At 43.3% G+C, this 70,722-nt stretch overlaps 4 protein-coding genes across 7 annotated transcripts; all 4 read left to right on the top strand.

Moving 5' to 3' along the window:
• Positions 1-17,815: 17,815 nt before the first annotated feature.
• On the top strand, positions 17,816-33,538 carry LOC141586696 (putative protein phosphatase 2C 55). 2 transcript variants are annotated; one of them, XM_074407999.1, is made up of 6 exons: positions 17,816-18,010; positions 22,809-23,772; positions 27,226-27,550; positions 29,349-29,498; positions 30,279-30,569; positions 33,112-33,538. In XM_074407999.1, the coding sequence occupies exons 2-6, from the start codon at positions 23,009-23,011 to the stop codon at positions 33,148-33,150; spliced, it is 1,569 nt and encodes a 522-aa protein (XP_074264100.1). In that variant the 5' UTR covers positions 17,816-18,010; positions 22,809-23,008; the 3' UTR covers positions 33,151-33,538. The 2 variants fall into 2 exon arrangements, with proteins under 2 accessions (XP_074264100.1, XP_074264101.1); XM_074408000.1 differs by lacking the exon at positions 17,816-18,010 and adding an exon at positions 19,021-19,195.
• Positions 33,539-34,832: 1,294 nt separating this feature from the next.
• On the top strand, positions 34,833-37,942 carry LOC141586695 (transcription initiation factor TFIID subunit 8-like). Of its 3 annotated transcripts, XM_074407997.1 has the most exons (3): positions 34,833-34,941; positions 35,402-35,637; positions 36,313-37,942. In XM_074407997.1, the coding sequence occupies exon 3, from the start codon at positions 36,645-36,647 to the stop codon at positions 37,731-37,733; it is 1,089 nt and encodes a 362-aa protein (XP_074264098.1). In that variant the 5' UTR covers positions 34,833-34,941; positions 35,402-35,637; positions 36,313-36,644; the 3' UTR covers positions 37,734-37,942. The 3 variants fall into 3 exon arrangements, with proteins under 3 accessions (XP_074264098.1, XP_074264097.1, XP_074264099.1); XM_074407996.1 differs by lacking the exon at positions 35,402-35,637; XM_074407998.1 differs by lacking the exons at positions 34,833-34,941; positions 35,402-35,637 and having other exon boundaries at positions 36,313-36,502; positions 36,597-37,942.
• Positions 37,943-41,287: 3,345 nt separating this feature from the next.
• On the top strand, positions 41,288-47,403 carry LOC141586694 (cell division control protein 48 homolog E). Its single transcript, XM_074407995.1, has 9 exons — positions 41,288-41,430; positions 41,548-41,713; positions 42,459-42,687; positions 43,661-44,427; positions 44,529-44,750; positions 45,036-45,107; positions 45,217-45,498; positions 46,238-46,597; positions 46,923-47,403. The coding sequence occupies exons 1-9, from the start codon at positions 41,402-41,404 to the stop codon at positions 47,217-47,219; spliced, it is 2,424 nt and encodes an 807-aa protein (XP_074264096.1). The 5' UTR covers positions 41,288-41,401; the 3' UTR covers positions 47,220-47,403.
• An 8,894-nt stretch (positions 47,404-56,297) lies between these two features.
• On the top strand, positions 56,298-57,631 carry LOC141658699 (uncharacterized). Its single transcript, XM_074465576.1, has 5 exons — positions 56,298-56,380; positions 56,457-56,648; positions 56,757-56,788; positions 56,877-57,041; positions 57,146-57,631. The coding sequence occupies exons 2-5, from the start codon at positions 56,478-56,480 to the stop codon at positions 57,507-57,509; spliced, it is 732 nt and encodes a 243-aa protein (XP_074321677.1). The 5' UTR covers positions 56,298-56,380; positions 56,457-56,477; the 3' UTR covers positions 57,510-57,631.
• Positions 57,632-70,722: the final 13,091 nt, after the last annotated feature.

Genomic DNA, 70,722 nt, shown 5'->3' with positions numbered 1-70,722 from the left:
CCTTCTTCTTCAACCCGTTCAAAGCATTGTTTTATTAGCCGCCTCCGCATGCCCGTTGCTCGAGGGTGGCGGACGGAGGAGTTTGCAAATTTGATACCGAGCTCTTCCAACCAATTCATCACCGTGTCGCTCCAAAAATCTCGCCGTGGTCAAATACAATGACTTGGGGTAACCCAAAACGAGTTATGATGTTCTCCCAAATCACCTTTCTTACGGCCGTGGTTTTGGCAGTACCGCGACACCTCGACCCATTTGGTGAAGTAGTCAACGGCGACAATCAGGTACTTCCTTCCTCCTGAGGCCGTCGGAAATGGTCCTAATAAATCCATCCCCCACCGTGCAAATGGTAGGGGATTAAGTACGATTGCAGTCTCGGAAGGTGCATTTATTACACGGAGCATGCATCCGACAATTCTTGCACTTCTTGGTTTTTGCCCCGAATCTTTCAAAGCATGGTAGGCCAGAAGTAGCCGGCTCGGAGAGCTTTGTGGGCTAGCGTTCTCGCCCCCATGTGATGTCCGCAGATGCCTTCGTGAATCTCTGTCAGTATAAGCTCCGCGTCGGCTGGGCCGACACATTTCAAGAGTGGTCTTATTACGGACCTTCTGTACAATTCTCCTTCGAACACTAAGTACCTTGCAGCGATCCTTCTTATCTTCTGAGACAGACTACGGTCCTCCGTCAACTCTTTTGTCAGCTTGTATTTCATTATCGAAGTCATCCACGTCGTCTCGGCTTCGATGTCGCCCATCATGCTGACGGTCTCAGTGATGCTTTTAGCATTTCTGATATCCACCAGCACGGTTCGACTGACATTTTTGATGCTTGAACTGGCAAGTTTTGAGAGAGCGTCGGCTCGGTTGTTCTCAGACCTGGGAATGCACTGTGTTTGGAAAGATTTCAATTTTGAGGTGTCAGCTTTTACCCTCTCCAGGTACCTTACCATCCCATCGTCTCGAGTCTCATACTCTCCTCGGATTTGATTAGTCACTAAGAGCGAGTCTGTTTTCAACACAATATGCTCCGCCCTACAGCTCTAGCTAACTCGACTCCGGTTATCACCGCCTCATATTCGGATTCGTTATTTGAGGCCGAGAAGGTAAACTTCAAGGCATACTCAAACTCGTTTCCGTTAGGGGTCCGATGATAAGGATGCCGCTCCCGAGCCGTTCGCCGTGGAGGACCCGTCGGTATACACTTCCCACACGCCGGATGTGATTCTTCTTGATACGTGCACTCGGCCAGAAGTCTCGCAAGCGCTTACCCCTTTATCGAAGGCCTCGGCTTGTATCGAATGCCAAAGCCGAGAGCTCCACCGCCCATTTGATAAGTCTCGGATTTTTGAATTTTTCTAATGCTTTTTCCAATGGCTGGTCGGTTAAGACCGTCACGGGATGTGCGTCGAAGTAGGGTTTCGCTTTCCTTGCGGCAACAACGATGGCGAGGGCTGCCTTTTCGATTAGTGGGTAATTTCTTTCGGTGACCAGCGGTGTATGGGCGATAAAGTAAATTGGGTATTGCTTGCTTATTTTCTTCCCGACGATTACGGCAGACCGACCGTGGCCGAGGTAATCGCTAAGTATAGATATAGCGTCTCCCCAAATCGGCCTCGGGACAGGGTCGCGGTGTCGAGATGGGCTTTCGATTGCCTCGAAAGCCGTGCTCTGTTCCTCCCCCTAAAGTTTTTATTCCCCTTCAAAGACTTTAAAGAACGGAGTGCTCTTGTCGGCCGACCGAGAGATGAAGCGGGCGAGAGCCGCCATCCTTCCGGTCGGCGTCATAACCTCTTTTCGATTTCTCGGCTCCGTAGGTCTAGTATTGCTTTGACTTTCTCCGGATTGGCATCAATTCCCCCGGCGCCGACAAGCACGCCGAGGAACTTGCACGGCCGGACACCGGGTTACATTTCTTTGGGTTAAGCTTCATTTTATATTTCCTTAGTGAACAAAATGTCTCGCCTAAATCGGCTAAGTGCTCGCTGTCAGACTTGCTTTTTACAATAGCATCGTCGACGTAAGCCTCGATGTTTCGCCCTTTTTTTATTTTGGAACACTTTGTCCACCAACCTAGTGTAAGTTGCGCCAGCGTTTTTCAAACCGAACGGCATCATTTTATACATGAATGTGCCGTGACTGGTGATGAATGCGCATTTAGGCATATCTTCCTCGGCCATAAATACCTGATGATACCCTGAGAAGGCGTCTAGTAGGCTTAGCATAGTGTAGCCTGTCGTGGCGTCAATTAAACCATCTATTCGAGGCAAGGGATAGCAATCTTTAGGGCACGCTTTATTAAGATTGGTAAAATCAACACACATCCTCCACGCCCCTGACGATTTCCTCACCATTACAACATTTGCTAGCCACTCAGGGTAAGTACAAGGCATGATAAAGCCCGCCGCTAATAATTTGTCTATTTCAACTTTGATGGCCTCATCCTTCTCGGCCGAGGAGTTCCTCATCTTCGCTTGACCGCGAGCGGTGGAGAGTACGTTCACTTGTGAACGATCATCTCCCGCTCACGCCCGGCATCTCGGCACGAGTATGCGAAGACATCTTTGTTCTTCCTCGCAGGTCTAGGAGATCAGCCCGAATTTTGGCTCCAGTTGACACCGATTCACGATTCGTGCGCCCGGGTCAATTTCCACTTCCTGGTCTCGCTCCTTCGACCATGCCGACATTAGTATTCATCGGTTCGCCCTCCTACTGCAAGGATGGGCGCTTCCCTTTCTCCGATTTTTTCGCCACTTTGAGGGATTGCATGTTGCACCCCTTGCGTACACTTGGATATTGACTATTTCATCTTTCTCGTCCTTTGAGACGAGCTTTTGTGCTTCCCCCGGTCCGAGACGTACATCAATGTCGTGGCCCGGTGGACATCACCGCATCGGCCTCGCTCAAAGTGACCCGGCCTATGAGAACATTGTAGGCAGACGAACCATCGATAACCACGAACTCGGATAAAACATTTTTAGCCGCATCCGCTTGGCGAACATCACCGGCAGTCCGATTGACCCCGGGGTACCAGGCCTACTTGCCCAGAAGAAGTTGTATAGCGGGTTAATGCGGGGCTCAGTCTCCAATCTTCGGACCGAGATTAAGAAAGCACTCCGAACATGATGTTCGTGTAGGCGCCGTGTCAATCGGCACCTTTTGACCAAGTGGTTGGCTATATCCGGTGGACTACAAGCGGGTCGTCATGCGGGGCGACGACTCCCTCGTAGTCCTTCTTTCCAATGGTTATATCGGGGATGGTGGAAGCGGGGATCGCTGTTTTAGGCACAAAGTTGATGGCTTGGTATAACTCATTTAGGTGTCGTTTGTGCCCATTAGCCGACCCACCGTTCTCGTTTCCCCCGATGACAACCTGGATTACTCCCATCCGTTGGAAAACGATTTTCTATTCGCCCGTCGGCGCTTGTTCCTGGCCTCCACTACATACTTGCCGAGGCCCCCTTTCGGATTAGCTCTTCGATGGCGTTCCTTAGATGTCGACAGTTGTCGGTTTTATGGCCGGTGTGACCGTGGTACTCGCAGAATCGGCTTGTGTCACCGTCCCCCTCGCCTTGGGGGCCTTGCCCACTTCCCATCATTCTTGCTTAGGGTAAAGATCTCGGTGGGATGCGACCGGGGGTGAGACTACTGTACCGCTTCGGTAGTATGGTCCCGAACTCCCCCCGGCGCCCGCCGAGTGTTGTTTCCTATTAGATCTCTCAGGCCGTGACCTATTCCCGTCACGACGACCTTCATCTATGTTGTCCCGGCGCTCTTCCTCTCTCGGGTGCCCACCACTGTGGCCTACTCAGGTTTTGTGATAGTCTTCCACCTTTACGGCTCGGTCGACCATCTTTCCGCGGAATCTAAGTTGAGGTCTTCGCACTTGATCACTCGTTTTTGAACTCGCCTTTCGGGAGGCCTTTCATCGCCGCGAAAGCCGCCGGTTCGGTGTTCACTCACGGATCTGCTGAACCTTAGCGTCGAATCTTTTCACGCAGTTTCGGAGGGACTCGTCCTCCCCCGTCGGATAGTTAGGAGATCTCGATGTTTCCACGGCCCTTCTCTTGTTGCAAGCATACTTTGGGCTATGAAATTGTCTCTCGTGTCGGCATAACAAAGATACCGAGCCATTAGGTATCCCCTTGTACCAACTCGAGCCATCCCATGCGGGGTCGTTGGGAAGACTCGCACCACATCTCATCAGTCGCTCCCCATACCGACATGTACGACTCGAAAGCCTCGGCATGGTCGGTCGGTCGCTATCCCCTTTGTATGATAAGGGCTGCACTTCACTTAGTCGGCACAGGGATCTCGAGGACATAGGTGCGAGGGGTTGTCGACCACGTGTCGAATGACACGCGGCGATCGGCTCCTCGCAACCTTAGTCCGGCTTATTTCCTTCTGGCGGGAAGGGCTTTTTGTCCGACTTTGGTGAGTCGGACTTCTTTCATTCCTTCGGGGCTGGCCTCGTTGTTGCCGCGGCGATGCTGTCCTCCCGCGAGTGGGGGAAGGACTCAGGTCTGCCACTGGCACCACGGGCTCTACTAGCGTTCTAGCACGCCCAGCTCCTTGTATCGCTCCGGACAAGTTGTTCGGGGCCACTCTATGGGCCCTGTTTACCTGTGGATGCGCTGCCGTCCCCGTCGTCGTGACAGGGGTAACCGGCGTACTACCCATCAGGTCCAGGAGTAGCTTTAATTTGGCCGCATCGACCACATGCCCCATGACAGTGACTTGGTCGGTAGGCAGCGGTGTTTCTGGCTCTTTCGGCATCCCGGGCGTCGTGTCAGTGATTCGGCCGGTGGGGGATTGCCCGATCTCAGAATTACGGAACGTGTCATCCTGGAAGAATGCAGTTCCTTCACTCACAGTTTCTTGTTGCTTTGACATCTTCTTAGCTCGCAGAATGGTTTTTTTTTTTTTTTTGGTAATGTAGGTGACTTGCTTTTAGTACGTTTTTCCCACAGACGGCGCCAATTGTTCCGGGTGTTATTCCGGAGCAGGATTGTGACCACTTGATATTGTAGAATGATGTCGTTGCTCGTCTCTTCCTTTCACTCCTTTCTGTAAAGATGAACAAACTGAGGGCTCGGCTTGGGGCCGAGCGTACTCACTCCGACGCTCAAGTCAGTAAACTTAGAGAGATAAGTTGTATGTTTAACTTGGCAAAAGTATATTGTAGAGAGATAAGGTAGTTTTATACCAGATTTTCCACTTCATTTCTCAATGAGAGATGTGGAGTATTTATAGACTTTCACCTTTTGTCATGTAGTGGCCAAGTGGCGTAGCAGGTGGAAAGACTGTCTTACCCTCGGCCGAGGGACCCGCATGACAGAGCGGCGAGCTGGTTGACTCCATGTCGAGGGGACTGGATGTGAGTATACGGATATGCCTCTCGGCCGGCTAGTTCTTGAGCCGAGACCAGTGACGGGCCGACAGCCTTTGTCGGTTAGGCCGTTTTTCTTTTGACTTGTTGTCTTTTAGCTTTGACCTTGGTCAATATGTTGACTTGGTCACGGTGCGAGAATATGCCCCATCAATTTGCCCCCAGCGTAGTCTATGCCGTGGTATGGACCTTCGATGCGTGTTGAGCGTATTCTGCGCATGTCGAACTTCTTCCTCGGCTTGGTCCTGTTCAGGCCGTACCATATCCCCCCTCCACATTGTTGTGTAATGGACATCGAATGTGGAAAAGAAAATGGCGCTGGCCGAGACCAAGGTTGGGAGAGCTGCAGTGTCTTTGTCCAGAAGGGCTGTGAGTCTGGTGACGACCGCCTCTCCCTATGCTTGTTGCCGCCACCACCAAGAAGCAAGATCACCGTCGGTGGACGGCCCAAAGGACGACTTGCCAGCTTTGTGCAAATTTCTTTTTCAAGAAAAATTTCCTCTCTCTAGTTTTCGAAGAGTTTTCTCTCTCTAATTTTCGAAGCGTTACTCGGCGTAACACTTTCTTTCAAGGTAAAAACAAATTCTTCCCCAACTTTTATTTGTTAAGTATTCATTGCCACCATGTCTGTTGCTGACGCTCCGCCTAGTACCTCAACCCCGGGGGACGAACCGCCGCATCCCGCTGAACAAGAGCCACTGGTTGCCTCCCCGGTAGGGTTCGGGGGTCGTAAGTCGTCTTCTCCTGAAATCGACGAGAAATATCTCTAGGATTTTGATGATGATGAGGAGGAAGAGGCCCAATCTGATTCAGAGAGGCCACATTACTTGTGGCACGGCGAAGCCTGCTCGATTAAACCTGGTCTCGTTTGGACGAACAAGTTCGCTTGTGTCTCCGGGCCTGAACTTTTCGAAGACCACTACAACTTCGGCAGGGGGTATAGAATTATTGTCCCTGTGGGTGATCAGGCAGTCTGTTGCCCTCCCGAAGGTTGTATAGGCGTGTATATTAGACATCTGGAGTATGGGCTCCGTTTTCCTCTTAATGAACACGTCTCGGCCATAATCAAAGCCATGAATGTCGCCGTGGCACAACTGCACCCGTTGGCCATTAGGACGATTATTGGCTTCGTATGGTTTTGTCTCTTTAAGGGGGTGGCCCCAACGGTGAACCTTTTCCGCCGGCTCCACCATCTTCTACTGTCTACCTACAAGCGTCATGGGGTGGTACAGCGTGCGACGAGCCGGTTACGTGACCGTCTCAAGCCGACATCCCGCAAAGACCGGAAGGGGCGGTGGGTATATGTCGAGGTTCCTGAGGACTATCCATTGCCCGGTCCTTCCAGCCACAATTTTGCGTTGTGAGAGTCGGGAGAGCATGAAAGATATGTCTCCCGTAATAAGATTAAGATGGACGCCAAGAAGGTTTATCTTAATGACGACGAAGTGCGGGCAATGAGCATGTTCGAGGCTGAGAAGGATGGCACGCCGAAGGGATGGATGCCTCCGACGCAGATCGTCCTTCAAGACGAGCCGCTTTGTCATGTCGGCCTCATACCGGCCCTCAGCCAGGGTGAGTGGGGTCGGTATGAGGCCCCCCTTTGCTTTTATGCTTCGATATTTGAGCCTCGGTTTACTTCTTTCGCTTAACTCCTGCTTTGTTTCTTGCAGATCGATTTGGCCGCGATCTCTCTGTCTCCATCCTAAGCAAGTTGGGACTTGACCAGGACAGGAGAGTTGTTGAACTGCACCCTAAGGCCGCGTCGCGTGATCGCAAGCAGGCCCCGCACGAACTCATGGAGCAGGCATTGAAATCAATGGACGCGGGGGGCGACTCAGCATAGATTGGCGGTAACGTGCGCGCCGGAGACCAAAAGCTACGTCTTCGCGCGCTACGACGTCAACTCCAACTCGATCTCCAATCCCCATAGTCCAAAAAGATAAGGAGGTCGTCAATGTTGACGAGGACCTCACCGTTCTGGAGGGTCCTCCTCCTTCACATAAGAGGAAAGAAACAACGCCTGCTGCTGCTGTTACCGAGGCAGGGAAAGAGAAGGGGTCACCCGGCCCTCCATCCAAGAAGGCTAGGATCGGTGCAGATCTAACCCATGGCTCGGATTTAGCGGGTTCCTTATGCATTCCGATGACAAAGCTTTCGATATGTCGATGAATGTTGACATGGACGCTTTGTCCGGTTTTTCTAGATCGCCGTCGCCACTTGTTGCTTTCACCGAACGGCAATTGGAGAAGCGAACAGTGCGGATGGGCGACAAAAATGTCGCCGTCGACACCTCGTCAATAAGGCTTCCTTCGTTCACCTCGGGCGGACGACATGAGGTTGGCCAAAAGGTGGTGAAGTGGGGCGACGTTGTCGGCACTCATCTTATCGAGCAAGAAAAGCTCGTGGCTCAAACTCCCCCTACGCTCAAACGGCTTAGGCTTGAGCTTGCCGCTTCTAGGGAGGAGGCCGAGAAGGCGAAGGGGACTTCCTCGCCGAGCTAAAGCTTAAGGAGGGCGCCGAGAAGGTGGTCCCGGCCGAGAGAGCTAAGGTTGAGTCCGCGTTGGGCCGATGCCGCTAAGTTGCGGGAGGAGAGAAACAAACTTGAGGGCGGTTATAAGACCATGGTTGAGCGGAGGGAAAGATGGAAGACCCTGCATTTGGCCGAGGCGAAGGAACATAAGGGCACAAAGGCTATCCTTGCTCGAGGGAGAAGGATATTGAGCCTGCTGAAAACCGTCATCATCCCGAAATGTGTGCCCGCACGGACCAAGTCAAGATGCTACAAGGGATGCGATTAAGGAGCTCCTTCCCGAAGGCACTTTTCCGTGGCAAGATTTTGACAAACTTCTGGATGAGAAGGCGGCTACTAAGAAGGCCAAGGCCGCGGCCGAGGCGAAGGCGCGAAGGCTGCTCAGGGAAAGCTGCGCCCGTGCGGCCCATGATGCGAAGGTGAAGGAGGCTAGAGAGGAGGCCGAGAAGGCAAAGGCACGTGAAGCCGCCAAGTCGTCCTCTCGGCCGTCCACCGACGGTGATGCTTCTGCTGCTTTGCCGTGTGGCGAGCGGCAACAAGCATAGGGAGACGGCGGTCGTCACCGGACTCACTCACAGCCTTTCGGACGCCTTCACTGTTCGGGGCCAACTTTTGTGCCTTTCCTCCCTGCCATCCTTTTGGCGCTTCATGTCTTAATGTTGTAATTTTTGTTGTTCCTTCTTTTTGTTAAACTTTGGTAGGTTGAGCTTAGGCTATCCCTATGGGGACGGCTGTCGACTTTATTTTGTCTCACTTGTAAACATTTTCAATGAAGTTTGTTTATTTGTCCTCGGCTTGGCCGAGGCTTTGATCTCATCCTCCATTCAGTTGTCTTCTTACGTTTTTAAACATATTGAGCGCTTTTTTCTTTTTACCTTCGGCTTTGGCCGAGGCAATTAGATTGCGTATCTCAATCGTACTTAAATGTTTTTTTTAGCATATTGGTCGTGCCCTCTCGCCGCACCCGAACATGCCGAGGTAGCAAGATTCACGTTTCCCAATTTGCTCAAGAACATGTTGGCATGTCTGTCGCTTCCTCCTCCGCTCTCGGTCCTGGCCGAGGCGGTCGGGATTTGCGCTTCCCAACCGCTTTGTTGTAAACATGTTAGCATATCGGTCGTTTCCCCGTCACTCCCGGCTTTGGCCGAGGCAATCGAGGTTACTGGCTCGACCGCATTCGTATCTATAGACATATTGATCGCTTCCTGCCACTCCCGGATTGGCCGAGGCAATCGATTTATGCGTTTCTCAATCGTACTTATACGTTCTTAAGCATGTTGGTCGCTTTCACGATTATCAACTGCACTTGTAGTGACTGCCCGGCTTTGGCCGTGGTGTCTACTTTGGTACGACTACGGAGGGGACAAGCATTTCGATGGAAACTTGGATCACTCTTCATAAGATATAATCACGCGTTGGGGTGCCCACAACAGTCTCGGACACCTCCGCCGCTATACGAAATATTTCCTAAGGTTGTCGTGTTCCAATGGCTCATTAGAGGCACACACTCCATGTCCGTCACCCGGTATGTCCCCTACCCCATTTCTTCAACCACCCTGTAGGTCCCTCCCGATTGGCCGTCATCTTACCATGGATGTTTCCTTTGTTGGTTGCAGCCGACTTTCTCAGACTAGATCTCCTACTCTCAAGTTCCTTTTGTGGACCCTACGGTTGTAGGCTCTTCTCATTCGGTTTTGATATATTGCCAAGTTGAGCCGTGCCGTATCTCGACTTTCTTCGACCAGTGTCTAGGAGGCTCTCGTGCCTTCTTCATTTTCGATCAGGTTAAAGGTTTGCGTTCGAATGCCTCGCACCGCCGCTTCAATTAGGCGGGACGGCCTCGGACCCCATAGACTAGGTGGAATGGATCGTACCATGTTGCTTCTTTCTCCGTGGTTCGAAGGGACCACAGACGCCGGGTAGTTAATCACCCATCTTCCCTTTAGATCTTCAACCTTCTTCTTCAACCCGTTCGCATTGTTTTTTATTAGCCGCCTCCGCCCGCCCGTTGCTCGAGGGTGGCGACGGAGGAGTTTGCAAATTTGATACCGAGCTCTTCCAACCAATTCATCACCATGTCGCTCCAAAACTCTCGGCCGTGGTCAAATACAATGACTTGGGGTAACCCAAAACGAGTTATGATGTTCTCCCAAATCACCTTTCTTACTACCGCCGTGGTTTTGGCAGTACCGCGACGCCTCGACCCATTTGGTGAAGTAGTCAACGGCGACAATCAGGTACTTCCTTCCTCCGGAGGCCGTCGGAAATGGTCCTAATAAATCCATCCCCCACTGTGCAAATGGTAGGGGATTAAGTATTGCGAGTCTCGGGAAGGTGCATTTATTACGGAGCATGCATCCGACAATTCTTGCACTTCTTGGTTTTTGCCCGAATCTTTCAAAGCATGGTAGGCCAGAAGTAGCCGGCTCGGAGAGCTTTGTGGGCTTGCGTTCTCGCCCCATGTGATGTCCGCAGATGCCTTCGTGAATCTCTGTCAGTATAAGCTCCGCGTCGGCCGGGCCGACACATTTCAAGAGTGGTCTTATTACGGACCTTCCTCATAATTCTCCTTCGAACACTAAGTACCTTGCAGCCGATCCTTCTTATCTTCCGAGACAGGACTACGGTCCTCCGTCAACTCTTTTTGTCACTTGTATTTCATTATCGAAGTCATCCACGTCGTCTCGGCTTCGATGTCGCCCATCATCATGTCGACGTCTCGGTGATGCTTTTAGCATTTCGATATCCACCAAAGACGGTTCGACCGACATTTTTGATGCTTGAACTCGCAAGTTTTGAGAGAGCGTCGGCTCGGTTGTTGTTCTCGGACACAGGAATGCACCGTGTTTGGAAAGATTTCAATTTTGAGGTGTCGCTTTACCCTCTCCGGTACCTTACCATCCCATCGTCTCGAGTCTCATACTCTCCTCGGATTTGATTAGTCACTAAGAGCGAGTCTGTTTTCAACACAATATGCTCCGCCCCTGCAGCTCTAGCTAACTCGACTCCAGTTATCACCGCCTCATATTCGGATTCGTTATTTGAGGCCGAGAAGGTAAACTTCAAGGCATACTCAAACTCGTTTCCGTTAGGGCTGATGATAAGGATGCCGGCTCCTGAGCTGTTCGCCGTGGAGGACCCGTCGGTATACACTTCCCACACGCCGGGATGTGATTCTTCTTGATACGTGCACTCGGCCAGGAAGTCTGCAAGCGCTTACCCCTTTATCGAAGGCCTCGGCTTGTACTGAATGCCAAAGCCGGAGAGCTCCACTGCCCATTTGATAAGTCTGCCGGATTTTTTGAATTTTTCTAATGCTTTTTCCAATGGCTGGTCGGTTAAGACCGTCACGGGATGTGCGTCGAAGTAGGGTTTCAGCTTCCTTGCGGCAACGACGATGGCGAGGGCTGCCTTTTCGATTAGTGGGTAATTTCTTTCGGTGACCAGCAGTGTATGGCTGATAAAGTAAATTGGGTATTGCTGCTTATTTTCTTCCCTGACGATTACGGCACTGACCGTGGCCGAGGTAATCTGCTAAGTATAGATATAGCGTCTCCCCAGGCGTCGGCACCGGACGGGGTCGGCAGTGTCGAAAGATGGGCTTTCGATTGCACGAAAGCCGTGCTCTTCCTCCTCCCCCCTAAAGTTTTTATTCCCCTTGACACTTTAAAGAACGGAGTGCTCTTGTCGGCCGACCGAGAGATGAAGCGGGCGAGAGCCGCCATCCTTCCGGTCGGCGTCATAACCTCTTTTCGATTTCTCGGCTCCGGTAGGTCTAGTATTGCTTTGACTTTCTCCGGATTGGCATCAATTCCCCAGCGACAAGCACGCCGAGGAACTTGCCGGCCCGGACACCGAAGTTACATTTCTTTGGGTTAAGCTTCATTTTATATTTCCTTAGTGAACAAAATGTCTCGCCTAAATCGGCTAAGTGCTCATTTGTCGGACTTGCTTTTTACAATAGCATCGTCGACGTAAGCCTCGATGTTTCGCCCTTTTTTATTTTGGAACACTTTGTCCACCAACCTAGTGTAAGTTGCGCCAAATTTTTCAAACCGAACGCATCATTTTATACATGAATGTGCCGTGATCGTGATGAATGCGCATTTAGGCATATCTTCCTCGGCCATAAATACCTGATGATACCCTGAGAAGGCGTCTAGTAGGCTTAGCATAGTGTAGCCTGTCGTGGCGTCAATTAAACCATCTATTCGAGGCAAGGGATAGCAATCTTTAGGGCACGCTTTATTAAGATTGGTAAAATCAACACACATCCTCCACGCCCCTGACGATTTCCTCACCATTACAACATTTGCTAGCCACTCAGGGTAAGTACAAGGCATGATAAAGCCCGCCGCTAATACGAAATATTTCCTAAGGTTGTCTGTGTTCCAATGGCTCATTAGAGGCACACCCTCCATGTCTGTCAGCCGGTATGTCCCCGGCCCCATTTCTTCAACCATCCTGTAGGGTCCCTCCCAGTTGGCCATCATCTTACCATGGATGTTTCCTTTGTTGGTTGCAGCCGACTTTCTCAAGACTAGATCTCCTACTCTCAAGTCCTATTTGTGGACCCTACGGTTGTAGGCTCTTCTCATTCGGTTTTGATATATTGCCAAGTTGAGCCGTGCCGTATCTCGACTTTCTTCGACCAGGTCTAGGGAGGCTCTCAGGCCTTCTTCATTTTCGACTGGGTTAAAGGTTTGCGTTACGAATGTTGGCACCGCTACTTCAATTGCGGGACGGCCTCGAGACCCATAGATTAGGTGGAATTGATCGTACCATGTTGCTTCTTTCTCCGTGGTTCGAAGGGACCACAGAGCCGGTAGTTCATCACCCATCTTCCCTTTTGATCTTCAACCTTCTTCTTCAACCCGTTCGATTGTTTTATTAGTCGCCTCCGCCGCCCGTTGCTCGAGGGTGGCGGGAGACAGAGGAGTATGCAAATTTGATACCGAGCTCTTCCAACCAATTCATCACCATGTCGCTCCAAAACTCTCGGCCGTGGTCAAATACAATGACTTGGGGTAACCCAAAACGAGTTATGATGTTCTCCCAAATCACCTTTCTTACGACCGCCGTGGTTTTGGCAGGTACCGCGACAGCCTCGACCCATTTGGTGAAGTAGTCAACGGCGACAATCAGGTACTTCCTTCCTCCGGAGGCCGTCAGAAATGGTCCTAATAAATCCATCCCCCACTGTGCAAATGGTAGGGGATTAAGTACCGGTTACAGGTCTCGGGATTAAGTCCCAATTTGCTCAGCAACATGTTGGCATGTCGGTCGCTTCCTCCTCCGCTCTCGGTCTGGCCGAGGCGGTCAGATTTGCGCTTCCCAACTGCTGTTGTAAACATGTTAGCATATCGGTCGTTTCCCCCGTCACTCCCGGCTTTGGCCAAGTGGCGTAGCAGGTGGAAAGATTGTCTTACCCTCGACCGAGGGACCCATGACAGGCCAGCAAGCCTGGTTGACTCCATGCCGAGGGGACTGGATGTGAGTATACGGATATGCCTCTCGGCCGGCTAGTTGCCGAGCCGAGACCCAAGTGACAGGCCGACAGGCTTTGCCGGTTAGGCCGTTTTTCTTTTGACTTGTTGTCTTTTAGCTTTGACCTTGGTCAATATGTTGACTTGGTCAGCGGGTGCAGAATATGCCCCATCACTAGTGAATGGGGTAATCTCATAATATGATGGGTAATCGTTGATTGTGCTGGTTCGTGTTGCGAGGTTGGTGTTTTATACGATAGTTTGTAAGAATCGACACACACACACACACACACACACACACACACACACATATATATATATATATATATATAGAGAGAGAGAGAGAGAGTGTTAGACAGTGATGATGATGACATGGGGGATGGCATTTCCGGGGAGTAGTGACCTGTGTCAAAAGGGTAGTGATGGCGTCGTGTTCGCGTGTCTTGTGCGTTGAGATAGGTGAGTTGAACTTCGGGGACGAAGTTCTTTTTAAGGGGGGAAGACTGTAATACCCGTCCTTTTAGAGACCCTTTGACCAGCGTTGACTGACCTTGGGAGTGGTAATATTCCTTAGAAGTGCGTGCCAAGTTACCTTGGGTTGTGAGTTGTGCGTGGTACTCGATAGAGTAGAGGCTACTCGATCGAGTAGCTTGGATACTCGATCGAGTAGGGGGATACTCGATCGAGTATGTGGGACACTCGATCGAGTAGCGGGTTTTCAGCGAGGGTTTATAATCGCGTTTTGTTAAATCCGCAAACCATTTCCGCCTCATTTCTTCAGACCCTTAGGTCGCCTCCTTCCCTTCCCTTCACCATATAACCTCCATGGAAGCCTTTGAAGGTTCTTGTGCCTTAGGAGAGCGTAACTTGAGGTCGGGTAGCGGTCTTTTCACGTTTCTCCTTGTAGGTATGTCGTCATCATCGTCCGTATCCTTGTCTTTGCAGGTAGGGTTTGCTTGGTAGTGATAGATGATTGTGTTATGGTTATAGGTGTTGCTTGATTGCCGGATATTTCGTATGTTGGCATGGAGTGGTTATAGTTGCTTAAAGGTAGGTTCGCCTACTCAGTCTCTGTAGATGGTCTAGTGAGTCGGTCGTTGTGGTTGTGTTGTGGTTGTGTTTGTGTGGTAGTATGTATACGGTGGTCAGTCGGTATATACAGTTTGTTGGTTGTGTTGTGTTGCAGATAGTTGTGATTGTTTGTCTCTGGTTCTCGAGATGCGTTCTCGGCTGAGTGGAGTCACTTGCGGGAGTGGCTTCACGCCCTAGTTTCGTCCTCCGTGGAACCCGCCACGGGAGGGAATGTGCACATTAATGGGACAGGGTTATCGCTCGGTATGATGAGCGGAATTTGGTGGGTAAATACGGCTGCGGTCCCCCATCGGCGGGCTGGTCCAAAGGACGATCGGTGATTGGAGATTGATTGGAGTGGGTGTGCTTGTGTGTGTGATTGATTGTGTTGTGTTGTGTCGATAGTTGTTGTTGGTATTGTCATGTCTTATCTCGCATCTTGACCTTGTGTGGTTGTCTTGTTGTTTTATGTGTCCGTCGTGATCCCTTATGGTGAGCGATGCTGTCTTAGCAGTGTTGATGTCGTTGATAGTGGAGTCCTGGGGCGGGATGAGTCTTCACGAGATTTGATAGTAATAGCGAGTAGCCTTTGAGTTGTATCTTTTATATCGTCTGTTGGTTTTAAATCACTTGTGATATAACATAATCGTTCTTTTATCGACATTTGATTATTATTGTTCTCGGGTATCCTGGATGGTAACGCCTTTATATGCTAAGGAAGGCCTAGTTAAAGCTCCTCTCGGATATGGGGTGTTACAATATCAAATTCAAAAATCTCTATTCAATGAATTTAACGTATAACCTTCTCTGAACTTTTGGTTCATTATGGGATCAATTTTGTTTATACCAGCTTTTAACTCACATTTCTCCTCCTAAGTTGGTAAAAACTATACGTCATTGCTCATTCACGGACAACTTTTACTCTTTCACGGACTTTTTACCATTATGTTTCCTTATCTTGCCCTTCTTCTAAAAAAACAAAATTCTTTCTAACTCTCTTCCTCCCAAAACTCATCAAATTCGATTCAATTATGGATACTAGCTCTCTTGTTAATCAACTAATAATCCTGATTTAATTAACTATGTATGAATGACATTAAAATAGGGAAATTTAGTTAATTATGGTTAATAAATTAGGGTTTATAAACTTTTGTTTTAATGAAAATTAAATAAGAACGCAGAATGACAAAGGGCGGTACCGAGTGGAAGGGAAGGAGCGGAGTTCTAAGGGAGACATGTGGTGGCGGCGTCGGCGAAGGCGAGGGAGAGGAACGATAGGGATGCGGATGCCTTGATTCTAGCCGGAGGGAGGCGACATGAAGGGAGGCGATGGTTGTGGCGTGAGGATTCGGCCTGAGGGGAGGCGATGGTTGTGGCGTGAGGCGTGGGTTTGTGGGGTCGGCCGATCGGGGGTGGTGCGGCGGTTCCGTTGTGGCGAACATTGATGGTGGTTGGTGATGGACTGGTTGTTGGTGGGTGGTTTTGGAGTAAGTAATTTGAAAGGTTTATTGAAATTGGTACAAAATGGTAAATGAGATTTAAAAGTAAGGCTATAATAGTTATTTATGTACATGATTGAGTAAATCATGTCCATGAATGCGCATGACCCAAACTCTAATCAATCTATAGTCCAAAATTTATCGCAACCACCTTAGACATCAATTTCTCATATTATTGATGAAAATTTATATGGGCATCTTTGTACAATAACAAAATATTTCGGAAGAAATGTGTAATGCGATTGGATTTTTAATGTCTTTCATTCACAATGCCCAGTTTAAGAGATCAACGATTTTATATAAAAAATGCGAATGCGATTTTTAATCACGGGAACTACTTAGAAAAACCAATATGTGACTACAAGTCACACAATATAGTGTCAATCCATATACGAACATTTAAGTTTTTTATTCTATATCGAGTAGTTTAGATCTTCATCATATATATTCAATCATAGTGTAGTGTCTTCCCTTTAATAAAATTTCTACACAAGAGAATTTCATCACTTATCTTTTCTTGAAGATAAACTCAAGTTTATCAAAACGAGTATAGTAAAAACCCGGATGACTTTAATTTGTCACATCTGAATCATTTCACGTCAACTTTCTTAGTTTGCCAAAAATACACGGCAATCTTAATCAGAATTGGATGTATCTCAATAATTTCACTTATCACATGCCATATTTTTGTTGACTATATTCACCATGCTAATCTTATGGTTAGTAATACTTTATCCAACCGAATAAATGATGTGAGATATGACACAATAATTGTCTTATATATGTAGGCAAGACTCGTCAATATTACAATAGGGAATATATTACTCTTTGAGTATTTTCATATGACCAACAATTATAATAGCCAACATATACAATGATGACATATGCATGCTTATCACAACCCATGTTTCAATGTGTTATTGTTGTGAAATTTTATATTTATAACCCCGCAAGTGTACGGTTGCGCGTTGTAGTATTGCGAGGGTCGAACCCAAGAGATGGTTATTATTATTATTATTATTATTATTATTATTATTATTATTATTATTATGGAAGGATGCGCGCAGCTTTCATAAAAGATTCATAAAAGATTACATGAAATTGGTGGGGAGCCGAGAGACAACTGGGCTCCCACACCCTAGCAACAAAGAAAGCTAAGTCTAGTAAAAATGTAAGCGGCCACCCGAGCCCCCGCATCCTGAGAGATACCGAGAATTTCGGATCCGCTTTGAGCAAGGCAACAAAGATCCGAACCCAAGACTCCCCAAGTGAAGAGAAGGAGAAAGGAAGGAAACCATAACCCGCTATCGCGCACAAATCCCCATACTTAGCACACTTTCGCTGAAAAAAGATCGGGGCCGACAACCCGCCATGCGGCACAAAATCGCAACCCATCGAGTCAAAGGTGAAGAACTCAATCAAATTCGACGCACACATCACATATTATTATTATTATTATTATTATTATTATTATTATTATTAATTGCTATTATTATTTATAATATTTAATATATTATATTATTATTAATTATGTTATCATTTATATTACTAATATTTTATTATTATTACTATATTTATTATTATATTACTATTTTATTTTTTATATAACTTATTAGATTATTATTATATTATCTTAATATATTATTATTAATAATAACGAAAAATATTATAATAAATATTTATTATTATTGTTGTTATTATAATATTTATTATTATTGTTATTATAATATTTATTATTATTATTATAATTTCTTTATTTTTATTTCAATTCCATTCCATTAAAATTCAATTCAGTTCAGTTCAACAATTTCAATCCAATATAACATGGCTTAAAACCATTTTACTTTATAAATGAATTAGTTTGGCAATATCCTCCAGTCAAACGGCAAATCAGGCGGTGATTCTGTTCCCCTTCTCATCCCTATCCCTCCGAACTCCATACTCATTTATCAGTCGTCTGCAGGGACTCTATTTTCTCTGCTATTTCTTCCTTCCTTCAACTTCTTGATTCAATTCAATTCAAATTTCCTCCTCAATTTCATGTATGTATTGTTTCTCTACCTTTTTCTTTGCATTTTCCCTTTCATTTTTACTTGTGTCATTTCAGCTCGCTGTTAATTAATTTAGCACACAACTTAATTAGGCTGATTCTTTTTCCAATTCTGCCGTGTTTGCTTATGTTGATGTTTCGTATCGCGCAAGACCGTCTCATGGTAAGGCGGGACATGTTTCCCTTTGACCCCTTCTACCCGTGTTTTTGAGATACTCTCTCCGTCTCGTTCATTTGTTTACCCTTTTATATTCTTAGTGAGGATTGAGGAATGTTTTAATCAAAGCTAAACAAATGATTACGACGAAGGGATTAATAGTTTGAGACTGCCAGATTGGGGAATGACTGATTATTATGGCATTCTTATTAATTCCGCCAGGATTTTAAGTCGGCGGGGGCGAAAGAGTAATATTATAATTTCAAAATTCTCAACTAAAAATTTCAAAATTTTCAAACACTCGCTGGGGGGCGACCGCCCCTGCTAGTCCCCCCCTCGCTCCCCTCGCTCCACCACTTCGTTCATGTACAAGATCCCTTGACATGAGTGGGTCTCCTGAGAGACTGTTAAAAACAAAATTAACGAACTATAGCATATACGGAGTATACTTGTCGTTCACTATTAGCTAATTGAATAGCAACTATAGGTCAGCAGGTTGTTTTGAGAGGATACTTATATGGGAGAAACTCGTGTCTCTCTCTACATGTTATGAGGAATATGTGATTAAGTAGGCTACTATGTTTGTAGATTTGCGGGTGACCGAATCTCTTCAGCTTTGGTCTTTTCTTTTTCAAGGTTAAACATCTTCAATATCATGTCATTTCAACCGTACTACTGGCAACTCATTCGGGTAATTTTTGATGGGATAATGATGGGGGAAAGGAAAATCTTTTTCTGTGGGTTTGATTTGTCTACGCAGCCCTGTGATCCTGTCCATCCTATTGGGTATTTGTCCTATATATGATAAGTTTCTAGAACTGAAGCAGTTTTAACCTTTCACCTGTTTTGCGCTCTCATATATTACCAAACCAGTAACATATTATGTTAGTTGTGATGGCGGATAGATTTGTAATCCTGCAAGTTTCTTTGTGATAATGAATTTGAGGACTATATGTTGATGAATCTAAGAGTGAAGTTCTGGATTCTGAAGCAGCCTCTCCCTCCTTTTCACAATAAAGGGTAAGGCTACGTACCCTATGTACATTTGACTCCTCACTTTGCCTTTTGAGTACTTGGGCTAATGTTGTTTTAGAGCAAGTTTGGTGGATAGGTTTTGAATTTAGAGTTATCAATTTGAATTTAGAGTTATAAATTATTGTCAAAAAAAAAAAAATGTATTTTAGCCAAGGCATTTTCGAGGAGCAAAATGAGGAAGTATAATTATCAACTGTAGAGTAAATGTCTAGATTCTAGTAACAATTTATCTTGTGAAGGGGTTAGACTACCTACATTCAACATCCCTCACTCCACTCTAGACGGAAGCCTTTGGGCAGTGGATAATATTATTGATGCAGTTTAAATATCTAGACTAAACATGCCAGCTCTTATGCCGTTACAATTTTGTGTTGTCTGTTTGACATAAGATTTGGTTCTAATTGTTTGTCGTCCAGATTGCAAAATGCGTACGGGGAAAAAATTTTGTTTCCTGAGGTAAGTCATTGGTGAGACCATAGGCAATTTTAGGGGGTGCAAGCGATACAAGTCATAAAACTGAACCGTCTCTATATTAGTTAAATCACGAATGTATTCCTCTGATTCAACATGATCTTTCCGGTTTCCTTTTTAGGACGTTTCAACATATTCTCTATGTTTCCTTGAAAGGAAAATTTTATTCTAACACAAATACACAATTATTTTGGAAAGTTTACCTTGACTTTCCATTACATTTTCGCTCTTCCTTTTTGTTTTTCATCTTCCCTTTTTTTATTGGATTATTTCATGGGAATAATCCATCCTATAGGTACCCTGTAAATAACACTCCATTCTATCAGTAATTTCAATTAAATCCATCCTATCCCCTTTTCTTCCCAAAACAAACTTACCCAATTTTGTAACCGGCTACATTAGGTTATCACTCACCTTCTCCTTCCCTTTATAACCAAACTTCTTCTTTCTTCTCCATTTCCAGATTCTCCTTCACCACCATCACAACTCCCATTCGCCCATCACCACCACTCAACAACCTCCAAAATCACCACCGTCAAAAACACCACCGCACCTCCACTGAACTCCGATCACTCTTCAAAACCAGCGCTGCTCCGACATCAGGTATTACAATTCCTCAATCAAAACCGCCTATACGACATCGTTTTTCCATCCTCTTCTGATTTCTTCACATCTTCAGAGATTGAATCAGTTGAAACATCCTCCGAAACTAAAACTTCCACCTCTTTTGCAATCTCCGAACCTAAACCATCCGCTTTCAGATCAAATTAGATTTGATTCGGAATAATTAGGAGGGCAAACTGATGAATTAATGGAGGATTTATTGGAATATTGTGGATTAAATTAGGGTTTGTATTGAATTGAATTGAATTGGGAATTGGGAATTTGGAGGGAAAGACGGAGAGAGTGGGAAATACAAACATATTGTATTGAATTGAATTGAATTGGGAATTGGTATAAGAGTAGTGACGGCTGCATTCGGGTTCATAGCGAATTTTGCGATGCTTATAGGTTTTGGGTGTTCATTGCTCGTTCTTGGATGCGATTTTGTTGAGAAAGAAAGATGGAGATATATCTTGCTGCATTGAATCAGAACACAACGTTGAGTTCTAATTATGATTTTTACTCGAGTTTTTCTACAATCATATCATTCATATGACAGCATGTTAGCTGGTTAAAAAAAACTATATATTTCATGAATAAAGATACTTAGAAGATGTTCGATTTATCTATATTTCTACTCTCCGTCTCAATCATTTGTTAACATACCTTTTGTAATGAGTATAAAAGGTAAACAAATGACTGAGACGGAAAGAATATACCAATAAAGTTCTAGTTCCAACATTTGATGATCTATAGTAAAGTCTCATAAGATTTCAAAGTTACTCATGTGAGATAAAGCAACGAGAATAAGATGTGCCAGGGCTGCGATCATCCTTCTATAGTCGAAAAAATGCTTCTAATTCATCCTACAATTAAGTGACTAATCCTAAGTCGGAAAATAAAATAATATAATTTCCATATAAAATGAGTAGTCATGCAACTGCAATGAATCCTTGACGAAAGATCCGTAATACTGATAGGTGGAGTGTTATTATTTACAAGGGTGACCTGTTCTTCAGGTTGCCCGTCTTTCGAGAGTGTTATGATAAGGAAAGGGGATAGGATGGATTAAATTGGAATTAGTGATAGGATGAAGTGTTATTTGCAGGGTGGCCATATGATGGATTATTCCCATGAAATAATCCTTTTTTATTCGCATTTTGAGGCGTGCGTTCACCCATGGACGGTTCGAAAGGATGATTCATGTCAGCCGACCCCAAATCATTTTGGGATTAAGGCTCTGATGTTGTTGTTGTTGTTGTTGTACAAATACACAATTACCAACATACCCTCAACTCAACAGTCAACACCCTCTCATCAACTAATAACCCACCCATTTCTTCAACCCCACCCTCCTCAAACCCAACCACCCACAAGCTCACCACTACCCTCACTCATTAGCACCCCGACTACCAACACCCTAGCCCAGCCACCACCCAGACCTAGCAGAAATCCTACTCCACCTACTGCTAAACAAGGCCCACCTCCTCAAACACCCAAGTGGCCACGCCCGACAAGACCTCCCTAAAAACTACCATCCACCCGCCGAAAACTACCCACATTTCACTGAAACACCACCCTCGAAAACCTTTCGAGGGTGGAGACAACTCTGGCATTATTTTTCACTGGTTTGCAACTTGTCCAGTGAGTCGGTAACATTCCTAAGACCATGTCATGGCCTATTAAGCTTACTGGGATAAGCCCATTTCCTGGCAAATTAATCTTCACCACGATGCAATTTGTCATACATTCTTGTTTTTTTGATAAGTTTTCTGAGCATGGTTCCTTCGATAATTACTTTTAGGTACTACCAACCATATGGCCCATATAAGTTTTTTGGATTTCTAATCTGAGATACTCATATCAAATGAGTTAAACTAAATGGTAAGAGTCAAATGTTTAAATAAACGTAAATAATAAATGGTAATATTAATACTACTACTATTTTATAGTTAACTTCCACTATTAAACTTTACAATTTCCCTTTTGAGTTGTCTAATATAAAAAGTTCGGGACTTTGAAATCCTCTCTTTATCTGTGGTCATTGTGAGTTGTGAGTCTTGTGACCCCACAACTGAATTCCTGAATGCTTGAACCCAAGGAGACATGAAATGTAAAGGTTGACAGAGGAAATATTTTGAAGAAAATTACTACTCCGTATAATTTATCATCATTGCTAGTATTACACTTTTAGTAACAGAAACCTTGTGTTAAAATGTGCACCCCTTACATACTATAATCTTAGAATTGCCACTAGCTGAGAGACTAACATGAGTTATCTCTCATAACTACTTAATCCAATGGACTGAAACGTCACTCACATCTAGCTTTCCTAACCTCCTTTCTTACTGAATACCTCTAATTATTGTTCTATCAAATGATATCTAGATTTAAGAAAATTACCCTGTTTTAAGGGTCCTCCTTCTTGCTGGAGTAAAAGAAGTTGATTCCTGTCTTAGTGACATTTAGAAGCCTCTTATTTCAAAGGCTAGGTATTCAATGTGAGTTACTTCATTTTTTTCAGGCAGATCTACTGAGACAAAGGAAAACTGGAATATTAGAGCTACTCTTTATCTTGTGCCGAGGCAACCTTACACAGGAGCAGAGGATTGCTAAATGTTCCTTAATTTGTCGATGTACCTAACATTATGAGATACTTCTTCGTGCTTTGTTCTGGAATGTGTTACAACACAGTATTCGACAGAGGATACCTTAATAATTAAGATGCCATCAAGTTCTTTCTCAAGGTTAAGAAACACTGTCTATCATGGAGTTAAAACAAAGATCGCAAGACAGGGTTTTCAAGACACAGTCAATGTTATTAGCCAGCAAGCGAGATTGACGTGTGACAACTACAAATTGATCAGTTCTCTGCAATTATCTACTCTATCAGACCTCAATATCTTCTTGCGACCTGGAACTATTTTGGCTGGAACAGCCGCTTCTATAGCCAACAGCAAAAGGAGATTTTCTGTTGTTAGCGCATTTTCCAGAACCATTTCTACCCCATCTGTGTCAGGACCTTCTTACCAGATTTGTGGCTATCACATCGATTGTTTTATCTCAGAATCAACTCGTTTACCTTCTGGTGGTGCAAAAAAGAAATTCCCTATGGGTTCTGTAACTTTTTCTAAAGGTGCAATAGGTGACTGCATTGTAAGAAAGTTGGTTTCAGAATTCAGTTGCGACTCAAAATTTAAAAACAATGTTTCTGCACTGTATTGTAAAAAGGGTGTTGACAGCTGCACTTTAGCTAGCATGAGCTTAAAAAACCGTGATCAGCTTGACAGATCATCGATCTATGGGTATTATCTTTATAAAGCTATAAGGTCCAGCTTCGGATTAAATCTAAACTCATGGTCTGATTCAAAAGAGTACCACAGTGCATCAGCAGCCTCAACCCTTACTGCGATAACTGCACCTGATGGGTCCTTCGACAGCTCTTTGTTGGATTGTTATCAGGCAAATGTAACAATGTCACCTGAGGGGTATGTTGCCATAGCCATTTCTAATAATTTTTTTTCTGATTTTGAAAATTTTGAAAGTCATAGGCTTGTGCGCTGTTTTTAGTTGGTTACTTGTGCAGTGTGCTGTTCCTCGGTTTCTTTGTTGTTCCCCCTCCCTCGGTCCGTGAAGAAGAGAAATCTTGTTATTCTTTCTGCCGTAGTTCCACCCATTTAGTGTCCCCATTTGACTTTGGTGGTCAAATGATCACGACTTTGACAGATTTATTCTCAGAATATACATTTGCTACAACTTTCTACAAATAATATTGTGAAACCATTAGTTTTGAAAAATCAACATGGCAATTGGCAAAGCTTACCTTATATTTTACATATATTAGGAGAGACTTATGCTCAAAGTTGGCATAAGTTGATCATCAAAGTCCAATACAAGTATACAACCATAGCATAACTTAATCCCAAAATGATTTGCATCCTAAACCATCAATGACATGTAAGATAATGGAAAAAAATTGTTGATAAACAAGAATAGGAAAGTAAGAATAATCAGATATTTCCTTCATTCAATTTTAACTTCTACTCCCCTTTTTGGTTGTATACTCCATTCAAGTTTTCCCCTTTTGTGTGTTATTTGTAGTTATTATCGTTTTTGTACCTCACATATTCGCTTAATTTTCATTTTCTACCACATATTATTGGCTTTATAGAGCAAGAAGTTATAAGATGGAGGAGGGGTAAATAGTTACAATATCAACAAAAACAAAATCAGATATACATAAAGTAAGAGTAACAAGAAAAGAAAATGATATTTAAATGGAGACTAAAGTAACAAAAAAATGGGTTTGAAATATAAGCAACATAACATTATCAAGAAACAAAGTAATGACAATAATAACCAAATAATAAAACATAGCAATATCAAGAAACAAAGTAACGATCAAGACATTTACCATACCATACACATGTACACAACTAGCTTTAACTCCCCTCGTCTCCATCCAATTCTCTATTTTTCAAACATAGATTTCAATATAAAAAAGGTGTGTCTTGAACAAAGTTTGCTCTTGAACTTCCCTCTATCATACCTATGTTCCTGCTAAACCTATATGCCAGATATTTAGTAAGATCTTGCTTCGTTCCTTCGTTCATGTCCTTGAAGTCAATATTTTTTCGAGAAACCCCTAACTGTTAAATCAGAATGGGGGTAATATAACTCTAAAAGAGAGTGCTCATGAGACGATGTCGAATTGTTTGTGTCCTTGTTCTTTGCTTTGGAATGGTCCCGGGGCCGACTCTCTTGCAAAAGTAGTATCAAATTGTCATGGTTGTGCTAGTGTCGTATGTGTACTAGGAAATAAGAGGGCAAGGACATGAGCTTCTGGGACCTAATGATGCGCTTAAGAGGCTAGTCCAGGGCGTAGTCATGAGTACTTGGTGGTGCATCAAGACATGTCCTTGAGTAAGCATGGTAATCCATCAGGGAGAGTGTGACATGGGTAGAAGTGACACAACACAGAGCATGTCATAGACAGCCTCTGTGGGACAGCACAAGGACGGCAGATGTTGAGTTGTTATTGAACATCTCTGGAGTATTGGAGGTCCCGAGCAACAGCTAGTCATGAGTATGTTAGTGTGCAGACCAAGTACCCTAATAGCGAGTACCAAAGGGTATGTAAGAGACGCGAGTTTGTTCCTGTAAAGTGTAAAATAAGAGGCCTAGCTAGGTTTGTCTTAGGAATGTAGCATTTAGGATGTAGGTAATCTGTGATTTTTTCATCAAGATATGAACATGAAAGTTGAGATTTTTGTTCAAGGTTTGAACATTTAATGCATGAGTGAGGTAGATTATAAAGTACTTTGGTTCATCTTTGAATTTCCGGCTGTGGTTGGAATCCTTATTATACATGAGCGAAGTAGTTTGAGGGTTAATCATAGTTCAAATGACTCCAAGGTCGTAATTGTTTGTTCATATCCCTTTTATCTTTGTTTACATAAATCCAAAAATCACCAAAAAGTAATCCTTTGATTTGTTGCAAACATAGCACGACTACTGTTCACCGCACTATAATCTTAAACAAAATCAGAGTTAAAAAGCGCTTCCGCACTCGCATCCACACACTATAAGGCTTTAGAGTACTAGTGCATAATTCACAGATGAAATCCGCACGCCATCAGCATATCATGTAATCCCTGGAAGACTGGAACAGCACCCAAATAATACCACATGGAAGCAATGTAAAAAACCCTCTCTGTCAAGACGACCAAAGCAGATCTTTGTTATGTTTGCTCTGGAAGTTCTGTAATTTCATGGCCAGCACAAGCCGATATAGGCCTTATATACATAACTTGCTGCAACAGCTTCCTCATATTTAACAACGTTGCAAACCTGTAAATACCCCAGGAAGAAATGGGGCAGGCCAGTTGAACTCTAGAACTTCAGAATATTTCCAGTGGAAAGTAGTTAGATCACAGTGTCCTTACTTTTCCGTGGATATGAATTTGTAGGTATCATATTTCCCTCCACCTGGCTTACCTCGCCAAGGCAGGAGTCCCCTTAGAGCTCTGTGGAATAATGTTGTTGGGTATGCTGCATGAAACTAGACAGGGAGGGAGGGGGTATTAATATTAGGGAACCTTAGGAATGTTGAGTTGTTGGGGGGAAAAGGGGGTATTGATAATCCACGTTTCAAAAACTACTAAAGTGATGTGATTGTAGTTCCAGAAGTAGGTATACATTATGAGTAGCTTTCATTTTTCATGTGTTGTTGAACTTGGGAGTAAGGAACCTTAAAAAGGTTAAGAGTTATCCTTTGGCCTATAAAGAACTCTGGGAATAGGGAATCTTAAACATGTTAAGGGTAGTTTTGAAAAAAAGTATATTTAATTTCAGAGTTGTCGTTAGGCATTTCTGTCTGAGGAAATACGTTATTAGTTATACGTAATTCACATAACTACTACTACAACTACTACCTCTAAGCCATTCATATTGTTCCCAGTTGATTTGACTTTGATGGCCAACCTATGCAACTTTGAGCATTAAAAATCCACATATATATGTGTGTTAGGTTTGATTTAACATACATTTTCAAATTCTAATACTGAGAAAATTTGTCAAAGGTGACTATGTTGACCATCAAAGTTAAATAGGTACACAGTACAGTAGAATGGGATGGATAGTGTACAAGATATATTTCTTGAACTCATCTTGTTTTGCTTATCGACTTTCCTTTGAAAATTCTGAAAATGAATGTGTGGGGCTTGAAACAGAAGGATGATGTCTAGTCTAACTAGCAGTGTCTAAGCACTGAAACAATTAAAGTAACTTTATCTTTGGTGCAAGTCGTGTGAATAACTGTTTAATTTTTTATCGAAGTGATATGTTTTTTTTTTTTTTTATGAAGAATTTTACTTCTTGAACCTTGTTGATGAATGAGTAGAGGTGTTTTAGGCCTAACTTCAGCAGATGTGCTAATCCAGGAACATACCTTTGGACAAAGCTTTGAAACTACTTTCGGGATCTTGCTGCTTACCCCATCCTGATAAAGAAGATACTGGTGGAGAGGATGCTCATTTCATATGCCCTGTAGAACAAGCAGTAGGCGTGGCAGATGGTGTTGGTGGTTGGGCTGAACATGGCGTTGATGCCGGGGAATACGCTCGGGAGCTTATGTCTAATGCAGTGAGTGCAATCCGAGAGGAGCCTAGAGGAAGCATTGACTTGGCTAGGGTTTTGGAGAAAGCTCATTCAATTACTAAAGCAAAAGGCTCTTCAACTGCTTGCATCATTGCTCTCACTGACCAAGTATGTATATCTAGTCTAATTATATGCATGTTAATGTATAATTTTTTTTTCCTTTTCTGCAAAGTAAGAGATCATATTTATTTAGGGACACCAAGGACCAAGGGGTTGACTCCCATGTACTAAAAGACACCAAGGGAATTGGGGGGTGACACTCTATATACAAACCGACACCTCGAAGATCTTAGTTGTCACCCATATACAAAGTGAAAGATGGATAATTAAGCTCTCAAACTATCTTGGGTTTTGTGGATAGTTTTATTTTCTGCCTCATTGTCTGATATTGTTAATCTCAGGGATATCTGTTATGTATGATTGAATTCGTGTAGGATGTCTTGTTTATTGGGAATGTATGCTTTTAATAAGCCCTATTCTCTTTTTTTTATTGACATTTGTGAAAATATGATACGGGGTGATTACCCTTTCCAACTTTTCTCTGATTCCTTTGCGTGCACCAATCACTATCTCTTTGAATGATGTAGTCCTGATAAATGATAATGAATCAAAGACTACTATTTCTTTTTTCTTTTAGCTTGCTCATTCTCTTTATCGACAAACCACTTTGAAAGTTATTATTGATTCCGCCAATAATTGTTTATCTGAAATTAGGAACCGTTCTCAATGAAATATCCGTGACCCCGCAAGATTAAGAGGGATTCGTTTATGTTGTTTTGTGATTAAACTAGTGTGGGGGTGCTCTTAAGTGTGCCTTGTAAGTTGGGAGCATCTAGGCTCATAAGTATGGCTATGAAGTAGGGTTAAGTTTCAAAAACATCTTCAGTGAGAGTGTTAGCTGATTATAAGATGGTAGGTACAGTTTTATTTAAAAGGGTATATTATACCTGTATATAATTGTGCACTAATGGTAACACTTACTTAACTTTGACTTTTCTCATCTTTCAAGAGTTTCACTTCCGTAGAACAAAGAACAGAAAATCAGATATATAGTAATAAATAAATTCTCTTGTGGTTAAAAAAAAACTTATAATTTAGGGATTTCTCAATGTTTTCCAACCAAGAAAAAGGGATAAATCTGGGATGTGTTGTGTCTGTCTATAAAATAGTTAACACACTTATTTGACCATGTCTCATATAGTTAAAACTTAAAATTACAAAATTACGTGTCCGATACTCCCACGTGCTGGATACACCGAGACTGTGACATAGTTCTTATTATGTCCTTTTTTTTTGCCATATTATCTCTGACTTTACTTCTGTACATGTAAGCCCTATTTAAGTCTTATTTGTAACATCTACGGAGTTTTATTTTTGTTTTGAACCATTTCCGATTTCAAACTTAAAAACAATGTCGTTTTGAGGACGTGTCCCCGTACCCGTATCCTCATTTTAGTACAGGCTCACTATGCGGAGTTCGGCCCTTCCTCTGTCAAACATTCGTTGACATCCGAGTATCTATCAGTGGAACTTAACTAGTCTTCTCTATATACCTAAAATTATTCACGAGAGCTTGAGAACTTAATCTTCTAGCCATGGGTGTAATGCTGTATGGTTAGCATCTCAGATGAGGAGGTTATATCACTTATATCAAACAGACCACATTTCGAGGCTTTACTGGCTACATTTTTAGGATAGATTTCGAGATGTCTCTAGAAATATAGCTCTCTTTTTGTAGAAGGTCATCAACTTTTGGGTGGTTTCTTTCACTGGTGTCTTTTGTATAAGCAAGTCACTCCTTTGGTGTTGTTTTCTACATGGGTGTTAGTCCCTTGGCATCCTTTAATTTTTATATCCTATTAGTCAAAACCTTGTTTGTTTATTATGGTTCTTGCTATTCCTGCAGGGTCTGCATGCTATAAATCTTGGAGACAGTGGTTTCATTGTGATTAGGGAGGGCTGCACTGTATTTCGGTCTCCTGTTCAGCAGCATGATTTTAATTTCACATTCCAGCTAGAAAGTGGTGATGGTGGTGACCTACCTAGCTGTGGTCAGGTGCGTTGATTAGATAATTGTCTAGATAGCTTTATCACATTACTAGTAAAGAACTGATGATATTGTGTTTCTGATGGTGCCATGTATGTTACATCATGTTATCACCTTTGTCTACAAGTATTGGATGGGTGTGGTGTCTGAGTGTTACATGTGGCTATTTCGTGAAAATTGTCATGTACCTCGCCTAACATCAAATGGTCAAGTGTTTTTATATGCCATGTCGAAGGAGTGTCTTAGTGGCATGCAATCAAAGTGACGTATCGAAGGAGTGTCTTAGAGGCAAGCTTATGTTAGAAGTGAAGTTAAGTAATGTTAGTCTGGGTTTCATATACTGGTGTGGATATGAAGGTGGGTTTTGGGGGATTACAGTAATTGGAGCTGTCATAGTTTGATTCTCGTAGTGGTGTCTCATAACGGAGCTGTTGGCCTTTCTCTATTATGGATATAAACCGGAACCAGGGGTCTCTTTGCTCGACATTTGCCATGCATTTATTGAATGGTGCTCATATCGTTTCGAAATGCTGTAATTTTTTAAATCTTTACAAAGCATCAGATTTATGCCATGAGCCCATGACAGTTTGACTCTATGAGGTCTTATTTACGATGTAAATAACCTATTGTGTGAACATGATTAATACATCATTTTTACTTATACGACCCCATTTAATAGATTGTCCCTCCCTCATTCTGTAATCTAGCAAGTTGATTTGTATTGCGTGTTGAAAAAAATGCTGATGTAATTGAAAAAAAACTTGAGGACTACCTTTATTGGTATTGCAGGTATTCTCTGTGCCTGTTGCACCTGGAGATGTTATAATTGCTGGTACCGATGGACTTTTTGACAACCTGTACAGCAATGAGGTGACTGGAGTGGTCGTACATGCTCTGAGGGCAGGCTTAGCGCCTCAAGTGACAGCTCAGAAGATAGCAGCTCTAGCACGCCAGCGGGCACAAGATAGAGACAGGCAAACTCCTTTTTCAACTGCAGCACAAGATGCTGGCTTCCGATATTACGGTGGAAAGCTTGATGATATCACTGTTGTTGTTTCTTACATCACGAGCTGCAACAAGGTATTTTCTTATACTATCTTTTTTTCTGATTTGAGATAAAAACAAAAGGTATGGTAAATGTGGTCATGGTGATCCGCCTTTTCACATATTGTGTTGCGGCCTTGATTTAATACCATTAGCCACCGTGTAAAGGTGAGGCGGTAATGGTTTAGTGGTGTTTGGTTGTTGTTTAAGCTGTCCAAAAACGCCCATGCGGCCATGCCCTTTCCTTCTCTTTTCCACCCAAACTTCCAGATTGGCAAGTCAGAGGGTAAACTGACTATAAAAACTGCTAGGGTAGATTATGAGTCTTCTGTCTGCATAACCACTGAGAGTGCAAAACAATAACTTGCTTTATCAAAATAGACAAGTAATTCTCTTATACATGCAGAATTTGAGCTTCAGCCTGCAGGAGACGATTATTAATAATTTTCTCAAAAAACTCAATAGTAATGTAGATGTTGAGTGAATTTGAGTTGGCTTTATCTGATTTATGACGTACAATATGAGGAAGGACTAAGGAGACGATCTAACGGCTACTTTCTGAACATATCATTGTGCTGCCTAAATAGTTTCTTATTAGCCCTTGTGGTGTATGTTAACTCCGATTCTTCTTATTCACCTCACGCCGTGTCTGACACCCGATAGTCGGACGTGGACATGACACTTGGACACTTCATTTTAAGCTAAATATGCATATTGTCATTAAAATAGCGGAGTCCGAACTTGGATACGTAAACATGTCTGATACTTCTAAACCAGTTTGAGTAACTTAGCTTGTGGCCTATGTTGAAGAATAGGAAAACTCAAAGAGTTTGATTCATTCTAAGTGTCAAGTTTTGGGGTTAGATCAGCAAAATAAGAGTAAGTACATGGTGCACGTTTTCTCTCCTTATCGTCATCACTCATTAGCGTTTAGATGAGTAGCTTCAACTCAATACAACAACATTACAACAACAACATTACCCCAGTGCCTCAATGGCTCCCGCAAATTGCGGGGTAAGAGGGGGTCGGATGTACGCAGCCTTACCCTTGTGTTAGCAACACAAATAGGCTGTTTCCGAATGACCCAAGATGAAAATTGCGTCGAGAACTGCATCGAAGGACCGCTACTTCAAAAAAGAAAGAAACGCAGCCACTTTAGTGAGCAATTTTGATTTATTCCATTATAATCCATTACCAAAGAGTAATGAGTCTTTGGCTCCATTGGAAATATGGAGACGTGATGTTTATATTTTCAGTTAGCAATCGCTCGATGTAATTCTTAATGCAAACATCAATGAGTCATTTAGAGACACATTTTCAACGCAAGAGCAAGGTAACTAACATCAAACCTTCGATACTCCACCATAGGCAGTAGCCACTGTGGAATCGTGGTAATGTTGTTTTGAAGGTGGCGGAATTTATCAGATTTATAGGTGTGCATGGTGGTGCAATCGGTATGTGGAGAGAGAAGTTTGATCAGGAGGTATAGTCCAAGGCCTATAACATGCTGAGGTCCTCCATTGCACAACAATGACGGATGGTGATAGGTTTGGAGGTAATGGTGAAGGCAGTGGACTGTGTCATATGTGGTAATAGTGATGAATCCTGGTAGATGTAGTAATGTTGGTTAGTTGGTATTGGACTACTTGGTATCAGTGGTTCAATTCCCATTGGGAATTTAAAGGTACCAATTGGTGAGAGACTGAGTGTGTGCTACCATTTTGTCACGGCAAAGGATTAAAACTCATGTACCAAATACAAAGGATGTACCTTTATTGACATTAAAAATTGCATGTGTTAGATCTGTCTCTGATTGAATCTGTCTGGAAGGGTAATTGGGTACTTTTAACTAAAGGTAATGTTTGAACAGTGTAGTTTTAGTATTTGTTAAGAACGGGGTCATTGATGCACCCATATTTGTTGTCTTGGTTAAACTTTTTAATTTGATCAAACCTAGATATGAAGATTCCCTGGTTTGATACCTATCTTGGAATATGGCCTTCTGAGTTTTAGCTTTTGGGACAAGTCTTCCATCTATAGGACATAGATTTTAAATTATTTGATGCAGATTGAGCTGTGGGTAGTGGCTTAACTAAGACGAAACAAGTCTCTAGCCCAACCTTAATTAATACTCTCTTTGTCCGTCAATAAACTTCTTAGTCTTCTAATTTGGGCTATTCATCAATAAATGCAATATTTGATGTTTATTTTTTGGTCAGTATAGTTTTGAGTTTTGACCCTGCATCTTTAACCAACTTTCATTTCGAGCCACATATTATTATGCTGCTTATTTTTTATGCAAAACAGACTAGGAAGTTTGTTATAAGACTCTGGGAGTAACTCTTATCTAATGCTCTGTAGGAAGCTGGTGTGTTTCCTTCTGTCTTAGACCAATTGGGAAATTAACCGCGTAAACTTTATCTGGTGTTTTAAGCTAAAATACTGATATCTCTGGAATGTCTTTTGGCAGAAGACTGCCTTGTCATTTAGCGGAAAATGTTGTTCATGTTGTGGTAGACTGTGAGAGCATAATCATTAATTCATTAGCTCTCTAACCACTATTTTCAAAATTATGCAGGAAGGGAACACATCTCTCTCAGCAAATGGCTCAACATAAGTATTTGATGCAATGAGGTGCAGCAGATGAGCAGGTTGGTTTAGTTGGAGTAAAATAAGTAAACTGTTTGATATGTGTGCAATGCAGTAAAGATCTTGTGACAACGTTTGCTTGACGTGGGTTCTCTGAAAGGCGTGACAGCGAGGGCGTTATTTTCCAGTTTATAATGTAAATATCTGTTCTCTTTTCATTCACTTTGTCCTCGGGTTGCTCCATTCCTTTCATGTTCTCTGGTCATTCAAGGTTCACACTTCCACCATTTTTGACATTTTGGCTACCGTTGTGTATAATAACTTTCAAGTTAGCGAGGGGGCTATGGTATTGACCATGATTAAGAATATGTAAATCTTGGAAGGCTTTCTTTGTGATTTCAACCCTGGGACTCAAGGCTATGTGATAGTAGCATCTGTAGTAATTGTTGTGAATTGTTAGATAGCTTGGGCTGCTCGTTGCTTACTTTTTGCAGACGTATCAATACCGACTGTAATATAATTGTCCTGTGTGATGGTTTTTGGCTCTTTGGGATGAAACATGATGCACATATTTGCTTTTTCTTGCGGCAAGAAAGCAAAAGTCTGTTGACAGACATTTACGAGGATCGCCAACAAGACGAGGATCTGATTCTAGTGTTGATCTCGATTAGACCTCATAAATACGTCAACTGGATTAGATTTAAGTCGAGTTTACAAAAGTTGAAAGCTATTCATAATTATTTGACGAATATAGGGTTTTATGACAAGAGGCCAAGGTTATGGCTAGGTTAGGTATTGTTGTGCGTTTCAAGTTTTCAACTACTAGTGTGATGAGATTTGAGACGATGGAACTCATTTTCATAATTGATTTCATTCGAAAGGATATACGTCAAGCAGTAAAGACTAAAGATCTCGGACATCAGCCTAACACAAATAGCCCATTATTAAGTTGGTCGTAATTAAATTGGGCTCGGTTGAAAGCCTATTTGACATGTTAAAAAATACGGCATTTATCATTTCTGGTTAACGAGTTATACAAGTTAGTAAGATTTATGAGTTTAAAGAAATAACGGGTTGTGACTTGTGAACGAGTTAAAAGTCATCTATCTAAAAATAAGTGGACAAAACAAGTGAAAGTTGGCTACAAAGGCAATTCACTTGTCCATGAAAAATGGTTCAAGGTAGGGTGAGAAGGATAAAGACCCATTTACTAACATTTGTAGATAGAAATATGAAAGTTTTAAACATCATCAAAACTCTTTTTAGTTTTAATATAGCCTAGAGCTAGATCTTGTAAATGGGTCAATCGAGTCAGGACAGTTTGGGTCAGGCTAATTTCGAGTTTGCAAAAGTTCCAACCGAGTCGGGCTGGGCGGGGTAATTTCAGGTTCGGGTCATTTTCGGGTCAACTATTATCAAGTTAGTTATGAAATTAAACAGTGTGCAACAATAAACAGTCGGGTCAGGTCATATCGTGTCGGCCTACCTTTTTGGGTCAAGTCGGGTCATTTTGGGTAAAATGGTGTATCGAGTCGAGTCGGGTAATCATTTTAATCGGGTTGATTCGAGGTCGAACTCTTATCGGGTTGGATCGGGTCGTTTCGGTTTAGAATATTCTACGAGTCAGATTTGCTCGAGTTCGGTTGGGACACTCGGGTCGGGTCAGATATGCCGCCTTTGTATTATATGCATAAAATTTCCAAAAATTTTATGCCCATATTCGTATATATACACGACTGAGCAGGTGAAAATAGTAAAGAGAGCTAACATCTCCTCGCAAATTGTGACGCCATCAGCAGCCTATATCCAATCAACCAAGGTTCTCCCTTTCCTCCTCCTTTTAATTCAAATTTCACAATTATTTATTCATGTCGTAATTTTTATGATTATTTACTTATTTTATGCTTAGAAATTAGAGTTTTATTGGAGAATATTTGCATTAGGGTTTATGTAAATATTGGGGGTTTTGATTGATTTTTAGTGTATTTGTGTTTTGATGATGTTATTAGGGTCGGTTTGTGGGTAAAATTGAGAATGAATTGGGTTTTGTGGGTAAGGTTTCTAAAAGGGGCAAAATTGAAAACGGAATTCGGGAATTTGATTCCAATTTCGTTATTCGTAGGTGTTGCTGCATATGAATTGTTTGATTTATGTGAAAGAAATCGTCTTTGTGGTTGTAAATTTACCCCAAGTTAATACTCAATAAAAGAGGTTACTTTGTGAAATTTTTATTGGGTTTGTGTGAGATTGTAATTAATTTGTATATGTAATGTTGGTAGATATTAATTTGAGAACGGAAGCAAAGAGCCGTTTTAGGTAGTATTGTCAATTTAGACCTGGCAAACCGGTTTTCTGGATCACGTTGAGCTCCCATATGTTTCAGTTGTGTCATTATCAAGTCAGTTAAGGGTAACCGGGTAAGAGTCAGTTTGGGGTCCATCAGGAATTGGATCAGATCGAGACAGTTCAGGGTTTCATATCATTCTCGAGTTCATCTATTCGGCTACAGATTGAGGTAGGTCAATACAGGTCGGATCATCTCAGTCAGGTTTTTGCTAGATCTAGTATAATGGCTGTCTGGAAATGAAAATTTAAGAAGTTGAAGTTATATTGTACTCTGTACTAGGTGAGATGGTATGATGAGTTTAATAGGTGATTAGGCGAGATGTTTGGAAAAGAAATAGTTATGTAGGAATTGTACAAGGTATAACGAAGTGAACTGTTTTCATATATGGATGATATATTTCATTTAATTGCTGTAGTTTTTGATTTTACAGTAAAAAAAATTCCTTGGAACTGGATTTCTTCCCTAGATTTCGTAGTAAACTAGCATCTTACCTTTAAAGTCTCATCCATTGAGCTACTTGTATTTATTGGTTACATAAGTACTAAATTGTTTTATACATCAAAAGATACTCTGTATTATTTATCAATACATTTTTATAAAATTTAAAGTGTCTTAGAGAATTTTTAAACAAATTACTTATTACAGGAAAAAGGACCAATTATTGTTCCATTTTGTGTTATACTATATACAAGTAATACAACATCAGTTTTGAATTTTAAAAAATTCAAAAATATAGAAATTGCTTTTAAAATTGATGATGATATACCGAGAAAAAATTGTGCCCCCCTTCACTTAAATTCTAGGTCTGCCACTGTGTTGACATATCTATCTAATGTGATGAAGGTTGGTGAAGATTGCTGAAATCCTGAAGCGTCACTTGGTACTTATCATTTGGGCATGAGAAGGGAATAGTGATCTTATCCGTGTTTGTGGGTTGTGCCCCCATTGTTGAAATATTGATTCACCACTGTCAAAACCCTAGAATATTAAATGCGAAAGTTGTAGATTGCAAGAAACACGTTACCGATAGCGGGTATTTCCTTTTATTGCTCTCCTATAACAAGTTAAAGAATATTACGTCTTCTTTGCCTCCTGATTTGGCCTGCTGTTTTATTTGAGTATTTTAGGGATGCACTTAAACAACTTTGCATCCCCTCAAATCTGCCCTTGGGAAGATGAGCGAGAATGAGAAGGAAGCTCCGAAAAGAGCTCTACCTGATGATTTTGGTAGAACTGTCTCAAAAATTGCAGTAGCACAGGTTTTGGAAGGAGTTGGGTTTGATTTTGTTAAGCAATCGGCATTGGATGCATTGACCTGTGTCGCTGTACGGTACATAAGCGACTTGGGGAAGTCGGCTAATTCTTATGCTAGTTTAGCTGGTAGAACAGAGTGTAATGCTGTTGACGTAATTAAGGGGTTAGAAGACTTGGGTTCTAGTTGTGGGTTTTCAGGTGGGTCTGAGGTAAACCAATGTGTAGCTCGTTCTGGTGTTATTAAGGAGATGTCTCAGTTTGTGGGTGCAGTGGAGGATATACCGTTTTCTCAGCCAATTCCGCGGTTTCCTGTCATCAAAACTGCTCGACAGATACCCAGTTTTTCCGAGATGGGTGAAAGTCCGGATAGTAAGAACTTACCAGAGTGGTTGCCTGCCTTCCCTGATCCCCATACTTATATGCACTCGCCTGTTTGGAATGAGAGGAAAACAGACATTCGTATTGATAAAGGTGAGCAAGCAAGGCAGAGGAGGAAAGCTGAGCGTTCTTTGTTAAATTTGCAGCAAAGATTGTTGTTCAACGGGTTAGCTGGGCCTTCATCTCTAGACAATTATCAGACCGATGATGAAAGGGGTGCAAGAGGAGCTATAATGGAGGATAATCCTTATCTCGCACCAGCATTGCCTGCAGGGGAAAAAGACGTGGCCATGGTTGCTATGCCATCTAAGCTAGCCAACCAAGGCGATCGTAAAACTCGGTCTGTGCGGGAGACATTTGCACCGGTCATTGATGCCTTAAATGGCGGGGCATTGGATCCCATGGATGTGGATAGAAAAGTGGTTTCACAAAGACGGCCAGTTGTTCATTTCAAATTGAAAGCGGGTAAAAAAATGTTGGTGGAAGATTTGGATATACATCTGAAAAACATGGGGAAAAATAAGAGAGGATGTTGGTTTCCACGGGACGATGACAAGGATGATAAGAAAAGGAGAGTGGAACTAATTCTTAGGCAGTCTATGGAGTATAACCAGGAACATTCTCAGATGTAGAGTAGTATTTTGATGAGTTGACATTAGCAGGTAACTTATTTAGAGCATTGTATAAGCATTTTCTTTCACATACCCTCTACAAATCGCGTGTAGTATGACTTTTGATAGTGCATTCGTTTTATGGCTTTGATTGATGATAATGTAATGATTTTCGAATTTTGTATTGTTTGGGTAAAGCAAGTTCGATACAACACTGTAATTTACACAATATGTTCCAAAAACAGGACTTTTCATGGTTGCATCTGTGTGTGTAGAAGCAACAGTTTAAGTTTGCCTTCCATTTTTTTGCCCTACCTCACTAACAGTTAAATCATTTCAAGATAGAACTTGATTTAAACTTAAAAAAATTGAGAGAAGAGAAAACAGGGAGGATTCAAATTGATTCTTTGAGAATTACGGTGCGTTAAAGGTTGTGTCCTAGCGGATCTGAATCACCATCATAAAATTTCAAAGTTTGCCCCTTAAATTTATTTGGAATTGTTATGTAGAAGCGTCGATACCTATTATAAGGCCATATTGCATCCGTGTTCACTGTCCATTGTAGTACGATAATGTCCGCATAGGGCTACGAAAGCAATGATTGCTCTTGTCGACTCTTCATGGCACGGTTGCCCGGGAATGAGAACAAAATGAGAAAGTGGTCCTCTCGTTGGATGAGTTCCTAGCCAGGTCGAAATTCCGTAATTTACCAGGAATTCTACCGACAGTTTATGGATGAGGACTGTCGTCGCTCGCTACGGTTGCTCTTACAATTGACCCTTCTCATCGTCTTCCTTCTAAATGATACCTTTCAAATGTAGCTTGTGGCCGGGGCAAGGTCAAGTAACAAAAATATTTAATTTTCCGACACAGGACTGAGTGCCATTTTAGTAAGATACAAGGACGCCCCCGTGCTCCTATGCGCATGCTCCTAGTCTTAATTCTTCTAGCTGATTTAAGATTTACTTTTGGGCTCCTTCCCACTATTCATTTTTCCAATTGCTAAAGATCGTCAACACATTACCTTGATAAATTTAAGGAAAAATTACAAAAAAGCACCTTGTATTTGCGTATTTTTACGAATAACCACCTTGTATTTCTGTTTTTACAAATAACCCCCACACTTTCACGTATACTCCCCAATTACCACCGTATATTTGACTCGAGTCTCGGTTTTTATATTTTCCGACTCTTGAAGTACTGGTAACTTTTTATCTGAAATATCCATATTACCCTTATCAACTTAAACAATACAATAAATTACTAATACTATTCCTTTTTTTCCCCCAAATCATCCGCCAAGCCATGAAGCCCCAAATTGTTATAGCTAATCTCAATGTCCTCTCCCTCCCTTCCTGTCAATTCTGATTATGAACCATGAAAGTCAACCACATATATTCATACCCTTGAGGCTTGATCTCCCCATTAATTAATAACCATTTCTGATTATACTTGTGAATATGGATACCGTCCCAGAAATTGGCCTTGAAGGGCTATAGAAAAGGTTCGTGCAAGATGTAATGTCACTAATGATTTGGAATCCTTTTGGTGGGACGATGAGTAAGATACCAGGTTCTCAAATACCGTTTCTTCACAGAAATGGCAAGATGGAAGTGCTAGTGAAAGTAGGCATATGGAATGGATTAGGCAAATACGACGTACTCACGTACATAACTATAGCGTATGTTTACTGTAATTTATTTACATTGACAGAAAAAATATGGAATATTGGTAGATTGCCATAATGCATTGGTATGATTTGACAGTAAAGGAGTCAGAGGGAGAAGGAGATTGAGAGTAGCTGATATAATTTGGGATTTAGGGTTTGAAGATGAGTTGGGGAAAAAGGGGAATATGGATTGATGAAGGTAATATGGGTATTTCAGATAAATTGTTACTTCAAGAGTCGGAAAATATAAAAACCGAGGCTCGAGTCAAATATACGGTGGTAATTGGGGAGTATACGTGAAAGTGTGGGGGTTATTTGTAAAAACAGAAATACAAGTTGGTTATTCGTAAAAATACGCAAATACAAGGTGCTTTTTTGTAATTTTTCCTAAATTTAATGAACTTCCCAACTCCACCCACCCAACATTTCAATTAAACTAATCAACGAACAATTTAATCGACAAATTAAACTAAGAACTAAGATCGAAGTACTAACAACTTAATCGAATAAACCGATCTAAACTAACAACGAAGATTGAATTAAATCAACTTGATCAAAATAATGAATTACTAATCGAAACAATGGAATAATAATCGAACAACGTTAAATTAATCGAATTATTAAAAAGAAAATGAGGTTGGATATGGAACTCCCTCCTCCCGAAAATTTTCGGGGATTAACACTGTTCCGGGCGTAATTCCAGAGCAGATATTCGTTACCACCCGTTGCTTGTAGAATGATGTCCTTGGTTGAATCCTTCTTGTCTTTATCGTTCCTCTCGGCCTCTCCTGCAACAATGAACGAACTGAGGGCTTGGCTTTGTGCCAAGCGTACTCACTCCGACGCTCAAGTCAGTAACTTAGGGGATAAGTTGTTCCTTGGCTAAATGTATATTGTAGAGAGATAAGGAAGATTATACCAGATGAATAGTGTTTTTTAGGTTAAGTTGTGGATCCTTTCCTCAATGAAGGTTGAGGAGTATTTATAGACTTTCACCTTTTGTCACGTAGTGGCCAAGTGGCCAAGTGGCTAGCGGTGGAAAGACGATCTACCCCTCGGCGAGGGACCTATGGCGGCCGGCGGGCCTGTTGACTCACCGCCGAGGGGTCTTGGATGTGAGTACGCGTGTATGTGCCCGGTATCAAGTTGCCATGCCGAGACCAGTGACGACAGCCGATGGGTCAGACGGCTAGGTTGTCTAAGCCGTTGACTTGCTGTGGATATCTTTGACCTTGCTCAATATGTTGACTTGGTCAGCGGTGCAGAATATGCCCCATCAAACACATTGTCAACTGGTGAAACTCATATGACCAGGTAGCCAAGTCCATCAAACGGTATAACATAGAGGGGGGAGGAATTCGAAGTTGCTATTATTACAAATTCACGATATTTCATTCTTAACCACTAGGCTAAGACCACTTTAATCTTACCAATAAATAGAGGTGGACATCGGGCCGGGCCAGGCCGGGCTGGCTGGCAAGGGGCCAGGCTGGTAGGGAGTAAGCCTGAGTTCATACCACGGGCTGGAAGTGTGCGGGCTAGAGTCAGGCCATGCCGGGGTGTGATGGCCCTCAATCGGTCAGTTAAACATGAGGGGTTGGTAGGCCAAGTTGGCCATGCGGGTTGGGATATCGATGTGGGCTGAGATTTTTGCGGATCGGGCTTACACCATTCACAACCCGAGAACAACCCGTTTTGGTGAGCGGGTTGGGCAGGCCAGAAGATTGTTGAAAAGGTTTACCGGGCCATGCCAGTGTGGGCCGGTCCAGCCCACACATGTGTCCAGGTGTACCGACAAATCATACAACCATACCAATTAGGCAATTACCAATTTACCATTACCAATTCAAATACCAATACCAATACCAATACCAATACGGATACGGATACGGAGTATTATTACTGTACAATGTACATATAAATACCAATGAGAACCAACAAGTTTTCTCATCCTTTTCTTCTTCAACACAACATATATTTCTGATCTACACACTTGCCTGTTTCACCAACCCCAACAACAATGGCAGACAAACCTGAATCTTCTGATTCGTGAGTTCCCTTCTCTTTATTCATTAGATCTCATCCAATTCCGATCTTAATTTTCTTACTTTTTTGCATATGGTTTGTTGGGTCATTCACTAATTTCTGGTAATTGTTTTTTAACAGGAAGGGGACTAAGAAAGACTTTAGCACTGCAATTTTAGAGCGCAAAAAAGCCGCGAATCGCCTCGTCGTCGATGAAGCTGTTAATGATGATAATTCTGTGGTTTCTCTGCATCCTGATACCATGGAAAAGCTTCAGATTTTCCGTGGTGATACCATCTTGATCAAGGTATAATGGGTTGCATTGTTTTCAATTAATTGTAGCTTAATTTGTGATCAGGGTTTGATAGATTTGTACGCATTAAGTATTTTGTGGGTTTGGGGATGTGTAATTGAAATTAATTAGATTTTGGTCTGCTGAGAATTGTTCATACCGTCGTTAACTTTGTTTCTGATTATTTGGGAGGGATGTGTGTATTTTGAGTAGTAATATTGCGTGTCCAACTTGGTTGAATTGTATATTTGACAGTATTAATTAGAGTAAGGGTTGAGTTTGCTACGCCGTCCTTGGCTAATGTAAAGAGTTATCCTTTTATACGGTTCTTGCCTCTCGGATTAGGGTTTGGTTATACTTCAGTTAGTACAGAATTAGTGCTATTTCTATGGATGTCTATACTACAGTTGCTGTGATTTAGTGTAGTACTATGTTAAAACTGTGAGTGCCTGTAAGAGGCGCCTCCTCGAAGGAGGGGAGGGGGTTAGATGTTTCCAGCCTTTTCCAGGCAGCAACCAAGAGGGTTGCCCAGTGATACAAAATTGAAAAAAAGAGACCACCATCTACTGATTTGAGAAGCATAGGGGGTTTTATGAGCTGTTTTGATTGAGTACATTATATTCCATTATCCAAAAGAATTGTCTGTATTTTGCTCCATGGTATGCAGATGGACATTATTTTTCTTAATGTGTCTCCATGAAAGATTTGTTGTCAGCAATCATTTTGATTCTTACTTTCTGCTTGAATTATTGTACTGCAGGGGAAGAAAAGAAAAGATACTATTTGCATTGCGCTAGCTGATGAGACATGTGATGAACCAAAAATTAGGATGAACAAGGTTGTGAGGTCAAACTTAAGAGTTAGACTTGGGGATGTGGTTTCTGTACATCAGTGCCCTGATGTCAAATATGGAAAACGTGTGCACATTCTTCCTGTTGATGATACTGTGGAAGGAGTGACTGGAAATCTTTTTGATGCCTACTTGAAACGTGAGTACAATTCCGACTATCAGTTTTTGTGTTATATATATTATGTGTGTTCTTTCATCTTGAAAGATGTGATCTGTCACAGTTTTAATGTGCTTGGTTTTGTGAATTGTTGCTGAGCCTTTTGTCTGTGTGGATGATAATTAAATTGAAATTTCTGATTAGACGTCCTCTAGTATTCATGCTTGCATGTATAATCATATAGGGGTGATAAGTTTCTGCTATAGATAATCTCATCCTTTCTTGGATGTCAATAACATGGGTTCGAGTACGTAAGCGAATCTTCATACTCGGGACTCTGGTAGAAGTGTGATGAATTTTGACATGAACAGTATTTCACTCTTGAAAAAGACTATTGTTCTTGTGGTTTTGTGTTTAAGCTAAATTAGCAAAAGAGAAACATAATGAGGTGTTTAGGGCAATTCCAACCTGCGTAAATAATATGAAGTAACAACTGCAACCTTGCGTTCTTGCATTGGTTTGAGTTACAATTATCCCTAATCCTCATACCTCGCTCGAGCCTAATCTTTGAACTCAACTCGCAGTTGGATATTCAACAAGGATCAAGTTACTTTATGGTCATTAATGATGTTAGAACATGAATATTTGAATTTTTTTATTACATTATGTTCTCTCTCTAAAGTGAATACATGCAGCAGACTTATAGGAGTAATTGATATAAAGCATAATTATCTGTCTCTTATTTTGTATAGGGGCGTCTTTCAGTTTCTGTATATGGGCGTCAGTTTTAGGGTATCTTTTTGTACATCGTAGTTTTAACTTTTAAAATGTTACATTGCAAGTTTTGTAACTCTCTATAGAGTAATGTTAACTGTTAAAATAGATGAATGTGTGCTGGTTAAAACTATACATATTCAAGCCAACAAATCACTTGTTGCAAGTTGCGTAAGCCATTAAACACTTGATCTACTTGGCGTCTTTGACTTCTAATTTTCTGTCTAACCTTTTTGTACAGCATACTTCCTAGAAGCTTACCGCCCCGTGCGTAAGGGTGATTTGTTTCTCGTCAGAGGGGGTATGAGAAGTGTTGAGTTCAAAGTCATTGAGACTGACCCTGCTGAGTTTTGTGTCGTTGCCCCGGATACCGAGATCTTCTGTGAGGGGGAGCCTGTGAAAAGAGAAGATGAAAACAGATTAGACGAGGTTGGCTACGATGATGTTGGCGGAGTTCGTAAGCAAATGGCGCAAATTAGGGAGCTGGTTGAACTTCCACTTCGACACCCACAACTATTTAAATCTATTGGAGTGAAACCACCAAAGGGAATTTTGCTCTTTGGGCCTCCTGGTTCCGGGAAGACTTTAATAGCCCGTGCTGTCGCTAATGAAACTGGGGCTTTCTTCTTTTGTATCAATGGACCTGAGATTATGTCCAAAATGGCTGGAGAAAGTGAAAGCAATCTCAGGAAAGCTTTTGAGGAAGCAGAAAAGAATGCTCCCTCTATTATCTTTATTGATGAGATTGATTCAATTGCTCCAAAAAGAGAAAAAACCAATGGAGAGGTTGAGAGGCGAATTGTTTCCCAGCTCCTTACCCTTATGGACGGACTTAAGTCACGTGCCCATGTTATTGTTATGGGGGCTACTAACCGTCCCAATAGCATTGACCCTGCGTTGAGAAGGTTCGGTCGCTTTGACAGGGAAATTGATATTGGTGTTCCTGATGAAGTTGGTCGCCTTGAAGTTCTTCGCATTCACACAAAAAACATGAAGCTTTCTGAAGATGTATGTGTTCTGGTTACTTTCGTATGCATGCCACATGGTGATCTTTGTGATACTTGATCAATAGGTTACTTACACGGATATAATTGATTTAATTTTTGTAGGTTGATATGGAAAAAATCTCAAAGGAAACACATGGTTATGTTGGTGCTGACCTGGCTGCTTTATGTACTGAAGCTGCTCTGCAATGTATCAGAGAGAAGATGGACGTAATTGATTTGGAGGACGACACAATAGATGCCGAAATTCTCAATTCTATGGCTGTCACAAATGAGCATTTTCAGACTGCTCTTGGTCAGAGCAACCCATCTGCTTTACGTGAAACTGTAAGTCTTGGTATTAGAGGCTACATTAATCAAACTCGATTGAAACTATCCGACATGCATTGTGTTCAAATGTCGGGTATTTTTTTATTCGAAAAACCTTAGATGTTTTTGGCTTAAATATGTACTGTCCAAATGTGATATCCGTGTGTCAGTTTCAGACAGGAGTACGAACATGAAGTCAAATTAACAGTCTGAGTAACATTAGTCAGAGGTGTCCGTGACTTGTGCTATGTTTTCATTGTTGCTAACCTTCAGCCCTAACACTTTTTTTTTTCTGCTTTGAAGGTCGTTGAAGTTCCTAATGTTAGCTGGGCTGATATTGGTGGCCTTGAAAATGTTAAGAGAGAGCTTCAAGAGGTTCTTTTATTTGTTTACTTTTCACATGTGATTTTGTTCTCATCCCTCCTAGGTTTATATCCAATTTTTTCTGACTCGAGAATGTGGTTTCCTCCTTTTCACCGTGTAGACTGTTCAATACCCAGTGGAGCATCCAGAGAAATTTGAAAAATTTGGAATGTCACCTTCAAAGGGTGTTCTTTTCTATGGCCCTCCTGGATGTGGGAAGACTTTGCTAGCCAAGGCAATTGCAAATGAGTGTCAAGCTAATTTTATTAGTGTGAAAGGTCCTGAACTGCTGACCATGTGGTTTGGTGAGAGTGAAGCCAATGTTCGCGAGCTTTTTGACAAGGCTCGTCAGGCAGCTCCATGTGTTTTGTTCTTTGATGAGCTCGATTCAATTGCAACTCAGGTATATCTTCCCTTAAAATGGTTTTCCTCTTATGTTGATTGTTTAAAACGCTGCCATTTCACTCATTAGTTGCAAGCCCATAGCCAAGGCTTTTCTTGACTTTTCCACAATGTTCTTTTATTAGTCACTGGCAGTTGAAGGTTTGCCTATTATGGAATCTTGTTGGGATGGGAGTGGGAACATCGTGATTGAACTAGGACTTAGGGTGGACAAAGCTATCACGTGTTTTTCGTTAATTTGATTGTACAAAAAACCGTAACTAACCTATTTGTGCTTTCTTAATGACATGACTCATGGTATTCTTGTTGGGTACTACTTAGTACTTACTAGATGTGTATACCTTACACCCATTGTGATGGAAGGAAGACCTCCCATCCCACCCACAAAGTTTTGGTGGCCAAGGCAATCTTGTGGTTTTCATTGATGTGATCCTTTTGTGTCTGATATTTGATATGTATGTTCTGATCTTATGGACATACATCCTACATTGTTGGAGGAAGGACCATCTCTCACTCATGTCTCCTTCTGCACCTCTTATAATGCTTTTCTTAATTCACGCCACATATTGGTCTAAAAATTTAAGCTGGCAGTTGGATAGGCCTAAATTTTACAATGGTTGAGAAAATGATCACATGCAGTCTTGCACAAAAAACTAGTAAATGGAGGGGTTCTATTGAGGAGAAATATAGTATATTAAAAACAAAACATTTTTCACTCTTTTTTTGACTTGTTTGTGCAGAGAGGAAGCAGTGTCGGAGATGCCGGAGGTGCTGCTGACAGAGTGTTGAACCAACTTCTCACTGAAATGGATGGCATGTCTGCTAAGAAAACTGTTTTCATTATCGGAGCCACTAACAGGCCTGATATCATTGATCCAGCGCTTCTTCGACCTGGGCGTCTTGATCAGCTTATCTATATCCCGCTGCCAGATGACGAGTCTCGCCTCCAAATTTTTAAGGCAGCCTTGAGGAAGTCTCCTATTGCTAAAGATGTTGATCTCGGTGCCCTTGCCAAGTACACTCAGGGTTTCAGTGGTGCTGATATTACTGAAATTTGCCAGCGCGCATGCAAGTACGCCATCAGGGAAAATATTGAAAAGGCAAGCATCTTTTACATCGATTTTATTTTTTCAAATTTAGTGTTATCTAAAGATGAGTATCTCACTACATTGCCGATCAAGATATCACATGAACTACCCATCTGACTTTTTTATTACCTTGTAAATTAGTCGAGATTGACTTTCTTGTCAGATTGTGAACCTTAATTACATAAACCTGGTTCACGTCATAACTTTTTTATTCAGGCTATCTACTCGCCTCTAATTTGCAGCTCTCTTTTTTATGTCAGAAGTCTGATATCCTGTTAGGATACCTCACATAGTCGCATACATAATAACATAGATTTACTGTTATTTTGGTTTGCAGGATATTGAGAGGGAGAGAAGGAGAAGCGAGAATCCCGAGGCAATGGAGGAGGATGTTGAAGATGAAGTGGCTGAGATCAAGGCTGCCCACTTTGAAGAATCGATGAAGTATGCTCGAAGGAGTGTAAGCGATGCTGATATTCGCAAATATCAGGCGTTTGCTCAGACCTTACAGCAGTCCCGAGGCTTCGGGTCTGAGTTCCGCTTCTCCTCCAACACAACAGCTGGAGGGACCACCACCTCGGATGCATTCGCTGCCTCAGCTGGTGCAGCTGATGAAGATGACCTTTACAATTAATCTTTTATTTTAACATTATGCATTGCATCATCAATTGGAACGTTTTGGCTGCTATTAGAGAGAAAAGCCGTACACTTGGTAATTTTCCTTTTGTGATTCAAGTGAAAATGATTGTACATTAAATAACCATGGAGGGAAATTATTAACATTTTATATTGAATTGATAAAACAGCTTTAGCCGAAATTCATTTTAGAAGTTGTATACTTGTATACGTGAGATGACGACATAAATAACAATACGATGAGAAAATGGTAAAAAAAAAAAATGATGATTTGGTGGGATTCGAACCTTGTATTTGCAGGTTGGGAGCATTAGTAGAAGTGTAGTAGGAACCAGCAGTCAGAATTCTTGTAAACCCGAATGACTTGGCCCAGAATAACGTGACCTGCTCTCAACCGGTCACCTAGTCTGTTAGGTCTAGTCTTAAACAGTATAATTTATGGGCCTGTTTTTCAATTTTATTAAAACTGTAATTGTAACTCACTGGTTACCTTATTAGTAGACAGCAGATGAATAAACATTTTGCATGCACTTAGAAAGTTGAAAACAAACAATGAGCAAGGGTAGCAAAATTTATATATGCTGAAATATTAGGCATATATAAGGGAGATGTTGCCTACTGCCTACTGGCACCAACAGTTAGAAGTAAGAACTGAGGTAGTATACGAGTACTATTTTCGAGTTACAGAGAGTTTTAATTCGCGGTAGGATCGGTTTTTCTCTCTCTAAAAAAACGTAGAGAGAGCTTTCCTCTCTTTTTTCGAGAGCTTTTCTATCAAAAATCCTACATCTTCTTCAAGCAACTACCCTTTGATTTTCCCTAGATTTTCTGTCAGTTCTTCAGTAGCTGGATATTGGTCTGGGAATTTGCTCCTAAATCCTTTTTCGTCTTAAATCTAACCTACCTAGTTTCAATGATTGGTTTTGTGTGATTTTAATTGGAAGTGCGAAACCCTAAATTCCCTCTCTTCGATTTGGGGGTTTTTCAGATTAACCAATTCATCCTACTCTATATTCCTATTTTTCCTTATTATTGCTCTATTGCTTCTCTAATTGGTCTCACCAAACCCTAATCTTTTGTTTTCTGCTCTTTGAGCTTCTTTAGCGTGAAAATCCCTCTTTATTATTTCAATAATTAGCCTGCTACGCATTTAATTGGTGGTCTGCTACTTTAGTAATCTTGGCTTTCGATTTTCTCAACTCTGCACTTGTGCTAGTTGTAAGGATTGACGTTTCATTCGTCTCTCTTCAGTGTTTACTATTTAAACCCTTCAAATGGCTGTGGGTTTTCCACCCCAGTCATCACATTTTGTCTCCTTACGTACTAGATTTAAGGATTACACAAAAAAATTTCCTCCAAATTCAAATCAGTCTTACCTAAATAGTAATACCATGGATTTTGAGCATCAGTTTGGGAGGTTCAACTCGGGTTTTGAGGGTGAAGGCAGTGAACATCATCATAATGTCAATCATCATAATCAGAATGTCCACCAAACCAATCAAGATACTGCTTTCAACCCCATGAATCCGTTACATGCAAACATTTGGCGATACCCAAGGACTGGAGGGGTTATTGATGTTGACCCTGCTGAGTTGGGTAAGTCAAGAGAGTTTTGGGGGAACTGTGTATTGGGTTTCATGGTGGATTATCGCCTTTTTGAGGCAGAGAAGATGAATGATATAATTTCAAAGAAATGGAGTTCGAATGGTAAGATCACTGCTTTCAAGATGGGAGAGGTGTATGTTTTTCACTGTGAAGATGTTGATGATTTGGAGGGGCTTTTGGCGAAGACCATGGTTACTGTGGATGGTGCAGTAATGGTGTTAGCACGGTGGTATCCTGACACTGTCCCACGTACGGTCAGGTTCCCTTTTGCTGAAGTATGGGTGAGGGTGTGTGGCTTGCCTTTCGAGTATCTCAATATGCATGTTGCTCAGGTTGCAGGCAAGCTTCTTAGTCATCAGTTTGAGGTTGAACCATTTCAGTTTGTGCCAGAGAATGACTACTTAAGAGTTAGGGTGTGTATTAAGTTAAATGAACCTCTCATGCCAGGCTTCTTTCTGGCTATGGAAACGGGCCACTTACTGTGGGTCCAATTCAGATATGAGAACGTGTTCAAGTATTGTGTGAAATGTGGGAAGGTAGGACACAAGGGGGCTCAATGTAGAGAAAGTTTGGTGTCTATTGTGTCTGGGATTGAGAGGATGCTTGACAGGTCTGTGGAAAAGGGCTTCGCTGTTTTTCAGGCGCATAGTAATCACACCATGTTTAACATGGATCTCCGAGCTATGCCAACTACGACAAATTTTTTATCACCAAGAGTTAGGGTTGGGAATAATAGGCAAAGACACGGGCAGCGAGCTAGGAGGGAGTCTCCAGAGAGGTATGTTGATTATGATTTAGGGATCACTGCTGGTGGGAGGGTTTTTCCTGGTATGAGGTTTGCAGTTACTGCACAACCCTTTGCTGGCCCTGTTGTGTTCAGAAGTGGTCGGGGAGGGACTGCATCAGCTGGTGGAATGGACCAGGTAGGGGGGCAGAGGGATGTGGTGATGGGAGAAGCTCAGGATTTGATAGAGGAGGTAAATGCTCCTGCAGTGCCTTTACAGGATACTGGGATACACAACATAGCTGATCAGAATGTCAGGAGGTTGGTTCCGGGGGCTGGAGGTTGGCTTGTTGAGGATGATGATCAGCAAGAGGGGTTTCATAGTGCTGAGGAGGATTTTGGGTCACAAGGGGATGAATTAAATCGACACTCTGCTGATATTCTGGGGCATTTACAGGAAAATGATCCTTATGTCATTTATGCTGGTGAGGGAGCTGTGAGTGGGGTGCTTGATAGGGATATGCGGATACAGGAAGCAATCAGCAACAGAGTTGAAGGGGATGAGCAATGGGCTCGCTGGGATGATGAGATTAGGGGTTACAATCAATTTTTCGATCCCCCTGCTGGGGGAATTCCAATAAGGTATCACTATCCAGATGGTACAATTCTTCAGGTGATGGAAGGGACAAATGTGAACGGGGTTAATATTGCTGTTGAAGTGGAGCGGGGGGGGGGGAGCAAATGAAAATGCCAATGTTAATGAAAATGAAGTCATTGTCATCAGTGACTCTGATTCTTCGATGTCAGAGGTGCCTGAAAATGTATGGCTTGAGGAAATTAATGCAGCAGCAGAGGATGATGAGGCTTCTTCTGAGGAAAGATTTGATGATGCTGTTAATGAGGCTGTTATTTTGATCTCATCTACTGATGAGGCTGGGTCCGATTTGGGTGCTGCTCCTGTGTCTATGGGGGGTACAAATGTGGACACCACTGTTGTGCAGGAGGAGGAAGCTTTTGATGAGAATGGAATGGGGGGAGAGGCACCCATCTCCTTAAAGTCTGTTGGTATTGAGAGGAAGGATTTGGAAATGCAAGCTGGGTCTTCTACTCTGCAGCCTTTAGAGAAGCTCTTCAGGGAAGTTCGTTGTAAGGCTGCTGCAGTTCTTGAATTGGGTGAAGGGAGTAACAAGAAACAAGATGGGCTGTTTGATATCCCTGCTGTGGGATCTATGGCGAATTTGATTGCTGAAGTTTCAACAGGCAATATTTCTGATGGTTTTTTGGGTTTGGCAGATGCATATCATGTTTCTGATATGCAACTAACCCATAGAGAGGAGATAAGAATGGCAAAGAAAAGAAAGTGTAGTACTGATGTTGTAGATTACATTGTTCCTGAACAAGCTAAAGAGTCTCTGGAAAATGCTAAGGCATATTTGAGGCAACTAGCGAAGAGGAGCTGTGGGGGAGATGGTATATTGACTGGGAGAAAGGTGGGGAAGCAGTGTGGTTTCAGGGTGAGTGTCCAAGATATTGTGATGATTGACTCAAGTGACTCATCCTCATACTCAGTGAACGGAGCTGCGGTTGATGTTGGAGCTGATATGTCTGCGGGCTTTGCGGAGGTTGGGCCTTCACAACCTCCTCTGTCGCCATGATTGGCCTTGTGTGGAATTGTAGGGGTCTAAACAACACGCTCGCCCCTACAATTCCGAAGATAAGAGCGTTACTAGATAGTAAGTACTATGATTTTCTTTTTTTAATGGAGACCAAATGTAATGCAAATAAAGTATTCCCTATGTTTAGATCGCTAGGTTTTGTGAAACATGTTGGTGTGGACGCGGTAGGGGCGTCCGGTGGCTTATGGGTGGGATGGAAAAGGGAGGCAAAGATGTCCCTTATAAGGGCTTGTAAGAATTTTATCATCCTGTTAGTTAAAAAGTATGATGGTCTCTTTTGGTACCTTGTGCTCTTCTATGGTTCTCCGGAAGTAAATTTACGTACCTCCGTCCTGTGTGAATTGGATGCATGGATTGAGTCTTGTACTTACCCGTTTATTATTGTTGGGGATTTCAATCAAGTAGAGTTTTTGTCAGATAAATGGAGTTGCTCACAACGTCCAATTAGGGGGGCGAATGATTTTATGAATTGGAAACTTAGAAATGAACTCATAGACATACCCTTCAAAGGACCACGGTTCACCTGGTGTAACAATCGAAAGGGGGACAAAAGGGTGTATGAGCGCATTGATAAAGCTCTAGGTTCTAGGGACTGGCTCATTTATTTTCCAAGTACGGGTATTAAGCATTATCCTATTCAGATTTCTGATCATGCCCCGATTGAGATTGATTTACAACTTACTAAGTGCGAGGGGAAAAGACCGTATAAATTGGATGCTTGGGTGCTTGAACATGAGGAGTGTTTAAACGGGATTCGGCTGGCTTGGCAATCTGACGTGATAGGGTCTCCGGCTTATCAGGTGGTTAGGAAGCTTGCAAGGGTGAGAACAACCGCAAAAAAGTGGGCCTTGGATAAAAAGAAAGAATGGAGGAAGGAGTGGGATGATTTTGATAAGAGGTTGGAGGAGGGCTTAAATGTGGACCTCATGGGTGGAGGGGATGAGTTGTTTTCAAGGGTGAATGAAGAAGTCACAACTTTTGCGAGTGCGACTGCAATCTTCTGGAAACAAAGAGCTAAGATGAGGTGGATGGTGGATGGTGATACATGTTCGAAGTTTTATTTCAACTGGGTAAAAGGTCGACAAGGTAGAAATTACATCCATGGCATCAAAGGGGAAGATGGTGAGTGGATCTATGATCGAAATCTTGTAAGCTCAGAATTCCAACGAAATTTTAAGGCCCTTTATGCTGTAAGAGAGGGGAGCGTTGATGCTATGGAACAACGGCCAGTGGGCTCCTTTGAGTTGATTCTTAGTTCAGTAAAGAGAAGGGTGTCTGAGGACGAAGTGGATCTTCTCAGTAAACCCTTTACAGCTAAGGAGGTGCGGTCTGCAGTTTTCCAAATGGGGGCGTATAAGTCACCTGGTCCAGATGGGATTCCTGCGTGCTTTTTCCAGCGGTGTTGGTCTCTGGTTAAAAGGGAGGTAACTAAGGCTGCCTTATCCATCTTGAACTCTGGGAGGGTCTTGAGGGAACTCAATAGGACTTTCATTACTTTAGTTCCAAAGTCTGATAATCCTGAGGGCGTATCGGACTATAGGCCCATAAGTCTTTGTAATGTGTTCATGCGAATTGTGTCTAAATGCATAACGAATAGGGTGGCAAAGGTGATGGGATCGCTGGTGAGTGAAGCACAAAATGCATTTATCCCTGGGCGGCATATTAGTGATAATATTTTACTTGCCCATGAAACAATTCATCGTGTCCTGGGCCATAAAAAAGGAAAGCATGGTCGGTTTGTCTTTAAGGCGGATATGAGTAAAGCTTATGATCGTATAAGGTGGGATTTTTTGGAAGCGGTACTTATGAGGTTTGGCTTTCCGATAAGATTAGTGCAACTCATTTTGAACTGTGTCACCACGGTCTCCTATGAGGTCTTGTTCAATGGATCTCCGTTACCTCGCTTCCAACCGAACTGTGGTTTGCGGCAGGGCGATCCACTGTCCCCTTTTCTGTTTATTCTGTGTATGGAGGTGCTGGGAGGGCAGATTGAGCAAGCTAAGGAGTCAGGACTCCTAAATGGGATCACTTTATGCAAGCAGGTGGAACCCATCACACACTTATTTTTTGCTGATGATTCTGTCTTCTTCCTTCAAGATAAGGGACAGTCAGCACATAACCTGAAAAGGATCCTGGATGGGTACTGCGAGGCTTCAGGGCAAAAATTGAATCTGGATAAATCAGGAATCCTGTTTAGTCCAAGCACGCGTCTAGCTAGGGCGCAAGAGACCATGAGAATTTTGCGAGTAAGAGCAAACAAGGGTATAGGGAAATATTTGGGGATACCAGCTGAATTCCAGGAGTCAAAGAAGGGGATTTTCAACTCTCTTCTTGAGTATGTCAATAAACGTATCTCGTCCTGGAACGGAATTTTCTTATCACCGGCAGGTAGGCTTACACTGATTTCTTCAGTCCTATCAAACCTCTCAAATTACTTTCTATCGGTTTTCAAAATTCCGGTAAGTGTGGCAACAAAGCTCAACTCTTTGTTGGCTCAATTTTGGTGGGCTGGATGTAATCTGGGGAAGAAACTTCACTGGTGTAGTAAGAATTTTCTAAGTCTCCCAAAGAGTTCGGGAGGGTTGGGTATTCGAAACGTCGGGTGTCTGAATAAAGCTTTACTGGCAAAACATGGATGGAGGATTGTCTCTGGGGACAATTCTTTCTTCAGCAGAATCTTCAGACAAAAATTTTTTGGGGATAACACTTTCCTTGAGGGAAAATGCCCAAAGGAAGGTAGGGGAAGTTCATGGGGAGTTAAAAGCATTATCTATGGTTTGGAGCTGATTATGGATAAAATTGCTTGGAAGCCTGGTTGGGATTCTTGTCTAAATGTGTGGACTGCAAAGTGGGTTGATGGAGAGAGGCCTGAACCAAAGGATAGGCTGCTTGGTAGAAATTTTGCCTTTCTCAGGAACCTTCAGGTGCGTGAGTTATGGAGTAGGGAGTTAACTTGGAATGCCACTATGGTGAAATCTATCTTTAGAGAGAGGGATGCGGCAAGGATCCTGGCAACAACGCTATGTATGTCTAGGGTTAAGGACGAAGTTTTTTGGCCGCTCACCAATGATGGGGATTACTCGGTTAAAAGTGGGTATGGTGCCGCCTTTAAAGAGTATTTTGAGAGGAGAGGTACGTTAAAGGATAAAACAAGAGTTTCAGAAAAGGGAATGGATTTTTGTCGAACGCGCCTGTGGAATCTACCGGGACCGAATTCATGGAAGCTCTTGCTTTGGAAAATTATTACTAATACTCTCCCGGTCGGGCATGAATTTCAGAAACGAAAGATTGAGGTGGACCACACATGTCGGATATGTTCAGGAGATTCTTTGTATGGTGAGACTATTGAGCATATTTTTAGAGATTGTGGGGTATCATCCCGGATTTGGTCTGGGTCGGTTTTGGGAATACGGGCTGAGGGATCTGAGATGATCCCACTTGGTGATTGGATTATTAATTGGATCCAGTACTTGGAATCTCTGGATGAGGGAGAGGGGAGAGTTAGTCTTTTCCTGGCTATGTTGTGGGGTCTTTGGACGATGCGCAACAATGCGGTCTTTCGAGGGGATCGGGTTTTGCCCCGGGTTCTTTTCAAGATGATCTACAATAACGTGGAAGTTTGTCGACGGTCCATACTCAATGCCAAGGAGTATAAGGAAAAGATTAACAGGATGGGGAATGGTTTGCTAGGATGTCAGGCTTTACAGAATTTAAAGGACGGCCATCCCATTGATATTATAGGTACGAGGGGTCGTTGTCGGGGAATTCGGGTAAAGGTGGATGCGGGCTGGCTTAAGAATCTGGATGCTGCGGTTGGATGGGTGGCCTATGATGTCGATGGGGCTATGATGGAGAGTGGAAGCAGAAAGCTAGCGGCGGAATCGGCTTTACATGCTGAGGCATGGGGTATTGCTGTGGTTTTGCGATGGGCGTCTGGGAAGGGATTGCTTCACCTGGAGGTGACTACGGACTGCCTCCAATTGTTGGGCCAGATTGCAGGTTATGTGGCGGTGAATCATGTTATCAAAGGGATGTTACAGGATCTCAAGAATCTCTATGCTTGTTTTCATTGTCTAAGTTTTTCGTATGTTCCGAGGCACCTTAATAGGGTGGCTCATGGCCTGGCGTCCCGGGCTTTACGTATGTAAAACCTTTATTTACAGTTGTCAAAAAAAAAAAAAAAAAAAAAAAAATAAAAAAAAAAATAAATTCGCGGTAGTAACAAAGGCCAGAATCAATCTTTGCGGCAAAGATAAACCAACACTGGCTCCAAATGGAATGACTGTCAGTTTTCAACACAGGTACTATGCCCAATACCCATCCTTGAGATTAAAAAACACATGGTTAAAAGGTTATCATGGTAACCTTCAGGATAAATACATTCTCCCCTCCCCTTTTGATTCCACCGTTTCTACGCCCAACCTGCCACAAGTTTCCAGCAGCGTCAAACTGTCCTATGTCACCAGTTTCAAACCAATATTCACCAGAATCAGGTACTCTACTGGTATTCTGACCGGCCAAATTACCATATTGGTAAAAAAAAAAAAAAACTAATAGGGGAGATAAGGAGTCGGGGCTCGGACTTGCTCGGCTTTTACTCATGAAACAAAAGTCGAGCTCGAGCCGTTCTCGAGCTTATCTTAGCTTGAAATACTCGAACTCGTTAAGTCGTTATCATACTCGCGAGCTTTAACCCGAGCTGGAGCTTTTGAGCTCATGACACGAACCTATATATAATTGTGAATTTATCTTTTTTTTTTTTTAAATTCGTTTAGATAACCGCTTTTAAAGATTATATATAAAAATATTGGTTAAATCAATGAAAACATTTGATATAGTTATCAAAGATATGATCATGATAATATTTTTAAAAATTAAGATCAAAATATTATTTTGTTACACAAGCTCGACTAGAGACTCCAATCGGGTCAGTGATATGGTTATACAAAGATATAACCATGATAATGACCTGGCCTGATAACTACCTTACCAAACTCGACCCGATATGACCCAAACCTGATAGGACTCGACCTGACTTGACTGACCTGATTGGCGCCTTTAGAAGAACCCGGTCCGAGAAGAGTTTACTAGTCTACTCCAACCCGATCCATTCCCCTATACCCTAAAAAAAACAGAGACGCAGCTCTCACACAGGTGATAATCCATTCATCTCCTCTCCATGTATCTTCAATTATCATCTTAGTTGTTAAATTGATTTGATTAATTGTAGGAAAGCAAGGAAATATTAGAGATGAAGATATTTCGTGAACGGAAGCGTAGTTGCAAAGGACGGTATTTGTATGAGTATCCTCGACTTTTCGCAGTGGAGGGAATCAGACCTTTAGATCCAGATCAACCTAAAGTAGAGGAGAAAGGCTATAGCAGCGAAAAAGATTTTATTGAGAAACGAACTAAGCTCATTGTTTGTTTTCCTTAGTTTCTTCTTCTTTTTTATTTTAATCAATTAGTTTCATGGTATGTAGACGGGTCAAATAATATCATTTTTACTTTTTATTGTTTATTTTTACAGAGGCAATCCCGTCGGCCGGTGTTTGTCACAGGGTAACATTTCTTTCTGGTATCAATCCTATATTTTCATTAAATTTTACTCGTATTATTTTAAAAGTGTATGTGTTGAACCGATGATTAGGATTGATGGGCGTAAACATCGTCTTCACGTGCCGGTAAAAACTGTAACCTCTGCTTCTTGGAAGATTTACCAAGAAAAGCAAAAACTATATGAAGACTTTCATCTAGTTTATGATAAGGCATGTATTGACAGCCCTGTGTCGTCTTCTGGTAGCCTCACCCTCAGGTATGCCAAGGAACTTAGGGTTTACATACCAATTTAAACATGCTCGCTCTTACTTTAGTTTTCATCTATGTTTGAAATCGTTTATTCTTGGTTATTGTATGTAGTGACTCAGAGAGCTTGCCTTTAGTTGAAGAAAAACCAGAGCTTGAAGCTGTGACTTCTGCCCCACTTGATGTTCCTGACAACACTAATACTGTTACGGAACTTGATGTTCCTGAAAATACCCCCACACCTGGCGGGGACCTGGTAGCTGAGAGTTTGTTGGGTGATAAACATGATGGTGAGGACGAGAGCCTTGGGACGACAACGAAGAAGAAAGCTCACCAGAAGATGCATGATAAAAAGAAACGTAAGTCAATAGTGCTGTCACCAGGACGTATCTCTATGAGGAAATTGAAGATGCAACTTAAGACCCTGAAGAAGTCATATGATCAACTACAAACTAGCAACTCCATAACATCCAATTAAGATAGGCTCTTTTGTTTATTTCTAGACATCAAAGAAGATGTCAAGCTTTTGATTATTTTACAAACTTGCCAAAATTAGTTTACAATATTGTTTTAAAGATAAATACTTGATTATTTCACAAACTTGCGAAAATTAGTTGCAAAACACCTATATTTCAGTTCATTCGGTCAAAATCGAAAGTAACCGGTCTTGAAATCGACCTTGCCGAAAATCAAACATAAAAAGGCATGAATGAAGGTCTAGGCCTAAATGAATTTGGTCAGGGTTCGATCCAGACTAAATGATCAGGCCCGATCCATTCATTTTCTCGATCCAGACCTAAAATTGCCTTATCCCTTGTTTTCAAGCTTTTTAATGTCCTATTTTACTAAGTAAATGATAATTTTATTATAAAATGGACTTTAAAAAAGACATTCAATCATCAACATCAATTATAAAGATACTAGTTTAAAGGCATGCAAAAAAGTAGCGTAAACAAAATATACTTCGTACTAGTTATTAGTCCACTCTATAGACTATACATCAGACGTAATATATCTGATTGTGTACTTTCTGAGTTCTATCATAAAGTCATATTGCTTAAAAACTATACAAATAAATTCAAGTTTGCTTAAAAAAAATGCATATATGCTTAATAACTAAAAAGATATGAGCTAATATATTCGGTATTATTTCCAAATTTCTATAGTCTGACCGAATGTGCAGTAAAGGTGTTTGATTATCTAATGTGAGAATGCACTTTGCCGTGTGTTGATTCCACTTTGCTAAGTACTAGTATTTTATTTGATTATCTAGTACGCATGATATAAAATGAAAACGAACCACCCTCACACACCACCCCTAAACATTGCCCACTACCTAGAACCACCGTCCTTCACCCTCAACACCGCACCTTCTACCAACAATAAACCCTAATTGTTAATAATTGATAAACAAGTAAACATATTAATTTCACTAATTGATAAACACTAATAATTTCAATAAAATAAATTAATAATTACTAAATAACAAAATTACTTCACTAATTGGAGAATTATAATCCATTATTCAAGTTTTTAGAACAATTAGATTTAATTTTAGAGGAAAAAGAAGAACTTTCTTTTTCTAGGTTTAGAAAAAAAGGGTATAATATGAAAAGTTAATGAAAAAATTTATGTGAAAGAGTAAAATTCGTATGTGAAAGAGTAATTCCGTATATCAAATGCTTAATAACTTCCTCTTTGTCCTATTTATGATATGGAAAAAAAAAATCCTACATCATAAAAAAAAAGCACGTAAATTTTTACATCAAAAAGTTGTGATGCGTATATGGCAATATCCTTATCCCCTATTTACTAAATGAATAGGTGAAACTCCTATTTTTTCCGCTTAAAAAATATTTTCTAAATTGAGCATATACTATAGGTATGACGAGTTATAAATTGGCATAATTTTTACATGTAAATATTTACAAGATTCAATATATTACATTCCCTACAAATTTATCTTCAGTATTTTTGTGATACGGAAATTCATTTTTTTTTCTTTAAATAAGTTTACGATAAAAATTTATTGACATTTTATGATAAGTAGTTCGACTAAAAAATATATCCACCGGCTCAATTTAAAATCTATAACGGCGTCTAAACAAATTACCTCATTATCTGTAACGGGGCCTAAACAAATTATCTCATTCTAATCGGGACCGCAGAAACACACTCGGAGATGATACAGTTACATTTAGTATATATAGTCTTTTATACACAACTAATAAAATTTCGACATCGGTTAGATTTAGTATATATATAGTCTTCTATACACAACTAATAAAATTTCGACATGTGGAACAATTTAATATTACTAATAGAGGCGACATGTGGAAGAATCCCTCTTCTACTAATAGAATAAAAGCTCTCTAATTATTTCCTGCCTAAGTGAAATGTTTAATAATTGGTCTTTACTCCTCACATTATATCATATTAATACCGCCTAAGTGAAATGATTTATGATCGGTCATCACTCCTCACATTATATCATACTAGTATTGGTGCCCGGCTTCGCCCGGGCTACCTTTACTTACCTTTAATTTTTATTTCATTAAATAAAATTACTTAAGTTGCATAACCCATAAATTTATCAATAATATATTTTTCTATGACATATCCTAAAATTACGATGAAATAAATTTTGAGACAAATTCACTACTCCCGCTATTAATATTTTACTCTTATTAATGAAACAATAGTAATAACATTTCACTACTTGCCCGTAATCATTGTTACTTTCAATACTCCCGCCGTAATTATTGTTACGGTCACTATTGCCGCATTAATAATGATAATTTCACTACTCTCGTCGCAATTATTGTTATTTTCACTATTGCCGCATTGATATTGATTATTTCACTACTCCCGTTGTTGTTTCTACCACTTTCACTAATCTCGTTGATAATATTGTTCATTTTACTATTCAAATGAGTGATTACTATCATATAACTATATCCAATGTTACTACCATTCTTTTCTTTACCGACGAAATTACTTTTACTACTTATGCATGCAATTTTAAGAGAATTATATATTTATATATAAATATATTACATATATGCATTAAATCGAATCGAAAGAATTATGAAATATTATATATTATGGAATCTAACTTGAATTATTTATAACCTACTTTTATTATATTTTTGTATGTTAAATAATAAACATCTCTATATGTTCCGGGTGTAAATCCAGAGCAGTTATATGTTACCACCCATGCTTGTAGAATGACGTCTTTAGCTGAATCCTCCTTGCGGTCTCCTGAAACGATGAACAAACTGAGGGCTCGGCTTTGGACCGAGCGAACTCACTCCGACGCTCAAGTCAGTAACTTAGAGAGGTAAGTTGTTGTTACTTGGCAAAGTACGTATTGTAGAGAGATAAGGAAGATATTACCAGATGAATAGTGATTCTTAGGTTAAATTGTGGATCCTTTACTCAATGAGAGTAGAGGAGTATTTATAGACTTTCACCTTTTGTCACGTAGTGGCCAAGTGGCCAAGTGGCTAGCAGGTGGAAAGACTGATCTACCCCTCGGCCGAGGGACCCATGGCAGGCCGGCGGGCCTGTTGACTCGCCGCCGAGGGTCTTGGATATGAGTTCGCGGATGTGTGCCCCGGCTGGTGGTTGCCCCGGCCGGGACCCATCTGACAGCCGAGCGATCCTCGTCGGTTAAGACTCGTCTAAGCCGTTGACTTCTTTGTGGATATCTTTGACCTTGCTCAATATGTTGATCGGTCGGTCCGGGTGCGAATATGCCCCATCAATTTGCCCCCACCGTAGTCTATGCCGTGGTATGGGCTCCGATGTATGTTGAGCGTATATTCGTGTAAGACAAAATTTTCTCGCCCGCTTCTTCTACTTCGGCGTGGCTCTGCTTAGGCCGTACCATATCCCCCTCCACATGGTTGTGTAATGGACATCCGATGTGGAAAAGGCAATGGCGCCGGCCGAGACCAGGGTGGAGAGTCTTAGGTTGTTTCGATTGCCCCCGGGCCTGTGCTTTACGGCTTGGTTGATCATGTGGCCGACGGATAAACGGATACTTAGGAATTTGTTGAGGAAGATGAACAAGCAGAGAGATATGAAGGGGCGTGTTGAAGACGCTTGGTCATCGTTGCATTGATTGACATTCAACTGTTGCAACGATCGACATTCCGTGGTTGCATGTCCGACACGTGTCTGTTTGTTGATTGGCTGACGTTTCATGGGCTGAGCCCTGATTGGTCCTTCTTCATGGGCTTTCCTCTATAAATAGGGTACTTAGTCCCTGAAATTGGCCACCAATTTCATTCTCTCTAAAATTTTCTTCTCTCTAGCCCTTTTGACGAAACCTCTCTCTAGCTTTCGAATCATTACTCCGGCGTGGCATTTTTCTTCAAGGTAAACAAATAAATTTTCTCTTTTTAACTCGTAAGTTTTGTTGTAACATGTCTTCTACTGGTGCTGGACCTAGTAAGCCTGCGCCGGGGGGTTTCCCGTCGCGTCTTGACGAGGAGGAGATACTAAACGCCATCCCGATAAGGTTTGGGGGCCCTAGGTCTCCGTCTCCTGAAGTGGATCCGAAAGCCCCGGAGGGTTGGGAGGATGATGATGACTGTGAGGAAGGGATTCCTTCTGGTGAAGAGAGGCCGCATATCCTGGATCACGGCGAGGCGTGCATGACTGGTCCTGACCGTGCCTGGACCAATAAATTCGCCAGCTGTTCCGGTGGAACTCTTTTCGAGGGTCATTTCTACTTCGGTGAGGGGTACAAAATTGTTATCCCTGGGGAGGGTCAGGCGGTCTGTTGCCTTCCTCCGGGTCATATCGGTGTATATATCAGGCATCTGGAGTATGGCCTCCGGTTTCCTTTGAATAAATACGTCATGGCCATCATCAAAGCTATGAACGTCGCCGTGGCTCAACTGCATCCGTTGGCCATTAGGACGATAGTTGGCTTCGTGTGGCTCTGTCTTTTCAAGGGGGAGGTACCTAAAGTTAATTTATTCCGCCGGCTTCATCATCTTCGGGCATCGACCCCCGGTAAGGTGGGGTGGTACAGGCGTGCGAGATGGAGCCGGGCCTCTCTCTGTTGATAAGCTTTCTTCCCGCAAGGACCGGAAGGGGTGGTGGGTGTATGTCGAAGTGCTTGGATGACTATCCGCTGCCCGTCCTTCCAAAGACCAAGTCAACTTACGGTGCGAGAGTAAAGGGAGCGTGAAAAATGGGTCTCCCGGAGTAAGCACAAGATGGATGCCGCAGGTTCCTCTTGGCGCGGACGAGGAGCGGCGATCAATGTTTGATGCTTTGAGAAGGGATGGGTGCCCCGACTCGGTTATTCTTCAGGATGAGCTGCTTTGCCGCGTCGGCCTCATACCGGCCCTCAACCAGGGTGAGTAGGGTCGGTGTGAGGCCCATCTTTGCCTGTTACGCTCCTGTTTTTAGAGCTTTGTTTTACTAATTTTATGTAACTCTTGTTTGGTTTCTTGCAGACCGGTTTGGGCAGGATCTGTCTGAGAGGACCTTGAAGAGGTTAGGGCTTGATAAGGATGGGAACGTCGTTGAGCGGCACCCTCAGGCTGACGCGCGTGATCGTAGGCCGGCTCCCAACGAACTTATGGATAAGCAGCTGAAAGCACTAGATCCGGCGGCGGTTCAAGCACGAGTTCTCGGAGGCGTGCCGAAGAGGAGACCAAAGGTAGCGTCCAGGTTGGCCACGGCGTCGATCCCAACTCCTTCTTCGACCCCAACGGCCCAGAAGGAACATGTGGAGGTCATCGATGTCTCCGAGGAAGTGGTGACCGTTGCGAAGGGCCCTCCTCCTCCGAAGAAGAGAAGAGAGCCACTGCCGGCTTCTACCGTCGCCGGGGAAAAGGAAGATTCACCCGGTTCTCCGTCTAAGAGGGCCCGGACTGGTACGGACCTAACCTGTGGTTCAGACTTAGCTGGTTCGTTGTGCATTCCTGATGACAGACTCTCTGATGTGTCAATGAATGTTGACATGGATGCGCTGTGTAAATTTTTTGTAGATCCGCCGTCGGCAGCCGCCGTTCTTACTGAGCGGCAATTGGAGAAGCGGCTGAGAAGGCGGGTGATAGGAATGTCACCGTTGACTCCGTAATCCGAGAAGGTTCCCCGCCGAGCTTGTGGCGGAGGGTACAAGAATATCCAAGAGGTCCGGCGAAGTGGACTCATTTGGCCGCTCCTACCTTATGGAGCAAGAATGTCATGGCCCAGGTCGGCCACCGATCCAACGGCTTAAGCTTGATCTCACCGCTGCAAAGGAGAAGCGGGAAGGCTAAGCTTGACCTCCTAGCTGCTCGGAAGCGTGCGGAGGAAGGCGAGAAGCGACCTCGGCCGAGAGGGCCAAAGTTGAGGTCGCTGATGCCACCTCCGCCCGATTCTTTGGAGGAGCGGGATAGGTATAAGGGTGGCTACGACGCCGTTGTTGCCAAAAGGGAAGAATGGAGGGAGATGTATGAGGCTCGATCGGAGACACTCGCGGACACTAGGGTCGTTTCTTGCCCAAAGGGAGAAAGATATTGAGGTGCTTCAAGATAAGATCCTCCCGACCTGTGCGCTCAATTCCGGATCGGGATCCGAGGAAGCGACCAGGGAGGCAATCAAGAGGCTCATTCCTTACGACTCCTTCCCGTGGGAGAAATTTGAACAGCTTCTGGATGAGATGGCCGATGCCGCGAAAAAAGCGGTTGCGGAAAAGGAGGAGGAGGCGGGCGGCTCGGATAGCCGAGGCCAAGGCGGCCTATGATGCAAAGGTGAAGGAGGCCAAGAGGAGGCCGAAAGGTCAAGACAAGTGGAGATGACAAGCTTTCCTCCGGGCCGGCCACGAGTTGACGCCGCTGCTGCCGATGGTGGGCGGCATCAGCGTAGGGAGACGGGCGGTCGTCACCGAGACTCACCCGGCGTCTCGGATAGTTTTAGCTGTTCGGGGGCCAACTACTGAGCCTTTCCTCCCTGCCATCTTTTGGCGCTTCAAATATCATGTCTCTAACCTTTTGCTTTTGCTTTTCTTTTCTTTATTTATGTAAAACTTTGGTAGGTTGCGTTTTGGCTTATCCCTATGGGGACGGCCGTCGTCTGCATTCTTCTCGTTTGTAATCTGTTATCATTAATGAACGTCTGCTTGTTTTGCCTCTGGCCTGGCCGAGGCCTTTTCTTGTCTTCTTGCGTTATTAATTGAGCGCTTTTTCATTTTTGCCTTCGGCTTAACCGAGGCGGCTAGAATGCGTATCTCAACTGCGTTTAACGTCTTTTTCTTGAACATGTTAGCGTATCGACCGTTGTGTCCCCTGCCAGGCTTTCGGTTGGCCGAGGCGACTAGGGGTTACGGCGCGACAGCGTAAGTTAGCGTATCGATCGTTGTGTCCCCTGCCAGGCCTTCGGTTGGCCGAGGCGACTAGGAGTTACGACGCGACAGCGTAAGTTAGCGTATCGATCGTTGTGTCCCCTGCCAGGCCTTCGGTTGGCCGAGGCGACTAGGGGTTACGACGCGACAGCGTAAGTTAGCGTATCGATCGTTGTGTCCCCTGCCAGGCCTTCGGTTGGCCGAGGCGACTAGGGGTTACGACGCGACAATGTAAGTTAGCGTATCGATCGTTGTGTCCCCGCCAGGCCTTCGGTTGGCCGAGGCGACTAAGGTTCGACGCGACAAACGTAAGTTGGCGTATCGATCGTTGTGTCCCCTGCCAGGCCTTCGGTTGGCCGAGGCGACTAGGGGTTACGACGCGACAAAGATTCTTGGGGTATTTGCCGGCTTAGGGGCGTCTACCTGATATGACCGCGGAGGGGATAAACACTTTGATGGAAAAATTGGGTGATTCTTCATTAGATGTAAACATGCGTTGGGGTGCCAACAATTGTTTTGGACACCTCCGCCGCTACACAAAGTATTTCCCGAGATTGTCGGTGTTCCAATGGCTCATCGAGGCACACCCTCCATGTCGGTCGGCCCGGTATGTACCCGGCCTCATTTCTTCAACCACTTTGTAGGGACCCTCCCGATTGGCCGTTAGTTTACCATGAATGTTTCCCTTGTTGGTGGCGGCCGACTTTCTTAGGACTAGATCCCCTACTTTCAAGTCCCTTTTGTGGACTCTTCGGTTGTAAGCTCTTCTCATTCGGTTTTGGTATACCGCCAAGTTGAGGCGTCTTTGTATCTCGGCTTTCTTCAACTAGGTCTAGGGAGGTTCTTAAGCCTTCCTCATTTTCAACCGGGTTAAAGGTGGCCGTTACGAATGCTCGGCACCGTTGCTTCAATTGGCGGATCGCCTCGGACCCGTAGACTAAGTGGAACGGACTACCCGTTGCTTCTTTCTCCGTGGTCCGCAGGGACCATAGGACGCCGGGTAGTTCATCGGCCCATCTTCCCTTTAGGTCTTCAACTGTCTTCTTCAAACCATTGAGGATTGTTTTATTGGTCGCCTCCTTTGTCCGTTGCTCTGTGGGTGACAGACGGAGGAGTATGCAAATTTGATACCGAGTTCTTCCAGGCCCGACTCATTATTGTGTCACTCCAAAACTCTCGGCCGTGGTCGAATACCATGACTTGGGGTAACCCAAAACGAGTTATGACATTTTCCCGATTACCTTTCTCACGGCCGCCGTCGTCTTTGCAGGTACTGCTACAGCTTCAACCCATTTGGTGAAGTAATCAACGGCGACAATCAAGAACTTTCTTCCGCCGGATGCCGTTGGAAATGGCCCTAGTAAATCCATCCCCCACTGTGCGAAAGGAAGAGGATTAAGTACCGAGCCGAGTCTCGGGATGGCGCATGTATCACCGGAGCATGCATTTGACATTGTTGCATTTTTGGTCTTGGCTCGGAATCCGCAAGCATGGTGGGCCGAAGTAGCCCGGCTCGGAGAGCTTTGTGGGCTAGTGTTCTTGCCCCCATGTGATGGCCGCAGATGCCTTCGTGGATCTCTGTCAGTATTAGCTCCGCGTCGGCTGGACCGACGCACTTTAAGAGTGGCCTCGTCACGGACCTCCTGTACAATTCCTCTTCAAACACCAGGTTCCTTGCTGCGATCCTCTTTATTTTCTGTGAGAGACTGCGGTCCTCCGGTAGTTCACTTGTCAATTTGTATTTCATTATCGGAGTCATCCACGTTGTCTCGGTCTCTACGTTACCCACCATGCCGACGGCCTCAGTAATGCTCTTGGCATTCCTGATGTCCACCAAAGACGGTTGGTGACATTCTTGATGGTTGAACTGGCGAGTTTTGAGAGAGCGTCGGCTCGGTTGTTCTCGGACACAGGAATGCATTGTATCGAAAAGATTTTAACTTTGAGGTGTCAGCTTTTACCCTTTCCAGGTATCTTACCATTCCGTCGTCTCGAGTCTCGTACTCTCCTCTGATTTGATTAGCCACCAAAAGTGAATCTGTTTTCACAATGATGTGCTCCGCCCCTGCGGCCCTAGCTAGCTCGACTCCGGTTATCACCGCCTCGTATTCGGATTCGTTGTTTGAGGCCGAGAAGGTAAATTTCAGGGCGTACTCGAACTCGTCCCCGTTTGGGCTGATGATAAGTATGCCGGCTCCTGAGCTGTTCGTCGTGGAGGACCCGTCGGTGTATACCTCCCATACTCCGGGGTTTTGCTCTTCTTGGTATGTGCATTCGGCCAGAAATCGCGTGCTGTCCCTTTATTGAGGGCCTCGGTTTGTCTTGAATGCCGGCGGGATAGCTCTCTTGCCCATTTGATGAGTCTGCCGGATTGCTCAAATTTTTCCAATGCTTTCTCCAACGGCTGGTCGGTTAGGACCGTCACGGGATGTGCGTCGAAGTAGGGTTTCGGTTTCCTTGCAGCGACGACGACGGCAAAAAGGCGCTTTTTCAATCGCGGGTAATTTCTCTCGGCGGGCAACAACGTATGGCGACAAAGTAGATTGGGTCTTGTTGCTTGTCCTCTTCTCTCGACGATCACGGCACTTGACCGTGGCCGAGGTAATCGCTATGTATGTCTGTGCATGTGTTTCCCCCGATCGGCACAGGACGGGGTTGGGAGAGTCTGAAGATGAGCTTTCAGTTGTTTGAAAGTTGTGCTCTGCTCCTCCCCCCAGCCGAAGTCTTTATTCCCCTTCAACACCTTGAAGAATGGGGTGCTCTTGTCGGCTGACCGAGAGATGAAACGGGCTAGAGCCGCCATCCTCCCGGTCAGCATCATGACCTCCTTTCGATTCCTCGGCTCCGGCAGTCTAGGATCGCCCGGACTTTGTCCGGATTGGCGTCAATTCCCCGCCACTGACAAGTACGCCGAGGAACTTACCTGCCCGGACACCGAAGTTGCATTTCATTGGGTTGAGCTTCATCTTGTACTTCCTTAGTGAACAAAATGTCTCGTGTAAATCGGCTAAGTGCTCGCTGTCGGACTTGCTTTTTACAATAGCATCGTCGACGTAAGCCTCAATGTTTCGCCCTTTTTTATTTTGGAATACTTTGTCCACCAGTCTTGTGTAAGTTGCACCGGCGTTCTTTAAACCAAACGGCATCATTTTGTACATGTATGTGCCGTTACCGATGATGAATGCGCATTTAGGCATGTCTTCCTCGGCCATGAACACCGATGATACCCTGAGAAGGCGTCCGGCCAGAAGCTCGGATAGTGTAGCTGCCGTCGCGTCGATTAAGCTATCTATTCGAGGCAAGGGATAGCAATCTTTGGGGCATGCTTTATTAAGATTGGTGAAATCCACGCACATCCTCCATGCCCCCGATGATTTCCTCACCATTACAACATTAGCTAACCACTCAGGATAGGTACAAGGCATGATGAAGCCTGCCGCCAGTAATTTATCTACCTCGGCTTTGATGGCCTCATCCTTCTCGGCTGAGGAGTTCCTCATCCTTTGCTTGACAGGGCGAGCGGTGGGGAGTACGTTTAGTTTGTGAACAATTACTTCCTGGCTCACGCCTGGCATCTCGGCCGCTGAGTAGGCGAAGACGTCTTTGTTTTTCTCGACGAGATCTAGGAGTGCGGCTCAAATTTTGGCTCCAGTTAACACCGATAGTTACGGTGCGGCCTGGGTCAATCTCTACCTCTTCGGTCTCCGCTCCTTCAACCATGCCGACGGTGGCACCCATGCGCTCGCCCTCCTGTTGCAAGGATGGGCTCTTCCCCTTCTCTGACTTCTTCGCCACTTTGAAGGATTGCATGTTGCACCCTCTGGCGGACACTTGGACATTGATCACTTCGTCTTTTTCGTTCTTTGAAACGAGCTTATGCGCTTCCCCCCGGTCCGAGACATACATCAATGTCAAAGCCCGGATGGACATTACTGCATCGGCCTCGCTCAGGGTGACTCGGCCTATGAGAACGTTGTAGGCGGACGAGCCGTCAATGACCACGAACTCAGACATAACGTTCTTGGCCGCACTTCCCTCGCCGAACCTCACCGGCAGCTGATTGACCCAAGGGGTACCAGTAGCTCCGAAAAAGCCGTACAACGGGCTGGTGCGGGGGCTCAAGTTTTCAACCTTCGAGACCGAGGTTGAGAAAGCATTCGCCGTACATAATGTTTGTGTAGGCGCCGTGTCAATCGTGCACCTCTTCACCAGGTGGTTGGCTATGTCCAAGTGGACTACGAGTGGGTCGCTGTGAGGGGCAATGACTCCCTCGTAATCCTTCTTTCCAATAGTTATATCGGGGATGTTGGAAGCGGAGTCGCTTGTGTTGGGCACGAAGTTGATGGCCTGATCAGCTCATTCAGTGCCGTTTGTGCCCATGAGCGGACCCACCGTTCTCGTTGCCCCGATGACAACATGGATTACTCCTATCCGTTCAAAGACGGATTTCTTATCTGAACCGTCGGTCTTTTGGCCTTTGGCAACATACTTGCCGAGGCTCCCCTTCCGGATCGGTTCTTCAATGGCATTCTTCGAGATGCCGGCGGTTGTCGATAAGGTGACCGGTGTGGCCGTGGTACTCACGATTGGCTCGTGTCACCGTCACTCCTCGGCACCGGGAGGCCTCTCCCACTTCGACCCTCGCTCTTGCTCGGGCGAAAACCTCGGCGCGGACACGGCCGGGGGGTGATCATTGTACCGCCTCGGCGGTTCGTTCCCGAACTCCCCGGCGTCCGCCGAGTTCTTTCCTGGTGGACTGACAGCACGTGACCTATTATCGTCACGGCGTCTTTCATCCGGGTTGTCCTCCGGCGGCTTTTTCTTTCTCGAGTGCTCGGCCTCGTGGGGCCTACCTGTCTTGTGGTAGTCCTCCACCTTAATGGCTTGATCGGCCATTTTCCTGGTGGAGTCTAACCTCCGCCGCCGCACTTGATGAGCTCATTCTTTAGGTCTCCTCTCGGTAGGCCTTTCATCGTCGAAGGTCGCCGGTTGTTGCTTCACTCACGGATCTGCTGAACCTTGGCGTCGAACCTCTTCACATAACTCGGAGAGATTCGCCTCCTTCCTGTCGATAGTCGGGAGGTCCGAGGTCTCCACGGCCCTCCTCTTGTTGCAGGAATACTGGGCTAGGAACGTGTCTTTTAGGTCGGCGTAACAGTATACCGACCCGTCGGGTAGCCCCTTGTACCAACTTTGTGCCATCCGATGCAGTGTCGTTGGGAAGACTCGGCACCAAACCTCATCGGGTTGCTCCCATACTGACATGTGAGACTCGTAAGCCTCGACGTGGTCGGTTGGGTCGCCTTCTCCTTTGTATGCTATAGGTGGCAACTTGACTTAGTCGACACGGGGGTATCTAGGACGTGGCGCCGAGGGGTCGTCGACCACGTGTCGAGCGACACGCGGCGATCGGCTCCTCACATCCCTAGTCCGGCTCCTCTTCCCGTGGCGGGAGGTGCTTCTTCTCCGACTCTGGTGAGTCGGACTCCTTTCACTCCTCTGGGGGGTGCCTCGTCGGCGCTGCGGCGACGCCGTCCTCTCGCGAGTGCGGGAAGGACTGAGGTCTACCACTAGCGCTCTGGGCTCCCCCGGCGTCTTGACAGGGCCAGCTTCTTCCAGTGCTCCATTTAAGTCTCTTGGAGTCACATTCTGGGCCCTGGTCTCCTGGACGGGTTCCGCCGCTCTTGTCGGTGTGACAGTGTGAGCCGGCGTACCGGGAATTATGTCCAGGAGTAGCTTCAGCTTTTCTGCATCAACTACATGTCCCATGATGGTGACCTGGTCGGCGGGCAGCGGCATATCTTGTTCCTTTGGCGTCCGTTCTCGTCAGATCGTGATACGGCCACGGGGACCGCCCGATTTCGAGTTGTGGAATGTGTCGTCTTGGTAGAATTTGTTTTCCACCAACACCTTCTCTGGTTGTTTCGACATCTTCTTAGCTTTTTGGGTGGGTTTTTGTTTTGTTTTTTTTTGTTTGGGAATGAATGTGACTAGCTTCTAGTATCTATTCCCACGAGGCGGCGCCAATTGTTCCGGTGTAAATCCGAGGCGATTATATGTTACCACCCATGCTTGTAGAATGACGTCTTCAGCTGAATCCTCCTTGCGGTCTCCTGAAACGATGAACAAACCGAGGGCTCGGCTTTGGACCGAGCGAACTCACTCCGACGCTCAAGTCAGTAACTTAGAGAGGTAAGTTGTTGTTACTTGGCAAAGTACGTATTGTAGAGAGATAAGGAAGATATTACCAGATGAATAGTGATTCTTAGGTTAAATTGTGGATCCTTTACTCAATGAGAGTAGAGGAGTATTTATAGACTTTCACCTTTTGTCACGTAGT

The sequence above is a fragment of the Silene latifolia genome, chromosome 6, assembly GCF_048544455.1.
Source record: "Silene latifolia isolate original U9 population chromosome 6, ASM4854445v1, whole genome shotgun sequence".
Classification (NCBI taxonomy): domain Eukaryota; kingdom Viridiplantae; phylum Streptophyta; class Magnoliopsida; order Caryophyllales; family Caryophyllaceae; genus Silene; species Silene latifolia.
This window is presented reverse-complemented; position numbering and strand designations above follow the sequence as displayed.

What these genes read in the sequence shown, in the direction of transcription:
- LOC141586696 (XM_074407999.1), top strand. Translation starts at nt 23,009, where the DNA reads ATGCCATCAAGTTCTTTCTCAAGGTTAAGAAACACTGTCTATCATGGA. An exon ending in GTAACAATGTCACCTGAGGG is followed by an intron (nt 23,773 to 27,225) that starts GTATGTTGCCAT and finishes GTGCTAATCCAG; the next exon opens with GAACATACCTTTGGACAAAG. An exon ending in TCATTGCTCTCACTGACCAA is followed by an intron (nt 27,551 to 29,348) that starts GTATGTATATCT and finishes CTATTCCTGCAG; the next exon opens with GGTCTGCATGCTATAAATCT.
- LOC141586695 (XM_074407996.1), top strand. Translation starts at nt 36,645, where the DNA reads ATGAGCGAGAATGAGAAGGAAGCTCCGAAAAGAGCTCTACCTGATGAT.
- LOC141586694 (XM_074407995.1), top strand. Translation starts at nt 41,402, where the DNA reads ATGGCAGACAAACCTGAATCTTCTGATTC. An exon ending in AAACCTGAATCTTCTGATTC is followed by an intron (nt 41,431 to 41,547) that starts GTGAGTTCCCTT and finishes GTTTTTTAACAG; the next exon opens with GAAGGGGACTAAGAAAGACT. An exon ending in CATCTGCTTTACGTGAAACT is followed by an intron (nt 44,751 to 45,035) that starts GTAAGTCTTGGT and finishes TCTGCTTTGAAG; the next exon opens with GTCGTTGAAGTTCCTAATGT.
- LOC141658699 (XM_074465576.1), top strand. Translation starts at nt 56,478, where the DNA reads ATGAAGATATTTCGTGAACGGAAGCGTAGTTGCAAAGGACGGTATTTG. An exon ending in AGAAACGAACTAAGCTCATT is followed by an intron (nt 56,649 to 56,756) that starts GTTTGTTTTCCT and finishes TTATTTTTACAG; the next exon opens with AGGCAATCCCGTCGGCCGGT. An exon ending in CGGCCGGTGTTTGTCACAGG is followed by an intron (nt 56,789 to 56,876) that starts GTAACATTTCTT and finishes ACCGATGATTAG; the next exon opens with GATTGATGGGCGTAAACATC.